Source organism: Castanea sativa, chromosome 8 (genome assembly GCF_040712315.1).
Source record: "Castanea sativa cultivar Marrone di Chiusa Pesio chromosome 8, ASM4071231v1".
Lineage (NCBI taxonomy): Eukaryota > Viridiplantae > Streptophyta > Magnoliopsida > Fagales > Fagaceae > Castanea > Castanea sativa.
The window spans coordinates 20330650-20391597 of record NC_134020.1 but is presented as its reverse complement, the minus strand read 5'-3'; the positions used below and the strand labels follow the sequence as shown (position 1 = coordinate 20391597).

Sequence of the window (60948 nt, the reverse complement as noted above, 5' to 3'; positions counted from 1 at the left end):
CAGTATTTTTCAATTAAAAAAATTAATCAAAAAAAGAAAAACATTTTCAAAGAAAACTTACCATGATACTAGTACTATTATGATTACCGTTTTTCTAATTTTTGGTTACTTTAAAAATGCTCAAAAAATACTTCAAAAAACATTTTAAAAATTCTACTTTATGTTAATTGAATTTTTTTATGTTATGTTTTTTTTTTTTTTTTTAAGAGTGGCTCATCCTATGTCACCCGTCCTCGATAATAACTTATTATCGTATCAAAAGACTAATCAGTTTTTGAGGAGGAGTTTTATTTAACAATCACAGACTTCCTTGTTGCGGGATTTTATATTATTTCTAAAAAAAAATAATAACAATAATCTTTTTTAACTCTTGATTAGCGAGAGAGAGAGAGAGTAGCAGAGATTAGAGAAGGAGATCAGCGAAACCGCGCGAAACGAAGAATCAAAACCCTAAGGGGAAAAAAAATGGCGGAGAAATTGGCACCAGAGAAGCGACACAGCTTCATCCACAACGGTCTCTCTATCTCTCTTTCTCATCAATTTATAACGGTTTGGGCAAGTGAAACCATGTTTCGAATTTTCATTTTTCCGGTTGTGATTTTGTTTTGTTCAGGTGAGAAGGTGTTCGAATGGGACCAGACTTTGGAGGAAGTGAACATGTACATAAATCTTCCACCAAACGTTCATTCCAAGCAATTCTATTGCAAGATTCAGTCCAAGCACCTCGAACTCGGCATCAAAGGAAACCCTCCCTACATCAATGTCTGTTTCCGAATTAGCATTCTTCAATTTTGTTTTTGTTTTTGTTTTGATTGGTGTGTTTGGTTTTGTGAATTATTGGTTTTGGTTTTCTTCTCAGCACGAGCTCGCATCTCCCGTTAAGACCGACTCTTCTTTCTGGACCCTTGGTAATCTTTTTACTTTGTTTTGTTTTCTTTGTTTTTTCTAATGCCACTCAGATTGCTATTTGTTCATAATCGCTTGTTTGGTTCCCCAGAAAAGTTAGGAGAAGTTAAGAGGACATATATGGAATTTCTAGCTCAGTTTTGTTTGTGTTGGAAGTCTTAAATGCAAGCTGTTTGCAGTGGTTTTGTGTGCTTCCTGAAAGGAAAATGAGTGACTGAATCAGAGAAGAATGTTTTAACTATGTGTTCCATGTTAGTGCTGTCAAAAATTGTTTTTGAGAATGATGCAAAACAAGCCTTTTGTGTTGTGCTGTTCTTCATTTGAGCCAAATGGTGTTTGTTGGGTGGATTGGATTTTTTTTTTTTTTTTTTTTTGAGGTCTTAACTTAAATGATTAAAAAAATTATGTATTTAATTGTATTGCCCTTTAAATTTTCAGCAATTAGTTGGAAATAGTGTTTTCCTTGTTTTACTGTTAGGTTTCTACATAGTTTGTGCTTAATTAGGTTGGTTTTGCATGGCAGAGGATGATATAATGCACATAACACTGCAGAAGAGAGATAAAGGTCAGACCTGGGCTTCACCCATATTGGGTCAGGGTCAGCTAGATCCTTATGCTTCCGATCTTGAGCAGAAGCGCCTCATGCTCCAGAGATTTCAAGAAGAGGTGAATTATTCTTATTCATTTAGTCTTATAATAGACATAACAATATGGATTCATAATGCTTGTTAAGTTCGCTATATTATGTTTAAAGAATTTATTATTGGCATTGACCACCATGTAGTTTGTAGCAGAGTGTTAATTTATCTCATGTATTGAAACTCAATGCCCCTGTTTGTAATTTGTAATTATGGTGCTTCTATTGATTACGATTGATTGTTGTTACTTGTTCCAACTGTTAAATTCCATATCCCCCATTTGCTATCAACATGAACAAGAGCGTTTCTAGTTGGATCTGTAGCTCACAAACTAAACTTGAGCCTTTTCTTGAGATTTCCTTGTGACTTGAGATTTGCAACTCTACAGTCTTTCATCTCATATTAAGGATATTAATTTTATATAAAGAACAGAATTTCTGAGGATCTAGTCTTTTGCTTCAGGCTCAAGGTGAAGTTGTCGCTGGCACCAATGTCTAGTAGTACTAGTTCTTGAATCTGCACCTGAAGTTGTTGAGTTTAATTTCAATTTATTAAGTCTATTAAGATATAAAATTTACATCTTTATCAATAATTTCTAATGTATTTGGTCTGGGAGATGAGCGTGGTTATCATACCTTCCTTTGATTGAGCTCATTATATTGATGCATTTGGATGGATTGCTTTTCTGTGCCTTCTTTGAGTTCACTATTATTGTGACATTATTTAAAGCATATTGGGAAACATGTCTTCTATACTAGACTGTTCTTCTTTTCTTCCCCCACCCCCCTCCCAATCCTCCTTTCTTAATCTTTGGATCTTCTCTAATTTGTGCTATTGTCCCCTAAGAAATATTTCTTTAACTAAGTCAGATCACTTACCTTGTGTTTGGATGAAGTAATTGATATTTACAAGGAAAATCTAAAATGAATGGATTTTTAATCTCATCATTTAAAATCCCATCAATTATTAATTCCACTGTTTTGTCTTATTAAAAAACATAATAATTTCCATTGTTTGGATTTAAGTTGGAAATTCCATTTATCTAAATCCACACAAAAACTGAGAAACAACATCCATAGTTGATATTAGAAACTCATCCCATCTAGCAAGGATATTAGGTGCTATATCTAGTCCTGAATAACCTTGTTTTCTGGCTTATGTTTCTATTTCATTCCTTAGTCTCTTGTGTAACTAACAACTGATAATGTAATATAACATAAATGAACACGGTATTCCTCCTTGCCTCTAGATTTGTTTAGGCGTTCGTGATGGGAGGCCCGGCTACCTCGAATTAGCCAGAAATCCTGTTTTAGTTTCTATGTTTTAAGATTAGTATGGGGGGTTTCCGAAGTTTCTTTATTGAATCTAAGTTGTTTCAGTTGGTGGTTGAGGAAGGAGGGAATGTTTTCTCCCTTCAGATCTTTGAACGGGGAAAATACTTTATGCAATCGGTGTTTATGGGCAAGAGTGCAGCTCTGTGGATGATGCGGAATTTGGAACACATTGTGATTGGGGTTAGTCCTAAGCAATTTTTCACGCTTAGGGAGGGCGCGACTGCGTACACCTTGCAACGGGGGTCCAATTCATTTGGGCAGTATGTTTCAGTGACAGAGCTTAAGGTTGGTGGGCGGCGGCGAACAATCATTATTCCTGCCGGTAAATTACAATAAGGATGGCGAGCTTTTGGGATTGAATTACGAAGGATGTTGGAACCTGCTCAATATGCGTTGGGTGGATTGCAGTTTGTACCGTACAGGTCTAAGCAGATTCCAAAGCATCATCCTAACAGGTCCTTTGTGGAAGCTGTCAAAGCTCCTGTGCAGCCAATGTTGAAGCATGTTCAGCAGCCCCTCTATAAAGATAAGGTTAAGGCTGATAAGGTGAAGAGTACTGTGGAGATTTCAAGTGACAAGTCTTCTACACAGGTTGTAGCTTTTGAAACTCAGACTGATAGTTTTCATCAGGCAGCCGTGGGTGGTGGTGAGGGTGGAATAGGTGATATTAATGGTAAGAATAAAATTGAGGAGAAAATCCCGGAAGGAATTAATTGCAATATCCCGTTGAAGCCCAATTTGATTTCAAAAATGGTTGAGTTTGGAAAGTTGCGTGGTAATAGGAAGGGACGTTGGCTGGGGAGAGGGTTGACTGTGAGTGTAAATGAAGATGGAAAGAGGCGGGTATCTTGGGATGCTGTTAAGGGAAATCAGCAAGCTGGCAAATGGGTACCAAGCACTAGTGTTTCTAATAATGTAGTGGGTTTGGGCCCATCCAAGATAATAACATGTACCTCGTTGGGTAATAAAGAACCCATTTTGGGGCACAGGTCTGCTAAGCCCGTCTAATTTTGAGGCCGGAGAAAGCTCATTCAAGTGGGCCAAAGGTGCGGAGTCCTCTTACCGAATGGGTTCACGGTGCCCCGGTCGAAGTGAGCTCATTGCTACGAAGGAGCTTAGGTGCTCCAGAGCTAAACCCACGCATCGGAGCTACCGGTGATGGCATCGACGGTATCGGTGAGCCCATCCAGGGACATCCGAGCCTCGTGGTGTCGCCGACGGAATCGATGGTCACTTCCACCATCTCAGAACAACCTTCGTCATCGCCGACGGTATCGTTGGATGTAGTAGTGACGGAAGTTGAGCTAAAGGGTGTTCAGCCAAGCTCGATGCGACTAGAGCAGCCAACCACTGAGCCGACAGGACCGGCGGTGGTGGCCCAAGTCTCCCACGATCGGTGTCGGCCCGACCGGTGCTGTGTGGGTCGAAATTGGTACCGGTGGTGTCATCGGACTCTAAAACGGAGCAGGGAATGAAGCTGGTAGACCCGATAGTGTCAGAGTTGGTGTCTCTATCTTCTTCAGGAGCATCGGAGGTTGGGGATGAGGAGTATATGGGTTTGGAAGGTTCGGGTATTACTGACTTTGAGGGAGTTCAATTACCTGGCCCAGCTATAAGGGACTTGGTTGAAGACTTGGATAAGTCTTGGGGTAACTCCAAAGACTGGATTTTACAAATGCGTGATGGCCGGCAAGTAATGCTCCCATTGTCACTGTATCGTTCTCCAGATTGTATGTCAGTCTGCTCAAGTTTAGAGGGAGAAGGTGCACCAGCTACTGTTTCTTGTAATAATGAAGGGAAGAGGGTTACTTGGGTAGATGAGAGTGAGGGGTTAGTAGATTCCTTGACTGTGGTTCCGGGTTAGTAAGTGAGTTGTGGGAGTCTGATGGACGGTTGAGGTCTTGCGAGGGAGGTGATGAGCCTTTAGTTGTGGTACCTTTGGCTTCTGAAGGTCCGTTGGAGTTGGAGACTAGTCCTATGAAGGAGATTGGGTGTAAGGAGAGTGTGGATAGTTGTCAACTATCACAATGGGTAACCAATAGGATAAAGGCTTTCAAAAAATCTGTGGGCACTTCACTGGAAGGTTTTGAGGAGCAGATTACAGGATTGTTATTATCCATTGAGGCTAGTAAGAAAGATAGACAGAAACTTGTGGTGGGTGATCAGAAGAAGTTGGTTAAGTCCGTCGAAAGGGCGTACGGGAGTTGAAGAATTTTATGTCATCTTTACAAGTCGAGTATGATACAAATAAAGAAAGGAGTTCAAGTAACGATCGGGAGCTAGTGACTTATCAATTAATGTGAAGATTATTTCTTTGAATGTTAGAGGTTGAATGAAAGCGGGATAAAAGGCTCGGGGTTAGAAATTTGATTAGAAATTGGGGGCCAGATGTGGTTTGTATCCAAGAAACCAAAATGGGGCTGATTAATAGAGCAGTGATTCGTAGCTTGTGGGGTGGTCAACATGTTGATTGGTCTTACTTAGGTTCTTGTGGTGCTTCTGGTGGGGTGTTAGTGATGTGGGACACTCGGGTAGTGAATAAAATGGAGGAAGCAGTGGGGAGATTTTCAGTTTCTTGTAAGTTTACAAGTGTGTCAGATCAGTTTGTATGGGCGTTTACGGGTGTTTATGGTCCTAATTTACACCGAGATAGGAGGCTATTATGGGAGGAACTCTGTGGCTTGAATAGCTGGTGGAATGTCCCATGGTGTGTGGGTGGTGACTTTAATGTGGTTAGGTTCCCTTCTGAACGATTGGGGTCTACTTCTTTCACTACTGCAATGAGGGAGTTTTCTAATTTTATCTCAGAACAGGGTCTTATTGATCTGCCTTTGCAAGGAGGTACTTTCACTTGGTCAAATTCTAGAGAAGTTGTTTCGAAGGCTAGGCTAGACAGATTTTTGTTTTCTGCAAATTGGGAGGACAAGTTCCCAACAGTTTCTCAAAGACGGCTGTCTAAATTGTGCTCAGATCATTTTCCAATTGTCCTTGAGGGTGGTTCTTTTCAGAGAGGGAGTATGCCATTTAGATTTGAGAATATGTGGCTAAAGGATGAAGGTTTTATGGATAGGGTTCGGTCATGGTGGGATTCCTACCAGGTTCATGGTGCACCGAGCTTTATTCTGGCTAATAAATTAAAGCTCCTTAAAAATGATTTGAAAAGATGGAATGTGGAGGTGTTTGGTCATGTTGATGTTCGAATAAAAAAATTGTGGAAGGACCTTAGTGTTCTAGAGAATAGGGAGGAGAGTCCGGGATTATCAGTGGAGGAAAGGATGGAAATGGGAAGAATTCGTGATGAGTTAGAGAAAGTTACTCTGTTGGAAGAAATTAGTTGGAGACAGAAATCTAGAGTTCTTTGTGTTAGGGAAGGAGACAGGAATACTAAGTTTTTCCATCGTATAGCTAATTCTCATAGGAGGGTTAATTCTATTGATAGGCTTATGGTGGATGGGGTGTTGTCTTCGGACCCTGCTACTATAGCAAACCGTATTTCTCAATTTCATAGGCAGCTTTACCTTAAGGAGGTGGCTCACAGACCTGTCTTAGATGATGTGGAATTTTCTAGCATCTCGGTGGAAGATGCAAGTTGGCTAGATAGGCCTTTTGAGGAAGGAGAAGTGTTTGAGGTGATCCATGATTTTAATGGTGATAAGGCACCTGGCCCGGATGGCTTTTCCATGGCCTTCTTCCAGTCTTGTTGGGGTGTTTTGAAACCTGATATTATGGTTGTATTCCATAATTTCCATTCTCAGGCAGTGTTTGAGAAGAGTCTTAATGCTTCATTCCTAGCCCTTATTCCTAAGAAAGTGGATGCTGTGGAGGTAAAGGATTATCGGCCTATCAGCTTAGTTGGTGGGATGTATAAGATTATTTCTAAGGTGTTGGCTAATCGGCTTCGTAGGGTGGCACATGGTCTTATTTCGGATTCACAAAATGCTTTTGTGAAGGGCAGACAGATTTTGGATTCCGTCTTGATTGCTGCTGAATGTATTGATAGTAGATTGAAGTCAGGAGTCCCGGGTGTGCTTTGTAAGTTGGATGTGGAGAAGGCGTATGATCATGTGAGTTGGGATTTTTTATTGTATATGCTGCAACGTTGTGGTTTCTCAGACAAATGGAGAAACTGGATAAGATATTGCATTTCAACTGTAAAGTTCTCTATTTTGATCAATGGCAGCCCAACTGATTTTTTTGGAAGTTCTAGGGGGCTTCGACAAGGGGATCCTTTATCTCCATTGTTGTTTGATATTGTGATGGAGGCATTAAGTCGTATGTTGGATGTGGCTGCCTCCGCTGGGCAATTTTCAGGTTTTTCTGTGGGTGGTGTGGTTGGTCCATCAGTGATGGTGTCTCATCTCCTATTTGCAGATGACACTTTGATTTTTTGTGATGCTGAACCGTCTCAGATTGCTAATTTGAGAGCGGTTCTTACTAGATTTGAGGAGGTGTCCGGGCTTCATATTAATTTAGGGAAATCTGAGTTGGTACCTGTTGGTGGCGTACCCAATTTGGAGGCTTTGGTGGGTCTGTTGGGGTGTGGGCAGTCTTCTCTACCCTTGAAATATTTGGGCCTTCCTTTAGGTGCTAAATTTAAGGCCTTATCTGTTTGGAACCCTATTCTTGAGAGAATGGAGAGGAGATTAGCAGGTTGGAAGAGAATGTATTTTTCTAAAGGGGGTAAGGTGACTCTCATTAAAAGCTCACTATCGTCCTTACCTACATATTTTCTTTCCCTTCTTCCTTTACCAGGTAAGGTGGCTAAGCGTATGGAGAAATTACAGAGAGATTTTTTGTGGGATGGGATTGGTGGTGAACCTAAAATTCATTTAGTTAATTGGGCCAAGGTTTGTAGGCCACTGAAGGATGGGGGGTTGGGTATAAGACAGTTGGGTAATTTTAATTCTGCCTTACTGGGTAAATGGTTGTGGAGGTATGGCACCGAGATTGATGCTTTATGGAGAAGGGTTATAGAGGCAAAATATGGGAATATTTGGGGTGGTTGGTGTACGAAGAAGGTGACAAGTCCTTACGGGGTCAGCTTGTGGAGATATATTAGAAGTGGTTGGTTGAACTTCTCTAAATTACTTGTTTATGATGTGGGGGATGGTACTAGAGTGAAATTTTGGAAACATGTGTGGTGTGGGGATTGTACTCTCCAAGAGGCCTTTCCGGAGCTTTATTGTCTTAGTAGGTCCAAGGACTCCTCAGTGGCTGAAGTTATGGGTTGGTCGCGGGAGGTATCATTGGAATGTGCAATTTCGTCGTCCTCCACAAGACGGAAGAAGAAGCCTTTGATCGGTTTATGGGGCTACTTTACTCCTCGTCGGCAAGAGGGTTTGGACCGGATATAGGGTATGTTGGAAGCACAGGGAATACAGGTTTTGAGGTTAGAGGTTATTACAGTTCTTTCTACCCTCATCATCTTGTTTCCTTTCCATGGAAAATGATATGGCAATCGAAGGCTCCTCCAAGGGTAGCCTTCTTTTCTTGGTCTGCTTCCTTAGGTAAGATTTTAACAACAGACAACCTTCGTAAAAGACGAGTGATTGTGATTGATTGGTGCTTTATGTGTAAGAGGTGTGGGGAGTCGGTGGATCATCTTCTACTTCATTGTACCATAGCTTGGGAATTGTGGTCGTTGGTTTTTTGTTTGTTTGGCATTCAGTGGGTTATGCCTCGTACTGTTCTTGAGGTGTTTGAGGCTTGGCAAGGAAAGTTTGCGCGACATCGTCACATTGATGTTTGGAAATTAGTTCCTCACTGCTTGATTTGGTGCATTTGGCAAGAAAGGAATGCTAGAAGCTTTGAGGGCTACGAACGCTCTTTGATGGAGATTAAGTCTTTTTTCTTACACACTCTCTTTGAATGGAGTGTGGTTTTTTCTCATTTTTCTTGTTCTTCCTTTTCTATTTTTCTTGACCGTTGTTCTTTTGTTTCTTGATTTTTGTACCCATAGTACATCCCCAATGTACTCGGCTTGGCGACCTCTTTTTTATTATTAATAATATTCTTACGTTATTTATCAAAAAAAAAGAAACTCATCCCATCTACCATCAAGCTAATTAGACTTTAAAAATCATTTTTAAAATTTTCAAATTCAAGCTTAATGTTTTGAATAATTAAATCTTAAAGCATTCCACACAAATATATACTAAAGCAATATATTCACACCGATAGGACCATTGTCTATAAAAGGAAGATACAGTACCATTAAGTATATAAAAGAAGTAATGTGACAATACAATTCAAGGTCTCCAAATTGCCTGGTTAAACTTGATGGAGTAGGACCTATGGAGGTTGTGTCCTGCCTTTAGTTCTTGAATCTAGAAACTACTTTGCTGGTGGGGTATTCAGTCTTATTTAGAATGACTCACTCTCTCCCTCCCTCCCTCTCTCTAGAACTCTTATCTATCAACCTCCTTTTTACCCATGTAATCAATTTCTAAATTGAAGAGATGGGTCAACAAGCTCACTGCATTTGTTCTATCTGTGGTGGAACGTTGAAATAGATGCAATTGGACAAATGAGTGAACAACAACTTGAGAAAGAACTTGAGATGTCCTCAAGCTGACCCATGATAGGGTCAAAGTTGATCTTATTGTTTAGATGTATTGGGGTGAAATCTGATCTATGAGGATTTTTTTGCTGATGCATTGGACATTTTAGCATTGGTAGAGAGGGGAGAGGTTAGGGGGATAGGGCCAGAGACTATTGGTGGCAAAAGAGATTGTAGAGGAGGTGGAGGCGGGCAAGGGCAGATGAGAACATGCCAGATAGGTTGTGGTCAGACTTTTCAACGGTAGTCTTCTTTGATATTTGCTAAGCCTTAGAGAACTTTGTAAATAATAGTGATATTTTGAACCTCATGTTAGGTCCTTTAAATAATAGTGAAGAATGATTTTATTCGTCATTCTAACTACCTTGTGGGAAGCTATTAGAGAGGGATTAACTGCACAAGGTAAGCTTCAGGGAAGGGGTAGTGGGGTACTGTCAATAACATAATATGAACTGCGTGTGAAAAGGACCGCAACCACTCTTAAGTTAACTGGCTATATAGTTGGGCTATAGCTGCCTGTAATGTGTTAGTACGAAATTCAAAGGATGATAAGTCTTTGGCACATAGAGCTCAAAAATGGGTTATGGTTACATGAGAGCAAAAGTTTTATTATCAATAAGACTTTTGCTCTTGCCATTTACGGTATTTGAAGATAAAGGAAGCAATGAGCTATAGATCAACTGGCACTTCCTTCTCCCATAATAATTGGTTGAAGGGCAAGGTTGTGGATCCAAGATTCACTGGGTGCCTATGTAACTTACCAATAAAAAAATAAGGCATATGAAGATCAAGGAAGGGGATCTTTCAGGCATGAGTAGGAATTTCTCCTTTGTGATTCATGTGATCGCATGCTACACTAGGTTTGGGCAGAAAATTTTTGTGCGGTAGAATTATTTTTGTCAAGTGAGAAATCCGTTGTATTTTAAATACATGTTTATGGCACTAAATGCATTATCTTCTGTTGTCTATGATGCGTTCACCTAATTGTTTTCTTGTGACTCCCCAACTTAGATCTCTAATTTTCATTTGTTTGGTGGGCTATAGGTTCGATGTGTTTGCTTTGGTTAACGCACATTATGTTATAAGCCATGCCATGTAGGGCTGTCCAGAGGCCCGGCCAACCCGACTCATCCGCTGCCGCCGACCGAACCCGACCCGCCGCCGACCGAACCGACTTCTCCGGCGGTCGGAAATGGGTTTGTTCCTTCAAAACCCGAGTTTGGCGGGTCGGACGTCGGTTTTCCTTCTCCAGAATCCGATCAAAACCGATCCGACCGATCTGTGAGATTACCGGCGATATTTGGTAGATCCGGTGAGATTTAAACCATTTTCGTCAAGATCTCGGCAAGATTTCACCGGATTTGGCCAAGATCTTGCCGAAAATGGCCTAAATTAGGCCGGATCTGGAGAAACTTCAAAAAATTTCACCGGATTTTCGCCATTTTCTCGCCGGATTTTCGCCGTTTTCACACCTTTTTTCGCCGTTTTCATGCCGTTCTCGCCGTTTTCTGGATTTTCGACCCCGACCGACCCGTCCGCCGTCATCTGATGGTTTGATCCGCCCGATCCGTTCATTCCGGCGGTCGGCGACGGGTGCATTTTTTTGCCACCCGATTCCGGCGGGTCGGTTTCGGGTTGGGCACAAACCCGACCCGGACCGACCCGTGGACAGCCCTAATGCCATGTGTGTCAAACGACTTCCTCACATGCACATCATGTTATTGGCTATATGCATTGCTTTCTCCATTTGTATGAGATGTGTTATAGTTTCTTGATATGCTTGGCAGCATGAGAATCTTTTGCCCCTGTTCTGATAACAATTTCTTCTTTTCTGCAGAACCCGGGTTTTGACTTCTCACAAGCTCAGTTTACTGGGAATTGTCCTGATCCAAGGACCTTTATGGGTGGGATACGCACTGATTAACAATCTTGGTATGATGCATTGGTGACTTACATTAGTGTGTTATAACCTAACTGAGATTTGGTAAATAAAATGGTCATATATGCTTGTCCTCACTTCGTTATACGACTTTGATAAGTGATTAGTCTATCTACCAGTCTTCACAACTGTAAGAACAGAATTAACATCTTATAGCATTTGTGGTTGCTTGTTTATATCATTCTCTAGTTCCTAATTGCAAAGGTAACAAAACGGACAATGTGCGATTCAACATCTAGTGTTTGCACCCCTACATTCTGGGAGTCATAAATACAATACTGTGGCAGAGTTCAAGCTAGACATATTAAGAGCTTGTTTTCATTGCCATAATTTGTTTAAAAAATGAGATGTACTTTTACAGCTCTAAATAGAGAAAGTGAGGTTTTAAAAAGGCTTCACATAAACTAGAAGTGAAAATAAGTTGATATTGTAAACTAAAACAAATAGATCCTAAAAAAATGGCAGCTTTACATGAGATTGAATTAATGAATGGATGAAGATAAATAGATATTGATGAACTGGAACTAACAAGAATACTAACAGTTATATCGGTGGATATTGGATTGGCTAGTGATGTTCTTGGTTAACATGATTAGGGGGTCAAAATTAGCAAATCCTATGTATTTGCCATATGCATTGTCTCTCTCTCAAATATGTGGATCTCACAATTGTGTGGTCCAAATATTGTGAGATAGATGATATATGTGCCATTAGAGATTTCCACTATATTTCGGTACCCAAATGGGAAGTTTCAAATTTCATTTTTTTTTCTTTTTCTGACAAAGTTCTCTTCCAATCTGAGAAATCTATACTAATTGGTGGTGATTTATAAAATCATTCACTTGTATAAGTCATGACTTACTAACTTATTTAAACAAGTTACCAGACTTTTTAAATAGGTCATGTAACTAAAAGCAGTACGTATAAATTGTCATTTAAATCATTACGTAAAAGGTTGGAAGAATTTTTAGTTTTGAGTAGTCATATAATAGGTCGGAAGAATATTATTGAAGAGGTACTCTCTCTCTCTGTCTCTCTCTCTCTCTCATGACGCGGTACTCGCGGTGGAAGTATGTTTCGGTGAGAACTCATTTATTGGTTGCATAAATATGAACGGTACAAGTGCTGCATTGGCAAGTGGATTGTATGGCGAGAATCTGATAATGGGCATCGTTTGGCCGAAACAAAAAGTGGGGAAAATATACAACCAAAAAGGAACGTCACCTTTGGTTACGGGCGAACCAGAAGCACAATTGTTGGCCATCAACCAGAATCACGTTCTAAAGCATTAATAAAAGGTTGTGAACGGACTAGAATCACATACCTCAGTTCACAACTGAAAATGTATAACGATAACGAATACTCTTTTTGTAGTAATTTTACACAAGTTATACCTCAGTTCAGGAATCTGCTTCTACTGTAGCAATAATTTAGGGTCACCAAAAATCAATGAAGTCCAGAAGCAAAACAATAATCTAGGTGATTGCTTTGGGCATTATTCTTCACCAAACAAAACTCAAAATATGTGGAAAGTACGTGGGATCGAATATGAATTTTGTAAGCACCAGTAATTAGCAGATTGGATCCCTGTGTAACAATATTTCTGAGAAGTTTATGTGTATAATAAAGAAAATAAAAAGGTTAACATTAGGGAGAATAATTTGACATTATGATTAGACACTTATATTTCGGCGGAATTGGCATATAATTATTTTTTTTTTCTTTTTGCTAAAAAAATTGGCATACTATTGTTGATACTGAAAAAAAAACATATAAAATTTTGGGGTGGGATGGAAACAAATTTTACATGTGAGAGAAACAGGTGTTGAAAGTGTCGGATTACATGATATTCCTAGTGCATATGGCAACCAAATTTTGCCACATCTATAAGGATTATGCAATGTTGAATGCAGTTTTTGAGGAATAACTGGATTCCATTTAAATTTTTTTTTTTTTAATTCTCTCTCTCTATATATACATAATGGAATTGAATAATTTCAATTGGATAAGACAACGAGTTTCCACCAGCATGACATTTAGTCATTTACACAACAGTTTGTACGTGAAAACTATCTTCTTTTTTTGAGAGAGAAACGTAAGAACGTGAAAACTATCTATGCTTTGGAGAAATAGAAAACTATGGTCTAAAGTCAAGCAAATGATCGAGTCGATCGAGTGTATGTATTTAGGGTCCGTTTGGATAGAACTTATTGCTGAAAACTAAAAACTAAAAACTGAAAACACTGTAGCAAAATAATTTTTAAATGTATGAATAGTGCTGCAGGACCTATTTTTAATAAAAAATTTCTAAAAAAGTACGTGCACAGTACGTGCACAGTACACGCACAGTACGCGCACTGCGCGCTTGTCCCCCGCAGCAGAGAAAAAAAAAAAAAAAAAAACTCAAAACGTGGACACAGCAAAAAAAAACTGGATCCAAACCCTCTCTTAGTATTTACGAGAAAGAGAGAGGGGGAAGCAAAGCAATGCTTTTTTTCTTCTTTATTTTTTTTTTTTTAATGATAAAGCAAAGCAATGCTTTTTTTTAGAGATGAGGAATCCAACATCCCTTCCCAAATTGTTCTTCTTTATTATCTTTGGCGGTGGTAAGGAGTATAGGTACGTGTTGCTTTCCCTTTGGACATTATAATACTCCTGCCTTATTTGACTAGAATATTACCCCATGCCACACGCGTTTCCTTAACACGTTGGTCCTTTACTCAAACATGGCCAAAATTATGATGGAATTGGATGATTTCAATTGGATAAGACAACGAGTTTCCACCCCATGACATTTAGTCATTTGTTTATACTCACCATGACATTTAGTCATTTACACGTGAAAACTTTCTTATTCTTTTTTTGAGAGAGAAACTTAAGAACGTGAAAACTATCTATGCCTTAGAGAAATAGAAAACCATAATCTTAAATCAAGCAAATGATCGAGTCGATTGAGGGTATGTATTTAGTATTTACGAGAAAGAGAGAGGGGGAAGCAAAGCAATGCTTTTTTTTTTTTCTTCTTTTTTTCTTTTTATGATAAAGCAAAGCAATGCTTTTTTTTTTTAGAGATGAGGAATCCAACATCCCCTCCCAAATTGTTCTTCTTTATTATCTTTGGCGGTGGTAAGGAGTATAGGTACGTGTTGCTTTCCCTTTGGACATTATAATACTCCTGCCTTTTTTGACTAGAATATTACCCCATGCCACCACGTTTCCTTAACACGTTGGTCCTTCACTCAAACATGGCCAAAATTATGGTTATTAACTCTTGTTAGATGCGGGTTCTAGTCAGCTCAACTGGTAAAGTCTCTGATGGTTGTATAAGTGATCTGGGGTTCAATCCCCGTCTACACCAAAAACTAATTAGTGTCTTGGTCTGATGATAAAAGAGCTAGCATCAGGAGCGGACATCATAGGTTGAAACTCTCTCAAAAAAAAAAAAAAAAAACTTAAGTTAGATGAAGTCCCTTGCCTACGGTTGGAAAAATATTTTGTATTAAATGAGAGATATGTCTGTGAAAATACACACTAACACATGTTTTTTATTTGTTAGCAAAGTTGTTATTTTTTACTAACATGTTTCATATTTATTGAATTTTTATACTGCTGACATGATATCATTTTTTTTAGAGAGTTTCAACCTATGGCATTCACTCCTGATGATTTATACTACTGACATGATATCATTTTTTTAAAAGAGTTTCAACATATGACGTCTTCTCTTCAAACCAAGACACCAATCAATTTTTGGTGTAGGCGGAGATTAAACCCCAGATCTCTTATACAACTATCAGAAACTTTACTAGTTGAGCTAGTTGGAACCCACGACATGATATCATTTAATACCAAATACCTTCTCTACTGTTTCCATTATTCACAAGCCTTACTTGGTTACACAGCTTTTACGGATTGGGCCATTATTTTGCTAACATATACCATTTTGTACACTCAGCCAATTTTTGAATAATAATTAGATCTTATTCTTTCCTAATAACTCATTTAGAAAAGAATAATGTTAGAGATACAAACTATTTTACAAACAGCTATTGTGATAAGTGATTATTGATAAACGAAAAGGTGATATTAATTGTGGGCCTAAATGAAAATCAATAAGAAGTTGCTCACATCAACATTTTATGAAAATGTTGTAAAATAATTTTTGCTTGTAGCATTACTCTTTAGAAAACTTTGAAGAATTAAGACAAGATCCAATTGTAATCCCAATAAATGTACATTCTGATTCTTCAACAACTAGATCTCGGCTTTTTCCTAAAAAAAATTAAAAAAAAAAAAGATCTCATGCATTCCACATCAAAAACAACTATAAAAAAATAAATAAATAAAAAGTCTTACTATCGAGTACTCTTGGCATGATGGTCACTCTACAAATATAAGTGTTTATAGGGTGTGAGGAACAAGGGATGGGTTCAAGTTTCCAAAGAAAACTTCACACACATATGCACTTAGATTAAGTATCATAGTAACTATTAAGTTTTAAAAGAGAATGAGACAAGTTATAATACACACAATACATTCTCTCAAGCAATGTGGGAAAATTATATTCTTCTTTTTTTAAACAAACACAATCACACACGAGGAAGGGAGAATGAAGTTCTAACACAAAAAGTATGTTATAAAACTTGTTATTTATGATACTCAATCATTGTAGCATTTTGACACTTGTAGCATCACTTTCTCCATCTCTAACATCTTATTGCAAAAACTCTATACACGCAACCTGCATTTTTTTTAAACCATACTAAAGCTTCTCCACCACAATTGTAAGTTCTTAATGTCCAACATTTTTTTATCAATAAAAATGCATGTTTATATATTTATAGTTGTGTTTATATGTTCATATCAGTATTTCACTACTTGTAAATGTGTGCTAATGATTTGCTAACTTTAAGTTTTCACTTTTTAAACAATTTTATGAAAAAATTGTATCAAAATTATATATTTGTTTTAATGAACTTTATAATATTGTTATGCTTTATAACATCATTACTTGTAGATTTGGGAAAACAATTTTACTTGCGTTCATTTGCATGGATAATTTGTGTCGAACTTTATATCTCCGTTAATAAATTTTATATCTTTACCAGTAATTTGTGTTAATAACTTGCTATAATAATTTAAACTGTACTTGCGAATCATTTGGTCAAAAATGTAGATTTGTGTTAATAAACTTAATAATTGCTTGTAGAGTTGTGTTAATAACTGTGGGAGGACAAGAATTTGAGACTAGGGGCAAGTGAGAGAGGTCCAATGTTAGAAGAACAGGCCTCAGAAGGCACTGACAGCAAGCTCTCGGGAAAAATATAAACAACTCATCACAGGCACTAGGAGACTACAATGCCCAAGGACCCCAAGGATACTAGCGTGTCCTCAAAAGGGCCGAGAACCAGTTTTGAAGACTATAGGGCATAAACCGAGAAAGAGGGAGAAGATTTGTCGTCAAGCAAGGAAGGGAAGAATGCAGATAAAGCATCTATCACTTCCATATTCAATACTTTGAACCCACTTAGTTGGCCGCATTAATGAGAAAATAACCCTTGAACAGTTTCATCACAACTCATAGCTTGGTGTAGAAACCCTCTAGTGAAGTCCTAATGGGACAAGTATCAAGAGAAATGAACCCTAACCCTCCAAGTGGAAGGCTAAGATGCAACTTGGAAAACTATATAAGGCAAGAGGCCTTTGTGAAAAGGGATGAAAAACATCTAAGAGCTAAGAGACATAGAAAATTGTGATTGTAATTCAAGAACAAGTGTAATTGGGATCTCGGATCAAACCCAAGGAACATAATATAAGCCATCCGAGGCTATTTTTAACCAACTCTCATGTCACATAATTAGACTTAACGTTAATCCTTTCAATTCTAGTTAGTTTAATCCATCTATATAGGGGTATTAAAGGTTGATTAGCATCCCACATCTACAAATTAATTGTGTGAGAGAAAAAGCAAGTTTGACTTATTTTTGCCCGCCACAATAACTTTAAATTTTTATTTGTATATACTTTTATGGAAAACTTGTGTCAAAAATCTAGATTTGTGCTAATGAACTTTATATTATTACTTGTAGTTAATAACTTTCTAATTAGTTTTTGAATATACTTGTATATATTTGTATGTAAAAGTTTGTGTAAATGATTTTATATTATTACTTGTAGATTTGCGTCAATGATTTGCTATAGAACTTTACATTATTAATCGTAGAATCTACTATTACATATTATAATAATAACAACAACAACAACAACAAATTAACGATAATGTCATTTTACCATCGTGCATCACTCTATAAGTGCAAAGTTCTTGTGAGGTGAGAAGGGCAAGGCTTAGAGTTCAAGTTTTTATGAAGGAGCTATATATACACTTAGCTATTATTAATTATGTCATTTTATAAAAAAAAAAATTGGTTGTTATTGTTATCACCTATTGTTAATTATTAATTTTGTACTTTCATTTAGTAAGAATGGTAAAAATGCCAAATAGGTTACTGGTCTACTTTATTGTGGTCGTGTTCAATAAGGTCAAAATGGGGTTTACAATGAGAGTTTGCCACTATAAGTACAAAGTTCTTGACAAAGTTCTTGAGAGGGAATTACATCGGATGATTTACACCATTAATACAAAATCTAAGTTTCTAATTTTAAATATTACCTCTATTATTTACACTCTTCTTTTCTCTTTTTCTTTTTTGAAAAGGAATTTGTTACTAACTTAAGTACCTAGCTACCCTACCCTCTTTATATTATAATTTAGGGGATAAGTATTAAATACAAATGTAAGAGCACAAAATCTGGCGACCCAAGCCCACTTAGAATAGTGAAATTGGTATAACCTGACTAGGCCCAAACCAATAAGTATTTGTAAAGAGAGTGAGATGAAACAAGTTGGGCTTCGCCCAAGGATACAGATAAAGAAGGAATAAGCGAAAGTCAAAGACTAAGCATATTGATAGTTCTTTACAAGCTTACCCAAGGACAGTACTCTTCTGCAAATGTATACACTATTCTCTCTCTTTTCTCTCAGTCACTGTTCTAGCTCTAATCTTTTTCCCATGATTTTTCCGGATCCTTCTTCCTTGGAAGTTATTTTCCTTTATATACTCTTAAGATCCTTGCATCCTAGCCCTCCACCTATAATCCTCTAAACTCTCATTAGGACACTTGTCCCCTCAGAATTCTGGGGAAGGTAGTAGAAGAAGTTGCTTAGCTGTGGATCTGTTGTTCAAGTCACTTCCTCATCAATGCAGCTGATAAAGCTGTTGCCAGTCATTTAATGCAGAGGTGGTAGGTGAAACTTTATAAGGGACTTCCCAAAAATATCTTGTTTCTCCCCTGAGACGCCTCTCTCACCTCTTATACTTCTAGAAGACGTTCTGTCTCTTCCCATCTTCTCCTTGGGCAACCTCATTCCTCGGGTTATAAATGCTTCTATATGAGGAACAACTAAAGGCTACAGTTGTGCTATCCTTCCTCGGTCCTCAGGTACCCATAATAGCCCCCTAAAACCCTACTATTGCCTCTGAGGTAAATTGTAAAGTTTTAGTAGTACATGCTAAATGCTTTCCCACGTGATAATGTCTCTTCACCTATTTTCCTGACGCTTTGGTATCCATGATGCGTCATTTATTGTGTCAAGCAACTACTTGTCTACCCACGTTCTACGGTGAGATGGTGATCCCACGGTCCTTATTTACCCTAAATTATAAGCGGGAAATTTACTGCTCCTTTTTCACCTCTATATAAGGAAGGGTTGGAGATAACTTTGCCCCATTTATTCACTTTGCAATCTTTTTGTTGAAGCAGCAGTCCGAGGAGAGATTCTTCTATTTCTTGTAGGTGCGTTCGTATTCATTTATTTTTATATGTAGATTTTTTATTACCTACACCATAAACCTCCATGGGTAGATTTGCTAAGTTAGTAGATACTCCCGAAGGTATGGCTACCTTTAGGGCTCAATACAGGATCCCTAATGGTGTTAAACTCCAACATTTTGAGTTAAGCAAATGGCTGGTCTTGAACAGACCTCCCGGCTCAATAGTGATTCCGATGATTGCCTTCATAGAAGGCGGGATGAAAATTCTCATAGGTAGGGTTACTAGAGACTTCCTTATGAACTATAGGTTGACTCTCACACAATGCACCTCCAACATCTTTAGGGTCCTCAGTAGCGTAAATATGATAAACCGTAAGATGGAGACCAATCTCACATGGCATGATGTGAGCTAGGTATACAACTGCCAAAAAGGGAAGGAGACCAACTACTATATCAAATGTAGGAACCCAACCGTTAGGTTAATTTCATGTATACCTGAATCAAATAAAGGTATGGACGAGGATTTCCTCATCGTCTCGGGAGACTGGCATAATGGATTGCACTGTCCCACCCAAGAGGGGGAACCAAGTAGGGTTCCCAAAGACATTAGACATGCGTAGGATTTTCTTATTTATATAAAGAAAATTTTTATAAGGATTTTTCCCTAATATATGATTTATGTTGTATCTTTATTGGCAGATGAACATCATACCGACCCGAACAAGAACTTTGTGAATTTGCTTGAGTTGAACTGAATCCTCAAGTCAGAGATTTTTCTTCACAAGGACAGTCAACTTCGGGCGGTGCACGTGATCTTTGGGTTCAACCCCATCTCCAAGCGTTTCCAAAGCCCCAAATACGTAATCAAAGCCAAGGACCCTAGGCTAGCTTTAATTGATATAGTAGTTCTTGGCTTTCAAATAATAGAGTCTCCTTCATCCAAAACTAAAGACGCCCAACTTCCAACCCCACTTGTAACCAAACCACTTTATTCCCAAGAGCAGTCTATACCTTTGAACGACAAAGTCCGGGAGCGCACTCCGGAACCCACTCAAGAAGTAGCAGATAAAGACTTCAAGGTCTTTTACTAACAAGAGGATCCCGAAGATCTTCCCAGCCCCTCCTATGGCCGTCTACTACCTGCCTAGATTAGCACCAACCAAGAAGTAGCCAACATCCCTGAAGGAATGGTGCTAAAAGAGAAGACCCCAGACCTGCTGGCTTTGCTCACAGCCCATGCTGGGGGCACTTCCCCAGCAGTCCCAATGGTGCCCTGACCACCTACTCTTGCTCCCACCTGGTGACGCTGCTAATAAGAAACAAAAAAGAGGCCAAGGGGGCAAGGGGTCTGAGGGTGCTGAGGAGGGGGAGATCACATGCCTATCACAGCAGCCCCCAACAAAAGAGCCCCAAATGACAAGGGCTCAACAGAAAAAGAGCGCCTCTTCGGGGGCCCTTAAAAGTTCTAAGGGGGGACAACCTCCAAAGGCCTCCCCCTAGAAGCCCACATTCATGCTGAGCTCGGGGAACCCAGTCATGAGCGACGCTACCTTAAGGGACACCCAGCAAGGCAGGTCGGGAATTTTCTTTGAATGCCTTGAGAAGACCCTTCTCCATCCTGAAGACATGTATAAACTTCAATCCTTATGGAAGAGGGAGGTCTTCTTGTCCCTTAAGAGGGACCTTACCAAGGTACACACTTAATTTCTTGCTTTGGTAAACTTATGTCCCACTTGTCCATGTACTCACACTTGACAATTTTTCAGTCGGTGCAAGCAGCCTTCGTGGCTAAAGAGTGGGTGGACTATGCCCTGGGCCAAGCTTGTGAAGCCAAGGGCAAAAAGGAAGGGCTGAGAAGGCCCAAGCTGAGTCTAAGCAGAAGCTTAAAGACACCTTGTTCCATTTAGCCGAGGTGGAGAAGTCTAAGAAAAATGCTGAGTCTGCCTTGGCCAGTTTTGAGAAGCAAGCTGCAGATTCTTCAACAGCTCTGAAAAAGGCCGAGACTCAATTGGCCTTGGCCATGGTAAAGGTCAAGTAGCAGCAAAAACAACTGGAGGCCAAAGACGCTGAAAAAGCCGTGGCTGAGCAAGTTGCCTATGATGCAAGCATGACCAAAACCGCCCAGAGTTTAACAGCACAGCTTAGGGACATTCCTCGGGCCTTCTGCCTTGAGGTTTGGGGTGAGGCCCTTAATGTAGCTGGAGTTAGTACTGAATCAGAGTTTCGCACTCCTGACAAGGTATACTATCTTCCAGTCTTGCGCTGGGCTCCTAGCTCGGCTCCCCCCTCAACAGATCCAGCCTCTGCCTCCACGACCCAGCCCACCTCTGCTTAAACTGCTCAGCCTGCTGTTGAAAATGAGCAAGATCTTCCACCCTTAGTTTATGTTATGGACGTGGAATCTGAAGAGATTGCTGAGGTCGAGCAACTGAAGAGGAAGAAGAAGAAGAAGAAGAAGAAGAAAGAGAAAGAGAAATAGAAAGAAGAAAAGGCTTTGGCGTAATTTAGTCTTAGATTAGGAATTAACTACCCATTTATGCTTGGGCCAAGTTTTAGCCAATGCCTTTATCTTTCTCTGATTGTAATTGAACTATTGAACTTCAATGAATATATCCAATTTTTACTTTGCATTTTTTATTTATCTAAGTACAATTTGTCTTAGTATAATTGTTGTTCTTTTCATTCTAAATGTTATCTAAAACATGCCGACCTGAGTTTAACTTAATTTATTCTAAACATTATTCCATTCAATCACAAATGAATCTTGAAAAAGTTGTTGGATTGATATTTGAAGTTAATTCATAATAGTGTTCTAACACTTAGTCAAATTTTCAAATAAAATTTACCTTATCTTGGACTTAGGATGCTCAAGGACCATTATGCCCAAAACTTGTGATCCAAGGAGGTAAGCAAAACTATAACTTCATTTAACACTCAGAAACTTTTGCACAAAGGTTAATTTACCTAAGGTTTATGACCCAAAGAGCCGAACAAGACTAAGGTTTTGTTTAACACTTAGAAACTTTCACATAAATGTTAATTTACCCAAGGTTTATGACCCGAAGAGTCGAACAAGACCGAGGTTCTGTATAACACTTAAAAACTTTCACATGGAGGTTAATTTACCCAAGGTTTGTGACCCAATGAGTCGAACAAGACTGAGGTTCTGTTTAGCACTTAGAAACTTTCATATAGAGATTAATATGAATTAAGCCACAACTACAATAATACAGAAACAAACCAATAATGAATGAAAAGAACTTCATATTGTTAATAATAATAACGACACAAATTATTTACATTCCAAGGACGTGGAATAACATTCTCATCCAAATCCTCTAAGTAATAATTTGCAATCCCTGCCACTGATGTTATTCGGTACGGGGCCTTCCTAATTGGGGCCTAGCTTCCCCCAGGAGGGGTTCCTCATCATTCCCACAACTTTTATTTGAACTAAGTCTCCTGGGGCCAGTGGCTTCAATTTTACTCTCTTATCATACCCTTGCTTAAGTATTTGCTGTTAATGTGCCATCTTCACCATAGCTACTTCACTTCTTTCCTCAACCAACTCCAAGTTGGTTAACAGCAAACGATTATTCTCCTCAACACTGAACTGATCAGTTCTTAAGGTTGGGAACCCTGATTCAATAGGGATTACTGCCTTAGCTCCATAAGTCATTGAGAAAGGAGTTTCTCCGGTTGATCGTCGGGGTGTAGTATGATAAGTCTATAACACGTGGGGCAATTCTTCTACCCACCTTCCTTTGGCATTGTCTAACCTTTTTTTCAGCCCAGACACTATGGCCTTATTTGTAGCCTCGGCTTGCCATTCCCTTGTGGATAGGCAGGAGTACAATACCTATTCTTGATTCAAAACTCTCCGCAATACCTTCGAAAGGCCTTACTGTCAAATTGAAGCTTGTTGTCTGAGATCAATGTGTGTGGACCCCAACCTGGTGATAATGTTTCTCCAAATAAATCTCTTAGCATCCATGTCCCTGATGTTAAAAAGAGGTTCAGCTTCCACCCACTTAGTAAAATAATCTGTCCCGATGAAAAGCCATCTTCGGTTTCCTTTGGCTCGAGGGAATGGCCCCACAATGTCCAAACCCTATTCAGCAAACGGCCAATGACTGAAAAGTGGGTCTAAGGCCCATCCTAGTTGGTGAATGTTTGGAGCGTACCTCTGGCACTGATCACATTTCTTTACATAGTCTTGGGAAGTTTTCTGCATGCTCGGCCACCAGTATCCTCGAGTGAGGGCTTTGTGGGCCAAAGACCTTCCACCAGTATGACTCTCACAAATTTCCTCATGTAGTTCCTTTAACAAGGGCTCCACTGCCTCGGGATGCACGCACAGTAGATACGGTCCCAAATGGGAACGTTTATACAATTTCTACTCCTCGGATAACCAATAACGTGGGGCTTTCCTACGTATCTTTTTTGCTTTAACCCTGTCCTCAGGTAGCTGTCCTTGCTTCAAGAAAGTAACCAAGGGATCCATCCAACTAGGCCCAACTTGGACACTACGCACCCCAACTAATGGCTTCTCTACAAGGCTAGGACTGGCCATGTCTTCGACAAGGACAACTCGAGGTAGATTTGCTCTTAAAGAGGTTGCCAGCATGGCCAAGGAGTCTACATGGGAGTTCTATCCCCTCGGGATTTGCTTTAAAGTGAAGCTCTTGAAACGGGTTTAAACTTATCTAACTTTAACGAGGTATCCCTGCATACGTTCATCTTTGGCTTTAAACTCACCATTGACTTGTCCTACAACCAGTCATGAATTTGAATATACCTCTATAACTTCTCCCCCTAACTTGTTAACTATTGCCATTCTAGCTAGCAGAGCTTCATACTTGGCTTTATTATTTGTAGCCAGAAAACCCAAACGTAGTGACGTCTCTATCACTAGCTTCTCAGGTGTTATCAAAGGTTGAGATCATTATAACCTCTACTTTCCCATTCCCATCCTCGGCCATATTCTCTATAAATTTTGCCACAAAATTTGCCAAGACTTGTCCTTTTATGGCAGTACGAGGCATATACCTAATCTCATAGACTCCCAGCATGGTTCCCCATTTAGCTATCATGCCCGTGTAATTTGATTTTCGTAAGAGTGCTTGCAAGGGGAGTTGGGTGAGTACCATCACAATATGTGCTTGAAAATAGTGTGGGAGCCTCCTCATGGCATGTACAATGGCTAACACCGCCTTTCCAAGGGTAGATAGTGTGTCTCAACTTCTTGTAGAGATTTACTAACATAGTAGACGGGCCTTTGTACTCCATTCCCATTCCTAACCAGAACTAGACTAACTACATAATCCGTAACTGCTAGTTATGCATATAACACCTCTTCCTTCTCAGGCCTAGAGAGGATAGAGGGTGTGACAAATACCGTTTAAGCTCCTCAAAGGCCAACACACACTCCTCGGTCCATTGAAAGTCCTTCCACTTATAAAGAAGCTGGAAAAATGGACAACACCTGTCTGCTGACCGAGAAATAAACCTATTCAGGGCTATTGTCATTCTTGTCAATTTCTGTACCTCCTTAAGGCTTCAAGGAGGGTGCAAATTACTAATGGCCTTAATCTGATCAAGATTGACTTCAATTCCTCAATGCATGATCATATAGCCTAGGAACTTTCCCAAGCCAACCCCGAAAGAACACTTTGATGCATTTAAGCGCAATCTATGTTCTCGTAACATTGGAAACACCTCCCCTAGGTCTGCCTAATGTTCCTTAACCTGCTTGCTTTTCACCACCATGTCATCAATATATGCCTCCACATTTCTCCCAATCTGTGACTCAAACATGTGTGTCACCATTCTTTGATATGTGAATCCTGCATTCTTAAGGCCAAAGGGTATTACCTAGTAGTGATAATTACCAGTGGGAGTTCGGAAAGTTGTCTTCTCCCGGTCACGTAGTGCTAAATGGATCTGATGGTACCCTTAGAAAGCATCCAAGAAGCTCATCCGAGGATGTCCAACTGTTGTATCCACCAGCTGATCAATCCTAAGAATAGGAAAAGGATCCTTTGGACAAACTTTATTCAGATCTGTGAAGTCCACACACACCCGCCATTTTCCGTTCTTCTTCTTTACTACCATAGTATTGGCCAGCCACTCAGGGTAGCAGATTTCCTTAATTGCTCCAACTTGTTTGAGCTTGTTTACCTCCACCCTTACTGCCTCTGCATGCTCTTTAGACAAATGTCGTGGTGGTTGTTTTTGTGGTAACGCACTTGAACTTACATTCAATTGGTGACAAATAAACTCGGGATCAATCTCGGGAACGTCATAAGTACTCCAAGCAAAAACGTCAATATTATCTTCCAAAAACTTCACCAACGTTGCTTTCTCCAAGGGTGGCAACTGTGAGCCCACTTGAAAATATTTCTCCTCATCTTGACCAATCAAAATCATTTCCAACTCTTCAGACAATATTTCCTACGACTCGGTCTCTAATCTAACTTCAGGACCCTTTAATTGCTATGGGATTCGTTCCTCTTCCACCACAGCTTGATCCACGGGAGGTCGGGTGATGACCGCCACTAGACATTGCCTAGCCATGGCCTGACTTCCCACTAATTCTCCTACTCTTCCCTGGGTGGGATATTTGACCTTGAGATGCAAGGTTGAGGACACTGCCCCTATAACATGCAACCATGGTCTGGCAATGATAGCCATGTAAAGAGAGTAGGCTTTAACCACGATAAAATTAACTTGCACCTCCTCATCCCCAACCTGCATAGGTAACCTTATCATTCTGTGACGAATTACCAATCTCCCATCAAATCCCACCAGCGGTGAATCATACTTCTCCAAGTCCTCGGGCATGAGTTTCAACCCCTTATACAGATCCGAGTACATACTTTCTACCCCACTTCCTTGGTCTACCAGGACCCTTTTTACATCATATCCCCCGATCCGAACAGTTACCACCAAGGCATTATCATGCGGCTGGAGTGTCCCCTCTTTATCCTCTTCTGAAAAACCTAAAGTGGGCACAGCCACCATTTTAGCCTTTTTGCGAGCCTGACTCCTGTCCTCCAAGTTGGGACCCGAAACCACAAACATAACCCCAGAACGGGTTTAAGCGTCATCCCTAGGTTTGACAAAAATGTCGTTAATGGTGCCTAAGGCTGGCCGAGGAGCTTCGTCCCTCTAATACCCAGTTTCCGGCTGCTCAAACTATCCAGTGGGTTGGTGCAAGAATTGTCTCAACTTTCCTGCCTTCACCAGTTGACCCAGGTGATCGCGTAGAGTTCTACAATCTTCAGTGGTGTGTCCTTTTTCCTTATGACAATGGCAATAAAGGCTCTAGTTTCTTTTGGATGGGTCCCCACCCATTTTATTGGGCCATTTGAAATACGGCTCATTTTTTTATCTTTTCCAATATCTGATAGATAGGCTCCTTAAATAACGAATTAATCACCTGAGCACCCGCAGACGATGTCTGGTTGGGGACATCTCTTCTAGGTTGGTTATTATAATATCCTCCTCCCCGAGAATCCCTCTTTTCAAGAAGAGCCTTCGCATTGCCCTTTCCCTGGGTCTGATTTTCCTCTACTCGTTTATACTTATCAATACGATCCATAAGCTGACGCATACTATGGCTAGGCTTCATTGTTAGTGACTTTCTCAATTCATGCTCCGTCAAAAGCCATACCTTAAAAATTCTCACTGCCACATCCTCGAAATCCCCATCTATTTCATTGTACATTTCCCAATACCTGTCTAAATAGGTGTTGAGAGTCTCCCTTTCCCTCATCACCATAGACAGCAAAGAGCCTAAAGGCTTGGGGACCCTACTGCACATCACAAATCTAGCACCAAATACCCTTGTCAATTCCCTAAAGGACCATATTGATCCTTCTTGCAAAGCATCAAACCATCGCATAGCCATAAGCCCAAGGCTAGAGGGGAATACCTCGCACATAAGGGCTTCATTGCCAATGTGAACTGCCATCTTTTGGCTGAAGTGACTTACATGCTCTACGGGATTAGTGCTTCCATTGTAGAGACTGAACGTTGGTTGTGAAAACCAGTAGGGAAGCCTGGCCTTGTTAATTCTCCTAACAAAGGGCGACTTTGAGATTTGGGCAAGTGTCATTTCCCATGCCATGATGAGATGACCCTTGCCCATGCTTGAACTAGCCTTTTTCTAGTTTATCCTGGTGTGAAGATGCTGAAAAGGACTTACTGGGTGGGATTGTAGACCTATGGCGATATGAACGATCCTTACTCTCCTCTGGTCCGTCACTTGGTGAGGATGATGGACTCTTTCTATCACGTTCCTTTCGCTGTAGTTTCTTGCCTAAGTGATCTATCTCAAGTTTCAGTTTTCGCATTTCCTGTTCATGCAAAACATGGCTCCCTGTCCTTGAATAACTACTTTCAATATGCTCGGTATGGTATGACTCTACCATAACACTTGGTGTATGATGTCTGTCCCTCCTTTGCTCCAGGTTAACAAATTGATTTTCCCTCTGTGAACCAATAGATTCTTCTCTATTCTGTTCCAGGTTGGCCATGGCTAATTAGAAAAAACCCTAAAACAAGACCTTATTTCCCACAAACGGTGCCAATTGTAAGAAAACAATATCTGGCGACCCAAGCCCACTTAGAATAGTGAAATTGGTATTACCTGACTAGGCCCAAACTAATAGATATTTGTAAAGAGAATAGGATGAAACAAGTTGGGCTTCACCAAAGGATACAAAAAAAGAAGGAATAAGCGAAAGTCAAAGACTAAGCATATTGATAGTTCTTTACAAGCTTGCTCGAGGACAATACTCTTGTACAAATGTATACACCGTTCTCTCTCTTTCTCTCAGTCATTGTTCTAGCTCTAATTTTTTTTCCCATGATTTTTTCGGATCCCTCTTCCTTGGTAGTTATTTTCCTTTATATACTCTTAAGCTCCTTGCACCCTAGCCCTCCACCTACAATCCTCTAAACTCTCATTAGGACACTTGTCCCATTAGACTTCTGGTGAAGGTGGTAGAAGGAGCGGCTTAGCTGTGGATCTACTATTCAGGTCACTTCCTCATCAATGCAGCTGATAAAGCTGTTGCAGGTCATTTAATGCGGAGGTGGTAAGTGAAACTTTATAGGGGACTTCCCAAAAATATCTTGTTTCCCCCCTAAGGCACCTCTCTCACCTCTTATACTTCCAGAAGACATTCTGTCTCTTCCCATCTTCTCCTCGGGCAACCTCATTTCTCGGGTTATAAATGCTTCTATATGAGGAACGACTGAATGCTACAGTTGTGTTATCCTTCCTTGGTCCTCGGGTATCCACAACAAATAATTTATTTAAGATATTCATCTTTTTACTAGGACATCAAATACTCAGGAGAGTGAAGAGAGAAAGAAAAAATGGAGAGAGAGAAATGAATCAGGATCTTCTCGAGTTCTTAGGTCAATTCCATCATAAAATTCTTAAAATTTTATCCATTCATTTTGAAATCAATAGATTGGATTTCACCACATCATTAATTAGTTAAATAAATACCAAAATGGTGATTGTTAGCATTTTTCTAAAAGTTGATGATGTAGTAAAAGTTTAATTCACTTAATTTAAAATGAATTGATATGATTTCAAGAACTATATAATGAAGTTAATCTAAGAACTCAAGATCTTATTCCAAGAGACCAAGAGCCTGAACAATCTTTGCATTTTTTTTAAAGAGAGAATAGGTGTCTTCCTCCTTATGCATTTAAATCCATACTTCTCTTTTATTTTTCCCTTTTTTCACACCTATCATTTATCAAGAGGAGTTAATCAAAATGAAGTGATTAAACATTGTAGAATGGTTGACTAAGAAGAGGAAAAAAAATATAGAATGATATACGGATGTTAAACAACCAGATTCTAACCTACATTCTTCAACACTTTGTCTATTCAATACTTGTATTCCCTACATATAATTTATTTTCATTTTGTATTAAAATTCAAAAAAAAAATCATTTTGAGTGATAACTAATAATTTCCCTTCTTATATTTTATATGTTACATTTACTGATTTTTAAGTAATAAAACCTTTTTAATTTTAATCATTCCTATATATATATACCCAGTCATATTTGTCCTTTTCTTTCAATATATTTTTTTAATTATATTCCATACACATACTTGGGGTTGTTCAACGACTCCAACCCACCCAAGAAATACTACCAGATTTCAGTCGACTGCCGCCCATCCTGACTACTCTAGTGGTCAGCGGTGAGTCTCTTCCTCTAGAAACTGATGCTTATGGGTCTCCTGCAAAACTTGAAAAACCTGAACCAATTGACTAGTATAAGGATTTTCTAGTGAAATTTTCTAGATCCAACAAGATCTCACCGGATCTAATGAGATTTCCATTGGTTCTAGCAAAATCTCACCGATTTTCCACAGTTATCTCTCCCAAAATTTTCTTTGTTTTTAAAATCTACAACTTTGACCAAACCAATCCTTACCCATTGAAGGCCTTATCCAATCAACCCCTTTAATCGATGATGGGTTAAGATATGCTTCGTCTGATCAACTCGAATCAGGTGTGGGTTGAGTCCAAATTCGATTTTATTTGACCCATGGATAGCCATACACATACTACATTCATGCATATAAAATTTTTTATATTTATTTTTAGAATCCTTTTTTTTTTTAGGAACTGGTGAGAGCATTAGCATTGGTGGTACCAAATTGCCAAATTGCAACAACCAAATAACAAAAATGGAGTTGTGTTATTGGAGCTAAATGAAAATTTTTTTGCTCTTGATTTCTTTTTTCAGTTTCCCATTGCACTCCACTCTTTAGTCTTCACTTCAATCTCACCCTCTCCCCTTTAGATTTTATTCTCTCTTCCTCTACTCTCACCAACCCAAGCCCTATACTTCCATCTCCCTTGCCCAATTGCCGACCCGTCTTTCTTCCTCCACTCACTGCCGCCCCAAGACCCAAGCCGACACATCTCTGCCTCCATCGCCGACCCATCTCTCTCCATCGGTTTCTCTCCAATTTGATTTGCCACTTTTGTCACCAACTGAGGGTCGACTCGGTGGGTATAGATCAAGTAACTTGGTGAGTGAACTTGTTGCTTCTATGCGGAAGATGAAATTGGGTGGTTGTGGCGGTTTGGGGAATCAAGTGGGGTCACTATCACCATCTGGGTTCAAGTCGCCCCGTGTGTCAATTGTCCGACTCAGGTTTTGTAACATGCCAACGATGGAAAGGGTGGAGTTTGGGAGGGGCTTACAAGCCCAGATGTATTTTAAACTCAGTAAGGAGAACTCACTCCAATGAGTTGACTCGACTGTGTCTGGTCGTGATTTTAGTTGGGTGTCCGAGTTGGTTTAGTGAATTGACTCACTGAGTCATTTCCGTCTTAAGTATATATATCTTTTTAAGGTTTAAGAAATCAGAGGCCTTTGATTCTTCTGACTATATAAATATTATGTTGATAGGAAGAGAGATTCAATGGTTAGGTGTTGTAATTATGGGTGGTGGTGGTGCAGTAGTTTCCATGGCTAAGGTGGTGGTTGTGCTTATGGCTGTTTTTATTGTAGTGGATATATTATTTTATTGTGTGTTATTTATGTTGTTTTAATATGATGAATAATATAATAAAACTATTAGCGTTAAATATTTTGTAAAATAAAGAGATAAAAAAAAAAAAAAAAAGTTAATTCTTAGATAGTCAAAAATAAAATTTGTGGTTCCATGTAGAGTTAATTATTGAGTATTTTTAAAATATCATAAATGCGTACTATTACCGAGACTCGAATCATTTTCCTCCATGTAGATGCCCGAGCTCCGACAAAGAATCCATTCATTTATTTGTTAGCATTTCCCATCAATTGACACTTGACGATCAGTTCCAAGGTTCGCAAGCCAACGCAAAAAAATAAAATTTTGATTCTTCTTCCTCACTACATAACAATAAAAAGACTGATTCTTTGAAAAAAAAAAAAAAATGTCGCCGTCGCTGACCATATAAAATGCCACCCAAACAAAACCCCTCCATGGCGCGCGTCCTCTCTTCCGTGTATACGCGACACATAACTCATTCCCCCAAACACTCCGTTACATTTTCTCTCTCCACAGTCTTTTTCTGTATTTTCATGGTCGCTCTCTAAAACCCATGATCCTAGAACTCACTTTTCACAAATCGCACAAACAAACTTAGCTCAATTTCTAGCTCCCGAATTTTATAAATGGTGAGAGACCAAAAGACTTCACCGCAACGCCTTGGTGGGCTAGTCGTGGGAAATTACTGCCACGACGTTCTTATCCGAGACGGCGTCGTTGTGGGCGAGACTCTCGGTGGCGCCGTCGCCTTCATCTCTGCCGTGCTCGATGGGATTTCGATTCCGTATAATTTGGTCTCTAAAGTTGGACCAGACTTCGCCTATACGACATGTCGTAGCCCAATCGTGATACCCACGTCGAGAACGACTCTCTTCCACGCGCATTTCGATTCCGACATCGACGGGAACGGGAACGGGAACGGGAACGGGAACGGTGACCGGGTACTAAAACGGGTCACCGTCTGCGACCCGATCCGGGCATCGGATCTTGATACGGAATCCAAATTCGGTTTCGGAATGGCGGTCGGTGTCGGCGGCGAGATAAAACCCGAAACGCTGGAGCGAATGGTGGACATTTGTGATTTAGTTTTGGTGGATATCCAGGCTTTGATCCGAGAATTCGATGAAGATGGGACTGTGAAGCTCGTGGGGTTGAAGGAGAGTGGGTTTTTCCACTTGTTGCCGAGACTTGGGTTCTTGAAGGCTTCGGAAGAAGAGGCTGTGTATATGGATGTGGAGGAGGTGAGGAAAATGTGTTGTGTGGTGGTGACGCATGGGAAAGAAGGGTGCAACGTGTATTGGAAAGATGGGGAATTGGAAATCAAGCCTTTTGAAGCTAATCAGGTTGATCCCACAGGTGCTGGGGATAGTTTCTTAGGAGGGTTTGTGGCTGGCTTGGTTCAAGGCTTGCCTGTGCCTGATGCTGCTTTGGTTGGCAACTTGTTTGGGTCTCTCACTGTTGCTCAAATTGGATTGCCCAAGTTTGATTCCAGATTGTTGCAGGTTTGTTTCTCAATAATCCTTCTTTTTGTTACTGGGTGTATTTTTTTTTAATTCGAGTTGAGCTACAAGTCTGTTCACTTTTTGGGTGTATTTGTGTATTGGAGGTTTTTGATAAAAGAGAGAATAGGAAGTTACAGAATTTGAGAACATAATAAGTTAAAAGGGTGTATTTGGTAGTTGTTGCTTGTTAAACCTTTTGGGCCTGTGGAAAATGGAAATGCATGGAACTTAAACTTAGGAATGCAATTGAATTCTCTGTAACCACCTGTATTGTGACTCAATTTTTAGTCTATTAGGTTCTGGACATGAGAGGGGTCTTTGAAGTGAAGTGGGCCACTTTATTGAGAAATGGTGGCTTGGGAGTGACTAGAAGAAGCTAAATGTTGGTTTTGGTTGTTGAGAGAGAATTAAAAAATTTATTTTCCTTTTGCAAGAGCTAGACCATGACAAACGTTGATAGATGGGAGTTGGTTTCAGATGTTTGTGATGTGGTAACATGATAGAATGGATGCACTTTTCTTTTGTTTCTTTTCTATTTTGGTTGATTACTATGACTGAGATTGGTGCTTTAGTAGGGAAATAACAATAATTGCTTGTTAACATAGATTGACTGTTGGAACAAACTTACCATATCTGACTTTGAACTTTTATAGAGGGTAGATATGATAAACTTATGTCTCATTGGGCATAAAATTTTTCACTATTGAGTAGATATTCATTTCACTATATATTTTTGTCATGCAGTTGCATGTTTTGAGTTTGCACCTTTCATAGAACTGAATTGATCAGGTAGCAATGTTCTGATCACATTATTTCTATCAGATTTTTGCGGTAGTTACATTTTTAAGCACCTCAGAAAACTTTTTTTAAAGAATCAATGACAGAAATAAAATGATTTGGTTTCGATTGGATCCTGCAAGTTCCCAATATCTTTGGTAATTTTACACATTGGAATTTGATTTATTGCATAATAGTAAACTGTGAAAGTAACTCTTTACCTAAATGAAATATACAAATAAATATATTAAAACAGTGATGAAGTTTCGAGAAGTCTCCAAGTAAAGGAACTGATTATTTAGTTTTAGTTACCCAAATTTTTTCTCATAGGTTCTTGTGTTTGTCATAACAGCAATACTTTCATTAACTTTTTCCTGGTGGCTTGAGAAAATGAGTGTGATTTCCTCCATAAACATGTCATGACACAAAATTGTTATTTCATTGTCCTTCCAGAGAGTTAAGGATGAGGTGCAGAGGAGGAAGATGCAGTTTACCAGCAGCCATGAAAGACAGGATGATGAGCTGAGGTTTGTGAAGCCAGCAGGGCATGAACAGTTCCATGCATCCCTTGATTCAGCCAAACTAATACCCACATGCATTTCTCAGGAATGTCAATGGGATCTTCCAAGCTCTCCTCCCAGAGCAGTGGAAAAGGCTATCCTCCCTCAGTATGCCGGGCAACCTAAACTAGTACTTAATTCTATTTACGAGGAAAAACTTCACGCAGTTGAGGATAAACCTTGACATTGAGCAGGCATCTCTGTACATCTCATTTTTCTATACCAGAGAATTGGGCTACCATAGAGATCTCTCTGCACAGGGTGTTTTTTGGTTGTTCAATCAGAAATTCTGGAATCACTCATTGGCAAATTAAAGCTGTAAATGCCTTTTTAAGCAAGAAAGGTTGTTAGTTTTGTGTTTGTCGGTGGGCTGCATTGGGTTGTGCCTGGACTGAGAATGTATCGGCCCCATAGGTACCCTGCGTCTGATCACTAATGTAGGTTTAACTGCCAAAGCGAATGTAAGAGATTGCTCGAACTTGTCGAGATCACAATCTAGGTATAGCTTTAGGTTCTGATCAGAATTCTGTTTTAATAAAATGGTGATCTTCACCGATCTCAATGTTTTACTCACATTCAAATACGAAGGACACATTGATATTCCAGTGTATTATGCCCATCTTCTTTTAGTTTCTGCCATATCTCTTTCTATGAACTCTTTCAGGTGACCCTAACTGGAATCACTACATGATCACACTATAATTTTCTTAGCAATGACCAAATAGAACCTTTAATTGAGATTCGTTTACTCTGTCATTAACCGATGCATAGAAGATAATGGAGCTATCACGTAGCTCTCTGTTTCCACTTTATTCTCTGGTTTAAAATTTTTAAATGCCTAGAGGCTCTCTGTTCCACTTCTTTGTTGGAAAAAGCTCCATAGAGAAATTATAAGGTTTTCATGGTGGACAAGTGAAGTGGTCTATCATTCTATGTAGCGTTTGGTATGGGAGAATTTACATTACTCCTAGCATCCAGATTCCTAAGAATGTGATTCTTAGGAATCACATTCCTGGGAATGTAGCTATTCTTATATTTGGTTTCATTGGGAGATTATTAAGAACGTGAGATGATAATGTTTAGCGTATTCTAAGGAATCTTAAATGAATTATTTATTTTTTCCATTCTATTCTTAGATTTGAATGTGAACTACCAAGTTCTTTAAAAAAAAAAAATTTCTTTCTCTAAATAAATAATGAAAAAAATACAATATAAACTATTAATTAGTCCTTTAAAAAAAAATATCTTCCTCTAAATAAATAATGAAAAACAAAATATAAACTATTAACAGTCTCCTTCAAACTTTTTTTTTCACATGTAAAATCTAAATAGAACTTTGTTAAAAAAATATATTAACAGAGTTGTTTATTCTATTTATGTTGTTTTGGCGGAAAAAGATAAAGACAAGAGAGAAGATATTGATAATTTGTTTTATATTTTATCTTAATTGCTTAAATGATAAGGAAAAATGGTTAAAATTGTCAATTTATAAAAAATAAAATTTCTTTTAAACTTGGGAATCTAGATTCTCACATATTTTAAAGGGAATCCACATTCCTATTGAGAGGGGTTTAAGGGGGGAATCTAGATTCCCCTGGCATCTGATTCCCTAGCGTAATTTGCAACCAAACATGGGAATCTTTAAACATTCCTAGGAATCCTAAAACATTACCTTGTACCAAACGCCACATAAAAGACTCTCGTCTATTTAAAATTGCTGGTTAAGAAAAAAAAATTAAAATAAGTAGGAGTCTTTTTGTGGAATGGTGGACAAATAATGTGGTCCACCATAAGGATTATATAACTTCTCGCATACAAAGGAGTTGTATTTGGCATAGATCATGATATGTTCATTTGAATATATTTATAAATCCTTACCATATTACTATTTATTAGTACTCTTTTTAAGAGAAGCCCTTATTTTTTTTTCTAAAAAAAAAACTTTGTAATTACTAATTATCACGGTTTAGGAAAAATGCGAGGCAGTTAATGGAAACTTTAGTCGACCAATTCAACACCTTTCTTTCTTTTCTAGCCTGGCTTTTAAGGGCACATGTAGAAACTAGAAACTAGAAAGTATAGAAATGAAAAGTAAAGTGAAGAATGTACATAGTAGAAAAAAAAAAAAAAAAGACCATTGCACACCCTTGATGTATCTCACTTGTTCAACCGTAAAATCAGAACTACTCTTGGAATTTTTAGTAGATAGCCAATAAAAATGCTCATTTTTATTGCAACTTCCTCTAGGAAGGCTAAGAGGCTCTACCTTCCCTCTTCCGTGATCATCCTCTTCACATTTATGTAGGTTAACTTTTGGTTGCAAAATTTAGTGTCCTTTTTTTTTTTTTGATGAACGAAAAATGGATAGGGAGACGACCAACGTGGCAATCCTCTCTAAGCATGACCATAGTAGCACTCTACCCGCTAGATCCGGAGCCCTGCTAGGGTGTAGAGGAACCGCGGTGAGCCATACCTTTTTAGCCCCACGCAAAATTTAGTGTCTTTTTCTTAACATTAGTATTCATTTAATTATGCAAGCTCCACATTGGTGTTCATTTTGTAGTCATCTCATTTTACAAATATTTTTTAATCTAAAATTAACAATAAAAGGTAATTTCACAACATGTGTAAAAATGTATTTTAGTTCCTTACTAACAATCAAAACAATACCTCTAGTGCAAAGAATAAACCACAAATTGCGAGATCAAGCCAGATCAAGTTTTAAAGGACATAATGTATTCTTGAAATTTAGGTTTAAATACATGAGTGATTAATTATGATTGATTCTTAAAGAAAATGTAATTACATGTCAAAATTTTATTGGTATATATTTAAAAACAACAATTCACCAAACTGTACAAGATAATTCTAATGGATAGTTGTTGTTTTAGATAACTGGTTAATTATTGCTTAACAATAGATGATTAATTAAAATCTAAAAGTCTTAATTATCCTTTAGCATAATTTGATCATAAATTGATTGAAAATAAGGTTAAAACTCGTAATTATCCCAAAACTTATAAATAAATAAATAAAGAGCAAAATCGGAATAAAATAAAATGTGGCCCTAGAGTTGGCACTTGTACTAGAAAATAAAGTATCGATTGGGAAACAATTTGCCCCACTTTTCGAGCTTTAATTTTCAACTTTTGTTCCAATTTTTTTGTTATGTACTTTTATTATCACTTTAAGGGATAAATCTTTCTCAAACAAAAAATTCTAAGGGATAAATATGAGTTAAAATAGTCTTCATAACTGATTTCTAATGAAAGACTAATGTTTTTAGCTCGCACTTCTATAAATAAAAGGGTGTTGATGCCTATTTTTGACAAAGGGCCCAATAGTAAAAGAAGCCCAACAGTAAAGAAGATGAGAAGAAAATGAAGGACAAAATGGTAAAGAAATAAGGAAACAAGCCCAGTGGGCTGAAGCGGCAAGATTGATAACCAGCAGACCCATGAAAATAACAAGACGTAAAAAAGAAATAAATGGGCTGAGGATGCCTAAGGAATGAAGTAGTAAGCTCATGAGAATAATAAAAGGTAAATAAGAAGTAAATGGGCTAGGGAAGCCCAAAGAATAAAGTGATAAACTCAATGGGCTAACATGGCAGGTGTTAAGGACATATTTTATGTAATTGGCTAATTCTTTGACAAAATACATTTTACTTGTAATTGGGTAGATCTAGTATGGGTTTAAGACTTCAAGAAACATGTTGTTCAAGTCAAGTGTTAAAGCCATGAAGATCTGATAAGGAAACAAGTGAAGAAGAGCTATTTATTAAAGCTCGACAGTAATCTCGATAGAAAGACTTCTATCGAGATTTAATGTTGAAGCTCGACACAAGTTGGTCCTGTCGAAACTTACGAAATTAGAATTTTCAAATCTGATTTTTGGCTCATGCTGAAATATTTGTATATGGTTTCTTTTCTCACAGCCCTAGACATATATAAGGTTTATTTTAAAGGTCGTCGCGCATGCAGAAAGTGCCCTAGTACATAACGAGGAGCTACTGCGTCTTTACGCCAAGGATTTTATAACCAAGGAGCTTCCTGATCTTTATTATTGATGAACTGAAGAATTTTGCAGCCAACAATCTCTTCAAGTTGCTAGAGTTAGTCACATATTAGGATCCGTGCATCATTGGTTAGACACGTATTAGGATTCGTGCATTGAACGGAAAAAATTGTCGCTACAATACAAGTCCAATTGGGTATTGGGGTAAGGGTTCAACTGTAGATTGGTATTTCGGGATAGGCCAAAGGGTTTGGTAAGATTCCTTATATTTATAACCGCTTGTGATTAATAATAGTGGATTCTTGGGAGTGGTAACCTTAAAATCACCTAATGAGATTTTGCCTCGGTGGTTTCCCCATTCGTAAACAAATCACCTGTATCAAATTTATTTTTCACTGCATTTAATTTAGTTGGTGATTTGTTTGTACTACCACGCCATTACATGTAATTTGATCTAATTAATTCACTTGGGTAATTAATTAATTTGCAGGAGGTCAATTCATTTTAACCCAACAACAGGAATAATGGCCAATAACCCATAAAGTAATAAGATGTAAAAATATAGTAAAAAGGCCAAAGAAGCCCAAGGAATTAAGCAACAAACCCATGAGAGTAAAAAGAGGTAAAGAATGAGCAAGTGGGCCAAAGAAGCCCAAGGAATTAAGTGGTAAACTAAATGGGCTAACATGGCAAGAATGATGGCCAACAAGCCCATAAAATTGATGAGAGGTAAAAATGTGATAAATGGGTCAAAGAAGCCCTAAGCAAAGAATTAATGGATCAATGAGTTGATACAGCAGGAACATTAGCCAGCAAGCCCACAAGATATTAAGAAGTATAGGAAAAACAAAACTGTAGTAAACATAATGAAGCAATATGACAGAATTAATGGCCAAAAGGCCCACGACCATGAAGAAAAGAGGCAAGACAAAGGCCTTCGCTTGGACAATACCCAGCCTAGGAAGGGATAAAAGGAAGAAAACATGAGCCCAAAAACCCATGCATCCTTCACGCCATAAAGGATAAACACAAACTAAAATGTACAATAGAACTAGACAATGCAAGAGCAGCAAAAATGGTGTGAAGGCCAGAAAGGAATAAACAAAGACGGAGTGGAGCGTGCATAATGGACCAGGGCACCACTTACTTGTACCCAACCAATACATGGGAAATGGGCCACAGGCCAAGGTATTTAGAGAGTGTGGTTTGGCGGTGGGGAGAAAACAAGTGTCTATTCTAGGTTTCCCACCTAATATTCTTTGGGGGAATGTTCTACTAGGACGACATTTCACCCAAAAGAGGTAAGTAAGGGCTGAGACTACTCGATACATGCCATAGAGGTAAGTGATGAGGGAGCTTAACTCTTATCCATTGAGGTAAAACAAAAATAGAGAAAAGTGAGAAACAAGACAAGTAATTTTTTTTTGGAAATGGAGAGTGGTGCAACTAACACACTCTTGGCAAAGGTAATGGCTAGACAGCCGGTAGATTAATGGGCAGTCCTGGAGAGATGCCCACAAAAAGCCAAAAACAGTTGAGAGACAAAAGAGGTAAATTCCATGATGGCAGATGGTATAAAAGGGGTAGCCATGAACAGTAAAGTAGGAGGCAAGAACGCAAGAGGTAGAAAAGAAAGAATAGAGGAAAAAGAAAACACGAAGAGGCAAAAGATAAGAAAGAAAGATTAAAAGAAAACTAGAGAGGGAAAATAAACCAGTAGGAAGAAAGGCATGCATCAATAGACCACATTTTCTCTCCCTCTTGACAGACTCGTTCTCTAAAGATTACAAATCGAAGCTCAAACCACTTAGGCCCGTTTTCCAGAGCAAGTAACTAATCTTGCATGAGCCTTTTGTTAAGGCTACCTGTGTTGGAGATTGGTTCCCTTCTTGTGTTCACTTCTGCTGAAATAAAGCTTAGCCCATAATTCAATAGACAAGTTGTTCTGTTGGTTGTGTTTACTGGATAATATTCCCACAGTTTGGCTAGAAGTCACTAAGTTATTTACGTTTTTTTTGTTGTAGTGTTATTTTCTACTTGCTGTATTATTCTGTCATAACTCTGTTAATTTCCTTCACGGTGTTAGTTTTATTTAATATGTTTTATTGTCATAAGTTATCCTGCTGTAGTATATTCCTGTTGTAACACTTTTAACAATTATTCCTAGCTATGACCACACCGAACATTCAGCCCACAACACTCATGTCAAAACGCGTCTACATTGGGAAAGCCTGACTTGTGCACAAGCTGGCCTGAAGTGCAGTCCCAACTCTCTTACATTAGACTAACAGGCCCTAGTAGAGTAGAAGGGGTTGAGGCTTAATAGCTCAAAAAGGCCCCCACAAAGGGTATACACAACGAAGTTTGTAGCATTTTTTATTTTATTTTTATATTTAGCATCTATAATTTGAATGGTTGCCATGAGTGACTATTTTCTCTCATCAATAAATAACAACATTCTCATTAATTAGGATAGTTCACTTTAAGTAAAATCATCCTCATAATTTTGATGATTTGATATTCTAATACAATACAACTTATCAACAATCTATTAGCTTTTTTTTTTTTTTAAGAAGAACCATCCTTAGGCCAATTAATTTAATTTATTTATGTTGATACTAGTCTCATCGCACGTGTCTTGCACGTGCAATGAGGCTTTTTTTTTTTTGAGTCTAGTGTCATAATTTTCCATTTATTTAAATTTTTAGATTATGACACAATCAAAAAAGAAAAAGCAAAAGATGCCTTAAAGCTCTCATTTAGAGAGATTAATTTGTTTAGAGTCTTCATATTGTTTTTAAAAGTGAATTGAGATTTTTTTAATCAAAATTTTGGATAAGTTTGTTTTGAAAATATGGATTAGTAGGAAAGTGTTCTATTTTGTAGGAGTTTTAAGTGGAGTTGGAGATATATTTTTACTAGGCTGTCCTTAAGTTTTGTTATTGCTTAACGTAGGGTTTAAAGATATTTTTGAATCACTTAAAAGTCCAGTTTAAAGAAGATAATCTTGTTATATATAGTATAGATAATTAATTTATATAGTTTTTCTCAACAAAAAAAAAAAATTATGTTATTGCATCGGGCATTAACTACTAGCTATAATTAAATTAGATATGTTCGATACTACAAGTTTGAATTGAATTTGATTTGTTTTTCATAAACATATCCAAGTGTTCAACTAATTTTTTTTAGAAGAAATTATCCAACTAAATTAGATATATTTGATTTTCTACTAATTCTTTAATTGATTGATTTATTTATTTATAAATTTCTAGTATCATCTATATTATTAATAACATGATTTTTTCGTTTGAGTTTCAACATTTTGCGTACGAAAATACCCTCACACAAATTCTTAAACTCTCTAAAATACTTTTATCTTTTAGCTAAATAATTTCAAATTAAAAAACACAAATAGGTTATGTAGGGTCAATGGGCCCAAGAACACGTATTGGGTTGGCCCAAGAGTATTTGTTAGGCTAAAGGCCCAATCCGAGGACACTGAATGGTCCGAGGATATAAGAATGTCAACCCACGAAGCAATACTAATAGGTAAAGAAGTGATATCTGATCAAGGATATCCAAAAAGGTGGTCCGAGGAAGAATATGTCATCGCCTATGTAAAGCCGAGGTAGGAGAAAGGTTGGTTAACGTTCACAGACAATATTTTAGAAGATCTTACATGTAAGGGTAAGCATAGTATATGTGGAAGATAAGAAGAGGGGCGGTGGAGTATTTAAGATAAAGTTGTTACCACCACCCCCGCATTGAATGCTCTGCAACTGCTTCTCTAGCCGCATTAATGGGGAAGTGATATCTGAGCATCAGAGTTCAGCCTTACAGCTGCCTCCAAAGACTTCAAGGGAGATAAATGGGACAAGTATCTAAATCAGTAACCTGATCCATGGGTGAAAGATAATATAAAAGGAAGAGGAAGACGTTTAGAAGAAGGAGGGAGAGAAAAACGAAGAGAAAACACTGTATACATCACCATCCTTAGTTGTAATCTATCTTTGAAAGAGTTAATACAAATCATCCTTAACTTGTGTCCGAGGATAAAATTCTTTCATACAAACAGTTCCTTGTATGTAGTGTGGTGGTTGAGCCTATCATTTTTATTATCTAACATCACTAAAACCTAGATTTCAAGCCCACTCTCTACAAATTTCATTGTATTGGGCTTTTTGGGCCTATCCCTTTCTCACTGTGGGAATAGGTGCAAATTGTGACCTTATAGGTTAAAAAGGAGTAATTTAGCATTCCAAAATTTTAGCATTTTTCTTTTATCTTCTTAATTAGGCCTAAATTTTAGGATACTATCTTTATCTCGCTTTTAAAAATTATAACATTTATATAAAAAAACAAATAAATAAAAGGGTCATGTTAATAGATGCGTTTATGTGGCATTAGGTACGAGAGAATCTACATTACTCCTGACATCCAGATTCTTAAGAATGTGATTTCTTGCAATTTGGATGCCTAAGAACGTGGCTATTCCTATTTTTGGTTTCATTGAAAATCTCTTAAGATTTTTAGGAATGTGAGATGATAATGTTTGGTTTATTTCTAGGAATCTTAAATGAATTATCTAATTTTCCCATTCTATCCTTAGATTTGAATGTGAATTACCAAGTCTTTTAAAAAAAATATTCCTCTAAATAAATAATGAAAAACAAGATATAAACTATTAATAATTTGTTAAGCAACACACACACAACAACAAAAGTGAATACCTGGTAATATTGGAGGGTCCCCTTCAAACTTATTTTTTCCCCACACGTGAATCCTAAATGGAATTTTATTAAAGAATATATCAATAGAGTTAACTATCTTGTTTATATTATTTTGGCGGGAAAAGATAAAGATAAGGAAAAAGATATTGATGATTTGTTTTATATTTTATCTTCATTACTTAAATGATAAGGAAAAAAGGGTTAAATTTGTCAATTTATAAAAAATACAATTTCCTTTAAGCTTGAGAATCTGAATATCCACTTATTTTAAAAGGAATCCACATTCCTATTGAGAGGGGTTTAAAGGGGGAATCCAAATTCCCTTAGCATCTGATCCCTTAGCATGATTTGCAACCAAATATGAGAATCTTTAAACATTCCAAGGAATTCTAACATTACCCTATACCAAACGCCACATTAGGGTAATTATTAATAAATTATAATATAAAAATTTTAACACAACTTTTATGGGAAATATAAAAGACTGTCACAACATTTATTGTTTTAACATTTTCCATAAAAAAGAGTATTATTGCACATGTAAAATGTGTCTGATGAGTTTAGTATTACATGATAAGATTTTAAAGAATTTATTTTGAGAGAGTTTTACTTATGAGTCTAGGGGTGACAAAATTGAACACGACTTGTGAACCTGACACGATATGATATGAACTTAACAGGTTATGGGTTGAGGCTAAATGGATTCATGTCATATTCGAGTTGACACTACAAACCCGTTTGATAAACGGGTTGGGTTAGTGTTCAACCTATAGAACCCGTTTGACCCATCTGACTTGTTTAATTAAATGAAATTTTACCAATATATCTTTCAAATCTTAGTTACATAAACTTATTAGTTGTTGTAGTTTATTTTCTTTGACATATTGTAATTGATTATTTATGATATTGAGATATGTTTTAGGTTTGAATGATTATTTGTGATGAGTTATTCATTAGTTCTGAATTTTATATTTAAAATATTTATTTGTTTGTATTTTTATAAATGTTTTTTTTTCATTTTGATAAAATTAGATAAACAAGTCGACACAATTAACCCGTTTCATAAATCGGTCATGTTAAGATTGAAAAATTTTGACCCATTTAATAAACATGTAAGATTAATTTTGGCTCATATAGTCTGATAGTCATAAGCCACCCAATACAAACTTGACACACGAACTGCTACCTAATTATTATTTTTATTATATGGGGTGGGCGGCTAATAAATGATTGAGATGTAAGCATGGCCTACAGATTCCTTTAAAAAGCGTGGCTCAAACAAAACAAATCACCTTCCGAATTCTGATGAAATAAAAAAAAAAAAAAAAACTTTTCTCATCCATCATAAAAAAAAAAAAAACCTTTTTTCAAAGGAAAAAAAATTGCTTAGGTGTGGGTGAAAAAATAAAGTACGTAAGTCATTGAAAAGTAAGATTCTCACTATCATTCATTTCATGCCGTCAAAACATGAATCCTTTTCCTTTTCCTTTTCCCTCTCTCTCTTCATCTCTATCTCTCAACATCTACCCCGCCACCACCGTCCACCACTTTTTCCTGCAAATTCCATATTTCTCCCAAAATCCCTCTTTGTATTTCAGTTTCATCCTTCTCTCTCTCTCCTCTCCAATTTAGGATTTTCAAATTCCAACCGTTCCAATCTCAAATCTCTCAGAATCAGAAACCCTAATTTCTAATTAACAAAAGGAAAAATCAGAATCCTCATCGCGATCGTTGATCTTCCATTCTGATACGCAGATGAAGAACACGAGGAAGAAGAAGAGGAGGCCTCGAGTCTCTAATCCCGTCGCCGGCGACAAAGGCGGCGTTGTTCCGACTGCCCAAGAAGACGAACAGAGTAAGATCGTCAAAGCCTTAGAGGAGACTTTCTCTTTGGCTTCTCTAGACGATGCCGTTTCGGCCCTCCGCCAAGCCAACGGCGATCCCGACAAAGCTGCCGAGATATTATCCATGAGCTCGGGTTACAATGCGGATTACCCGTCCACGACGTCGGGTTCGGGTTCAAGTTCGGGCGCGAGTTCGGGTGCGAGCTCGTCGGGCTCGTCAGAGGGGTTTGTGGAGACCGGGTGCATTCAGAATGTGATGAACGGGAGTGGTGGGTTTAGGGGGACGAAGCAGAAGAGAGTTGTTGCGTCGACGGGGTCGATCTCGACGTTGTTGGGGAAAGATTACGTGATGTCGAGCCTACGGAGAGACTCGAAGAACAAGTCCAAAGGGTTTGGTAACGGTAATGGCGCTGTTGACAAAGAAGAGGCTGAGCAGTTTTTGTGTTCGATGCTTGGAGATGAATGCGAGCTCAGCTTGGCTGTTGTTAGAGATGTTCTCTGTGAGTATCCAGCTATATTCTTTCTTGTTTTGCTTTTGTTCCTCTTTTGTTTATTTGGAAATATTTTTTAAGACTATGTAATTGATTAGTAGGTGCTAAGCATAATATAAATTTGAAGGTCGGTGTGATTGCTTGGATTAAGATGGTTTTTTTGTAAAGTGTTTCTGTGAGCTTTACTAGGTCTAGCTTTTTTTTTTTTGATAATCGCTTTACTAGGTCTAGTTAATTGGGTTTTATTGGTACTTTTTTTTTTTTTCCTAATAGTAGTTTGTTTTGTGGAAGGACCATGGAAGATTGTATTTGGGTGTCGGTTTATTCGGTTATTGTGTAACTGTAAATGTCAATGACAAGAAAACTAAGTTTGGATAATGAAGGTGTTGATGGTGCAGATGGGAATGATATGAAGGATAGGGCTAGAGATGTTTTGATGTATGAGGGCCAATGGGGGAACTTGTAAATTTTAGAAGAGGAAAGACACGAATTGTGGACATGTATGAACAGGACCAATGATGATAAGAATGGAGTTGATGTGATGAAGGCAGGTGTAAGGGGTGCCAGGATGGTCTGAAAGGCACAACTTTTATTGGTTATATGTAAATAGTTTATGTTGCCAATACCATCTATGATGCTACAATGAAAGCTGGTTTTCTTTACTATTTTTTCCTTGATGCTGATATGGAAAAAGGAGTATCTTGAGATTTACAAAAATGCATATGTATGCATGTATCTGTGTACACTTAATAATTTATTTATGATATACTAATTTGGAGGTCGGGCCTTAGTGCGATGCTAAGTGCCTTCCCCTTAAAGCGATAGGTTGCGGGTTGGAGTTCAAAAATCAACCTCTCCAAAAATATTGGGTGTAAGGATGCATACCATGACTTCCAGATTTCACAAACGTGTGACGTGGGAGCTTTGTGCACTGGGTATGATACAACATGACATACTAATGTGGATTTATTGTTAAAATTTATCACCTAGTACTCTCAGTTGCTTATGCCACCATATGCCTATCTTCTTCTTGTGTCCTTTTCTTTTTGAGTGTTTCTCCTTCATGTACCATTTCTTTTCCAGTTTTTCTAGATTTTTATTTGAATTCACTTTTTAGTTATTTATTTATTTTTATTGTTGTCATTATTCCTTTCAATCATGTTTGTGACATTTTGCTTACACCGATCAGTCATGCTTGTGCAAAGAGAGGGATTCTAATCAATGTTGGCTGGTGTAAGTGCTTTCATTTATTTATTGCATGACCTGGAAATTTCCTTTTTGCAGGTCAATGTGGATATGATGTGGAAAAGGTATTTTGAGTATTGTGACTTTGTTTTTGTTTCATTCTTTTCAGATTGATCATTGATGATGAATTTTTTTCCCCAAGATATATTACATTTGATGCTAAAGAAGGTGTAAGTGAAATGCTTTCTGCTTATTTTCTTTCCAGGCCCTAGATGCGTTGATTGAATTATCATCTTCCACCTTTGAGCAGTCTAGGAATGATAGTTACCTCAATAATAGTGTTAACTATAAAGAAGATATCAGATTTCTTATTGAACGCAAAGACAGTGTAAGTTATGTTATTTTATTTTAATCTACCTTTTTTTTCCAAGAGCCTTGTAGCTTAGTGGCATAGCTTGCTCTACTTTATTTGGAGAACCATGGTTGGAATCCCCCCTCCTCCATTGTTGTACCTATCGAATTATAATCTACCTTATTTTAGCTTTCTTGTTGGGTTATTTGTACAAATAATGCATGTGGTCTTGTTATGTTTAATTTTATGAATTTTGTGGTCTAGTCATGGTGTGAGTTTTGGGGTTTATGCTTTTGGGCCTTGTATTTTAACCATTGGTGTGTTTGCAGTTTATAACTGTAAGTCACTATGGAGTGAGCTTGGTATTTGTCTTTGTCATTCCTTGATCAAGCCTTATTAATGTTATGTTCCTAATGGGTGGCCAAGGAATCCATTAGCTTTTCTGTTCTATTGCCTTGCTTCTTCCGGCATCCCATATGTATAGTAATTGCTATCTTTGCCATACTGTGTCTTGGTTTTTCAATGATTTCTGTGTCCGTTCCGTATATTGTCCTAGTTTTTCAAGAATAACTGGGTCGTATTGTATTGTGTCCATGTCCATGCTGCTTAGGTCTTTGTCTGGCACGTGTTCTTGAATTTGGGATATATGGTCAAGCAAAAATGTAGATGGTCAATGGTCACATGTGATTACTAGTGTATTGGGTGGAACTTTCTTCTTGCAACTGAAATCTCATTGTCTCCACCACTGATGTAGCATGTTTCATTCATTGTTTCTTGTATAATTTAATTTATGTAAATATTTAGGTTAACCATTTCCTCTTTAAAAAAAAATAATTTTACTTATAAATTTTTTTTTTAAAATTTTGTAAATATTGGTTCCAAATGATGACAGGAATCTTCAGTGTTGTGAACTTTTTATCATTTGGCTATGTGCTTTATGTCTAGTGATCAAGTTCATTTTGAAACAGATTACTGATAGGGCTTCTGATTGCACTTCTTATTCTTCTGAAAGTGAAGTCCAGGATAGTATATGGTCTGTGGGGTATGGTTGCAGGTAATTCATTCAGATGTTATTTTTGTTGCTTTAGTTGTTGTCATTTTAATTTTATTATTTTCTCAAATTGAAGGCTGCAGTGCGTATCCTGCAGTGAACATGGTATTACGGATTGGGGTGTTGATTTTAAAGTAAAATTATAGAGAAAGTTGTGGGGAGATTTAGCACATACAATATGGCTTGGTCAAGTTATTACAGTGGAAATTTAAACTGAACTAGCCTACATTGTCATACATGTATGCATAGGTTGAAAGGCCAGAAGGTGCAAGCGTTGCTACTGCTTTTGTTTTAAAATGCATATTAATAGGGAAAATAGAAGAAATGATCTAATCAGATGTCATTATTTGCAACATGTGAGCCAATGAGCTCTAGCTCTACCAAGGTAGTCAAAGGTGAAAGATGACCCTAAGGCACCAAGGCCTTGTATCGCCCGAGGCATGAGGTGACAAAATGGAACTAGCCTGAATAAAGCAAGGCACCAAATTCTAAATATATTTTTTATACGTATAGAACTTCAATCATATGTACCTAGTGTATTGAAATATTATAGTGAAGCGTTTTAAATGTGTTGCATGAAGAAATTAGGTCTATCAAATGATTTAAAAATAGGGTTAACATGGTTTAGGCTCTATTAGTTATTTTAACAATAGGTTTTACCACAAGCTTCTACCATATGTAAGACCCTCTATTGCATGTGTAAATTTTTACCAATACAAGGGATGTAATGTATGTGAGATTAAATAAAATGTCATTAACTGCATTTTGATGATGAGCTTTTTGGCCTTCCGAATGGCCTCTGCTCAGCTAGAACTGTGATGCTTGCCCTGGGGCCACTTCCAGCTTAAAAGTCTGAACATGTGTCTCACTGCAATTAGCCATAATTGTACAATTTGTGAAAAAAGGATAAGTAAAACTAGCAAGTTGTTTCAGATTTCTTGAACATCGAAGGGGCAATTCTTTGTGTTTTATAAAGGCTTAGGAGCTGTTGACCAGTTAAATTTATATATACTAAGCAGATTAAGAAATTGTCTTAAACAATGTAAGAATTTTATTTTTATATCTAACCACAACGTGATCTTTGATATTTGAAATTTATGTCACCAGAGTTTCAGCTTTGGGTGTGTTTCACCTGAGCAGCAGCATGATTTGAGGTTCAATTCGAAAACTCTTAGTGCCCTGCAAAATTGTGCATGTATAATATAATCATATTTACTTGTTAATCTATGTGTTCAAATTTTATTTCATGTAACATCTACTAGTTTATGATACTTCTTGAGATACCAAATTGTTTATTCATTTATGAAATGATTTGAATACATATTTTTTTTTAATAAGAAATCATTTGAATACATATTTATGTCTCTGCAGAAAAACATTGTTATCTGCTTTTGTGGTCCCTTTAATATGGATCAAATTGTCAATTACCAATTCCTCTGCTTTGAGAATATTGGTATTTGGAATCTGATTCTCCGAGCTTATTTTTTTTCTTCATTTTAGGAATTATGCAAAGGTTCTTGCTAATCCTGAAGCTAAAACTCCAACTAGCCCAACAATTACTGAGTCAGAGCTCCCTCAGAAGGTTTTGGAATCTTTGTTTAATGTCTCCAAGAGTCCTGAATATGAGCCAAGCACAATGAATTGGAGGAATGTAGTAAAGAAACTGCAGTCGTTGGGGCCTGGGCTTGATGTTTATCCTTCTGGTGTGGCAGAACCACAGCAGAATAATTGTGGTATTCATAATTATTTTCATAATGCTTTATTGCACTTGCTAGTGTCTCTATATTAATAATTTTCAGAAACTGTATTTCTGCTGTGGTTCTATAGCTATTTTACAATTTAACATTCTATCAGTAGAAGTGATTTTGTAGGAAATATCTTAATAGGCTCTGATCTTCATAATGTTGTACGTTTGGGATTTTGTGTTATATCTTTATAATTTATTCTTTTGGGAACTGTCAGTTATTAGCCTGCTGCTTTTATGGAGAATCCCCCCTCCCAAAAAGAAGGAAACAAAAAAGGAAAAAAAATAAAAGAAAAGAAATATTTCAGTTTCTACAATCAACTGTTCTGAATAAAGGACTTCTAAGTGGTGATAATTTTCCAAATCCGTGTACAGTTGGTTGCTTTCATATTTTGTCTTTTGCTATACATATTGGATTATGATTGCTGCAGACTTTAGCATGTAACTTGTTCAACGCACATTTTCTAGGTTGTGTGTGCATCTTACTAACTGAACAAGGGAAGTGAGAGCATTAGATAGTGTTGATTTTAATGGCTTTAAAAACTTGTCTAAGCCAATGTGCTTGGTGTGCTTGACCACCCTCCTTCCCAATTTTTTTTTTGGTTTAGTGTGATTAGCTACTTCATGTTTTCTGCATGATGCCCACTCAAATGCAACATGTACAGACATCCACACAAAAAGGGAGGGGTGTGGGGGTAGGGAAATTAATATTAGTATTTTAGACCCTCTTATGAAATACTTGATAGTTGTTTGGGAGGTTAAATTACTTCTCTCTGGTCAGAATCTGCAATCATTACTTTTTATAGAGTTTTTCAAAAGGTTTTTCTTCAATACATCCATAGTAATAATACATTTGTGTAATAAATTGGTAATTGTTATCAATGATATCAATTTCTTTACATTTGAGTTTTCCTTGGATTGTAGTCAAAGGAGAGGAATATCACATGTTCAGAACATCTGCTAAGCAACATTGGGATTCGATGAGGTCTTGCTATCAGAAAGTAAGTTTGTTTTAACTTTCTATGTGGGTTAGGGTATTTTTATGACACAAGCTCTAGTTTATTATAGACTTGAAAAGAATCTGATTAGGAAGCTCCTCTGCAGGCTGCAGTGGCATTTTCAAAGGGAGAGCGGGAGTATGCAGCCTATCTTTCTGACCAGGTTTGCTATGCTTCAGCAAATAACATTGTAAATTTAGTGTATTTATTTTTGTGTTTGCCCACTCTTTTACATCTTGTATCTGTTTAGTTTTCTTTGATGTACTTCCAACCCTGCATATTTCATAAGTCTTTGGTAAGAAAGAATGCACAGCTCAAAAGTGTGTTTGGCAAGCCCAAAAAAGATTGGCCCTCCGTTTCTAGAGATTACTTTCAGGAAAGCTCATCCAAACACAGTAGTTCCTTTTTGAATGCTCTCTCTTGATTCCAGTTGAGCTCAAGTTTGTTACATCTGGGGTCATTTGGAAGCCTAATAGTTTTAAGAAGCAGTCCATTTGTTGCTATATCACATATTATTGTGGGACTTGGGCAAAAGGTTTCGGTTTGTCATGGCCATAATTTTTTTCCTCTTTTGATTTATGGATCAACCTGACTTTTTATGTTGCATTTTTTCTTGAGGATGTTCTGGTATAAAGTGTTGACCACCTCAAACTTGAATGATTTTTATGATAACATGAATTTCAGAATTTTATTTATTTATTTTTTTTATAAATTTTTTGGTATGGTTTTTCCTTTGTATACATCCTGTGTTCTGTGGTTGCGCACCTTATGCTTTTAAAAAAAAAAAAAAAAATTTAATAATGAAATCATTACTTATATATATAAAAAATGTAATAAGATATGCTGCATTTTACTAGGGCAAGGTTCAAACAAAATTGGCTCGAGAGGCAGATGAAAGGGCAAGCCATGATATATTTAAAGCTAGGTTGGTACATTGCCTAAAAGATTGATGCAAAAACTGTCTGTCCACTATACTTCTACCTCTGGTGTTCTATATTCCACTAAGCTATTGCCTCCAATCTGCAGAAACAGGGGCATTGAAAATGTGATAACAATTGATTTACACGGGCAACATGTCAAACAAGCAATGCAGCTAGTAAAAGTTCACCTCCTACTTGGAACATATGTGCCCTGTAAGTGCCTGCTGGGCCCCCCATATTTCTTCTGTTTCTCTTCTTTATTTCAGGGAAAAAAAAAATTGCCCTCTCTGGTGTTTTATTTTTATTATTATTTTTTGGTTTATTCCAGCGGTTCAAACTCTCAGGGTTATCACAGGATGTGGGTCACATGGATTAGGGAAGTCAAAGGTTAAACAATCGGTATGGTTTTCCAAAGCATCTGACTTCAATCTATTTCTGTTTTACCCTCGAAACTAGTAACAACAAAAAAGTATGGGGTAAGATTTTCTGTATGGTGGCTGTATACTGGACCTTTGATGTTTAGTTGGATGGCAGCAAAACGACCAAATTGGATTTTTTGGATAATTATATGCAAAGATGATATCAGTCTTTCAATCTTGGTACAGTGGCACAAATACTATTGTTAGCATAACTTTTGGAGCTAAAATGATGCTACCTAATATTTTGACATAAATGTATGTAGTTTTCAGCCAATCCCAGCAGGCATAAGCACTTGCTCAAAACTTTGAGTAAACCTCGAGAGAGCTTAAAATAATGTCATGTGGCTATCTACAAGTGTGCCAAACTCCTATTTTCATTCATTTAGATTAGATTGATTAAGAATTAATAGAGTTTTTCCCTTTTTATATATTAGATCAAGTAAGAATTCATTGAATTCACCCTTTCCCTTTTTGCTTGACGCGCGGCAAGGGAAGAGTAATGTCAATTTCACCTGACCTCTTCTTTTTTTTCCCCATTATTTTGTTTATGGACATTTGTTTATCAAGTGTACAGTATATTAAAGGTAAAAAACAGAGTGATCCTTCTGCAGGCGGTTTAGTTTTAATGTCTTAATTAATCTTTTTCACAACTAGCCATTAGAATCTTTAGAGAGAAACAAACTTGAGGGTTTGTAGTTATAATTTTTATCTTATGTGGATGCAGGTTAGCAAACTTCTGCAACGGGAAGGTATAGAATGGAGCGAGGAGAACCAGGGAGTGTTGCTAATCAAGCTCAATGGATGTAGAGAGCTTAGCTTTCTAAATTCTGAAAGTGATACCGAGTAGATTTACCCAACTTAGTTCTTTACTACTCACCACAGTTTTTTTCGATTTGTTGTCAAAAGCTTGTTGTCTGACTAGAGACCTTGTATGTAGTGTTCATGCATAGGCTCCAGTTGTTTATATTGATGTAGAAGCTTTTTCTTTTATAGGTAGGTGGAAAGAGAAAGTTAGACCACTTAATTGTAAATTAAGTTATGGCTTAAGCTGCTGTCTTTGCGTTGAATCTGTATTAACCAGCAGAATAGTGTATCTGACTCGATTGTCTATAATGACATGAAACATGACCATGATTACTTTAAATGCTGACTGTTGATCGATTAGTTTCTTGTGGCACTTCAATTGCGTTGTTACTTTGTTTTTATTTATTTTTTAATTTTAAATTCATGCTGGCATTTGCCCCCTGCGTTTAATTTGATATGAATCATAAAAACATTAAAATGGTCTGGGCCTATAATTCGCCATGAGAATTAGTTGTAGCCTAGTCAAACTCCTGGCTGTCCTACATTTAATTATCCTTGGAAATATGGCAATGTTTGTGCTTAAATGGTCAATGCAACTAGGTGTTTTGAATTCAATCGGAAAATTGTATTCCGCTGAAGGTATTGTACATTGTATGTAAATTTTATCATTTTATATTCCACTTAAGGTATTGTACATTGTACTTAAGTTTTATCATTTTTTGGGCAGTTGGTCAATATTTGTTTAACCGCTCTACCCATTATCAGCCTAACAAGTATTAGGTTTCATGACATGAAACATGTTGTCAACTAATGGAACTAGCAAACTCAATTGTAAGGTTGCGGGTTAGTTGTACTGGATTTTTTAAATGTGTGATGTCTGAGCGTATGATGAGTTTTACATCCGGGTTTGGCTAGATAGATCTTCAATTTGTAACTGATTTTGGAGGAACACCAATTGCATCTTAAATAGTCCTAGGGTGTAAGTGCAAATGTGACAGCCCGAGGGATCAAGTTTTACGAGCCAATATACACTTTAGTCACAATATTCAATTTGAGAATTTTCCAAGCATTGTAAATTTGAAAACATTACTGTGACATGTGAATCTATTACCATCAACTTTTGCTGTTGTGTTAACTAGTCGCTAACCCGTGCTATGCATGAGAATCTACCTATTTGTGAAGTAAACTAAAATAATCTTATAAAATCTTAAATTGATTAAGAAACTACACTATTACATGATTTGCTCTTGTATAACTTCAATTTGTGTTACAATTTGATGAAGAAGCCTCGATTCGACATGGTTGATCGCCTGTGTCTCCATCTGTGTGTGTATTGGGAGAATAAGTTGATTATATGTCAGATAGTTTCAAATATTGTAAAAAAAAACTCAAAAATTCAGATATTAAAACTTTTGAAAGACCAAAAAATAGAAGAAAATAACATAAGAAGAATACCTCTACTCGGCTATAAAAAAAAAAAAAAAAAATTGGGGTTTGCATTGCTTTTATAGTGTTCATGATTAACCTTGCAAATTTGGAGATAAATTATCAACGTTTGAGTTTGAGTTTAAATTGGACTTGTTAAAGAGATAGAGTTTCACTCATTGTTAAGTTTGGATTAAACAAAAATAATTTTGTTTAAAAAAATGATAATGATGAGTTTGAGTTTAAATTGGACATGTTAAGGAGATAGAGTTTCACTCATTGTTAAGTTTGGACTGAATAAAAATAATTTTATTTAAATAAAATGATAATTTTATTTAAATATTGTGTTGACATGGAAAATTGTGAAAACTTCAAGGCTTTAGTTATATATATATATATATATATATATATATATATATATATATATATATATATCACATAATTCATAATTAATACCCATCATATGGTTGTTTTGCTCTATTATTCTCTTCTTCTACCTACAACCTTACAAGTACGTATTTGTTTACTCTACTTTTTTTTTTTCCATCAAATTGAATATATTTTGTGTATTTGTTTAAGTTGATTTCCTTAAGTTTAATCTAATTTAGAGAATTGTTATGGATTGTCAATTTATTTTTTTTATAATGTTAGTTTGATTGTTAAGAAAATATATAAGAAATTGAGCTTTCATGTCTAATTAACTAAAAAATTAATTTTTGAGTCCAGACACAATAAAACAACAAAATATATAGTCAATATTTTTTTTTTTTTCAAGGGTTTTCTTTTCTTCTTGGAAAATGGAGCAAATATTTAGGATTTTCTATGCTTTTATTTTCCTTTTCGTGTTTTGTGTATATAGATGTTGAATGTTTTTTAATTGATTATATTTATATTTTTGTTTTTTTAGTCTACTTTTTTTTTTTTTTTTAATCTCAAGAAGCAACCATTATTAGGAGCATTTGAGTTTTCATATATAGAAATCATATTTCTTTTGCTTTTAGCTAAATGCTATTTTTTATTTTATTATTTTACCAGAATGGATAGACAAAATTAAAGATATAATCTCTTTAGATGAAATCGACATTGAAAAAGACGATTAGAATATTAGAGTAAGAGTCACAAGAATGTGGAAAGTACTCAATATTAAAACAAATAATGAACTTATGAGTGTTGATTTGGTGCTGCTTGATGAGAAGGTAAGTTTTGGAATAAAATAATGAAATTAATTTTAGGTCTTCAAATACAATTGAATTTTATTTTCAAAAAAAAAAAAAAAAAGTCTAATGCATCTAGAACTCTATTATTGCTAGAATTAATTTGAAACTAGAAAAGCAAGTTATCTATTTCTATTTAGAAAAAGAACGGAGGCTTTTGCACTAGAAATAGAAATCTATTTGGCGTAAGAGCAAGGAGCACATTGCTTTTTCAAGCAGTCAAATCAACGAATCAATTGGGCCTCTTGGACACATGATACAGAACATCTTTCATGGCTTGCCATGGTTTCAATCTTAGAAAACAATCAGGTGGCACATGAACTTGCATAACTTCAGTCATCTATTATATGTATTTTGTTGCAATTTTTTCATTGCCTTTTGTACTCTGCCTAATCTTTTGATTTTTGTGCATATATTGTTGATTTTTTTTTTCCCTTGGTCACTTCTTTTATACTCCTTATATGGATCCCATGCAAGCATGCATAAAATTAAAGTTTAATTTTGTGGTTAGAAGTTTTAGATTTATTTTCTTTATGTGGTGCTCATTACAGGAATTTTTATTTTTATTTTTATTTTTTAAAATTCCAGCCATTACATCAGTTCTAAAACTTTACCCTAATGCTTTGGCAATGTTTTAGATAGACACAAATTTTAATTGTTATTAAATTTTTTATATATGCATTGCAAGGTCCTAGAAAGCATATCACAGATGGGGCACATCAGTGAAGATGTAAAGATGGTTGTAACAAGTTTGATAAATTGGAGTTTTCAGCATGTAAAATGGAAAAGCAAACACAACAGCACACATTCTTGCACATTATTCACAACACTTGGATTGTTTTAGAGCTTAATTAAAAGATATAGTAGATTATATTGCCCGTACTATTAACTAGGAAGCTACTGCATTTGTTTTAACGGTCTACCATTCTCTTTGTAGTTTAACTTTAATCTCTATGGCTTGGCATATTGTATCTCTTCATATTACTAAGCAGTTTTTTTTTGCTACTTATTTTGTTTTGTTAATAATTATAGAGAGAGGTTGAGATCAAATAATAGAGATTATTGTTCACAAGTAAATGCCAAAAATGACCTACTATTGAAAGGTATAACTTCTCAATTCTCATCATATCTCAATGCTATATTTTCAATTATGGATGCAAACTTATTGGCAATGTCTTAACTCTTAGTTTTTCTCAAAAAAAAAAAAAAACTTGGAAGTTTAGACACACACACACACACACACACACACATCCTCTTTGCTTATTGTATTTTTTTGGTAGGGTGAAAATCACTCAAGTTTTGGTGTTTTCTCCCATGCTTTCAAGGACAAAAATTAAATTTTCATGTAAGTCTCTCTACTTCAAATTTTTAAATGTTTATTAATTTAGATTGTTCTTAATTATTGAATTAATGTTTCCACTTAAATATGCTTTAATTTCAATAATTTTTTTTGGTAGCTTTTATTTATTAAATTCAAGGTTTTTCCATTTAAATATTACTTGAGCCTTAAATCTCAATATATTATGCAAAATCCTTTTATATTTTTTTTAGGTATCTCATTTTATATTAGTTATATAGCTATCTACCATCTTCCATTCAATTATTTTATATATCCTTTAATAATACATTAGTCTCACACAATATGCATTCATTAATCTAACTCAAAATTAAAATATTCATTTATTTTTATTATCTATTTTATTATTTAATTTTAATTAAATTAATATAAAAAATAGTTTACATGAAAAAAAAAAATGTAGGGACCAAAAGTGGGAATCGCATGAAAATGTAGGGACAAAAATGAGTTTTTCGCTTTATTTCTTTAAATAATTTTTCTTTTCATTCATTTACATTTGAAGTGAGATTCTCGTACATTACAATGTACATACACACACATAGACGGTGCTTTTACCTGTATGATTTGCCTTCCAATAAACCATCTAATAGCTAGTCATGCATCTGATCCATAACATTTCAAAATTACAAACAAAATTAAATTTTCCTAAAAAAGCCAAAAGCCTTGTAGGAGAACTGGCTAACATCTTGCAGTATTTTCGACAAAGACATTCAGGTAGAGATGTTCATCGGCCAATGCGGGCTTGTTTTTGGGGCATTTATGAGCCGCATTGATAGTGTTGGTGGCCTGAAAACACCAACCATCATCACCACCATAGGAATGGTTTTTTGGAAGCGTTAGTGGCAATTTCATTGAAATAGAAACTCGATTTTTATTAGAATATGAGAAAGAGATTTGAAACAACCACCATAAAGACATAAACTCACAAGATCAAAGATTCAAATCACATACCAAAACCTAAGATCTAAAGAAGCAGTAGATCTAAAAAAAAATAGAAGAGCAGATTTGAAAATAAATTCGAAGAAACAAATATGAAAAAGCAAATCTGATTCAAACCTAAGATCTAAAGAATAAAAAAAAGAAGCAAATCTAAAAGGAAACGACCAACAGTCGGAATTTAGCAACACTATTGTCCATCATTTCGGTCGTCACTCGTTGTTGTTACTCATTAGTGGACCTCTATAGCAGTGTGATAAACTTGGACTTGATAGTTAGTCTAGATTAGTGAATATTCTCTCATATGTCTACAATTCAAATTCTTCTTCCGTTGTAACTATCAATTAAAAAAAAAAAAAACCTAATAGAAATGTAGGAGGGTAATGGCTCGTCACCAAACTCAAAAACAACCTGGTCAACCCCAATGAGAAGCTTAATCCACAAGATCAATCCACAGTAAAAATGTAGGGTGGTAATGTCCAATGCACCGTAGAGAAGTTTAATTCATCCCCATAGTCATCACTTATCAAAGTCACACACGTACCATTAAAAAAAAAAAAAAAAGCACCATTGTATCCTTTTGGCGCGATAATCACTTCATAAATATAAGTATCTGTAGAACGTGAAGTTAAGTTTTTAGAAGGAAGTATCACACACCTATATTGTTAAATTAGATTAGAATTGAATTTCGTTCTTGTAAAAAAAAAAGAAAAAAGAAAGAAAGGCCACTTCGAGTCGGTTAGTCAATGACTCAACAACTAATCCCCCCAATTTCTCTTTTTGACAATCTCTCCCACCAGTTGCCACAACAAGATATAAACCCCACTTCTTCAAATCTTTTTCCGCAAAGGCCGTGTGATACTAGTATTTTTATGTAACTATTTATGTATGACAACGCCTGAATCTGAGTCTTTGGTGGAGTCATATCATGTTCATGGACCGCCACACCACCATTACCAAACCTCAGACCCTTTCCACCAAGAACCGCCTAAACGACAGTGATGACGATGAAGAAGAGGAGGAGTGTGACGTGGAGGTCTGGGAGATGCTGAGCAAGAGCTTTATTCAAGTGCAGTCCGTACTGGATCAGAACTGTGTGTTGATCAATCAGGTGAACGAGAACCACCAGTCCAAGATCGCTGACAATCTCGCCAAAAACGTTGCCCTAATCCGCGAGATCAATACCAACATCTCCAAAGTTCTCTCCATTTACTCCGACTTGTCCCTCAATTTCTCCACCATCGTGCACCAGCGTCGCGCCGCCATGATCAATTGCAAGAGGAGCGTCGACTACAAAGCCTCAACATGATTGCTCGTGAATTTCAGTTAATTCAATAACCTTTAGCTTTGGTTTTTGGATCAAAGTTGTGTTTGGTTCTTGTTTGGTCTTAAGTGTTTGCTTTAATGTGTCAGTGAGTGTGTAATTGTGGGAAATAATTTGATATGTTTTCAAAGTTTGGGATTGTTGTGGTGGGGAAAAAAAAACTGTGGTTAATAATGGTCGTTTGTTATGTGTGTTTTTTCTTGTGTTGTAAGGAACAAGGCTGCGGGAATGCTTATCTACATTCATCCTTACCCGCAGACGAATTGAGGTATATATGTTCTGTTTGAAATTCTTTGTTTTAATTCTTCTTTCTTTCTTTATGGTTTTTGATTTGTTGGTTGTAGTTTTAGATGGTGATAAAAAATTGATTTTTGGGGACATTTTGTTGCTCAGGAAGGTCATCATTTACATATTAATTGGCAATGCCCATCTAGGAAGATAATGCATTTTATTTTAACATGTATTTTGTGGAGGGATTAGTGATGTTTGCTGTAATTATTTTCTAAGTGAAAATGTTTCAATTTTTGCATGTTAATGAACAAGTTACAATTTATCATGAATATTGACTAATTTATATCAATTTGCATCTGGAATATACGAAAATGACACGGAAAATTGCAAATAACTTACTATGTGTTGTACAAACAAGTTGTTGTCAACTTTGTATGTTGTGCCTTTTGTTATGGTAATGTGGAGATTTCAAGTTCTTTATTTCTTTTTCGTCGATAAGTATCACATACAGCAAGTATGTCTCATGATTTCACCCTCCACCTTGTTATTGTAAGGAAGAGGGTGCCATTTGAGCTAAAGCTCATAGGCAATATTAAGTTCTTCCTCTTGCACCACTGCATTTATTATGGCATAGGGAAAATTTGAGCTCTTGGTACCAGTTGTACACACTCCTTTTAACTATATTTATTTTATCTTGGATTAGTCACAAAATTTGAGGCCTGGCTAATTGGATTAGTCACAAAATTCTCTGGTTTTTTATTTTTTCGGTTATCATGGGAGGTTCCATTTTCTTTTTTGTTGAGCCCAAAACGTTTGAATTTTCAGTTGAGGAGAGAGGTACTTACTACATGTTACGTATATATGAAAGGAATAAGGATTCTTTCTGGTCGGTTTTCATGGGTAAAGAGAGTGCTAAACGTTTGCTAACTTATGTGGAGGATCTCATGTCAAATACACCTCCTAAAAAATTTGCAAGAACCTTCAGGGATGGTAATAAGGTTTTTATTTTGCAACTGGGATTCAATGCACATGGAAGTTTTCTTATGATCTCTGAACTTGTTCGTGGTCGTCGGAAGGGTTTCATCATTGTGCCGGAAGGAAAGCAGGGTAGTGGGTGGAGAGGATTTGGATTTCATCTACGTAAGGCTATTGCTCCTGACACACTTGTCGTCAAACTGCCATCTCAATCTGTCTTGAACCTGATAGTGCAAAAGTTCAGACAACAAAAATCCTTTTTGTTGGTAGCGTTGGACAGTGATCGGAAAAAAACAATGGTGGAAGCGGAAAAGGAAAGCAATTAATGCCCAATATTCAAAATTTAAACAAATCAAGCTTGAGCAATCAGAACCATGATTCGCGCGATAGGGTTGCTGGGAAGGAAAGAGCGGTACCTAGGGTTGAAATCATGCTTGAAATTAAGGACGATGCTCTTAATGGCGCTAATTCTCCTTTGTCACTAGAAGTATCTTTAAGTTTGGAGTGTGGTATGAATGGTAAGTGGGAAATTAAGTGCTCCAACATTAAGGAAGTGGGTTGTGTAAGTCCTTCTGGTGTTGGGCCCACGCAAGCTGTCTTTAGGCCCAATGCACTTGCTGAAGCTATTCCAATTAACCCACCTCATGTCCACAAATTTAAGCCTAAGCCCACTCTGTTCTGGTGGCCCAAAAGAAAAGAAGTGACCACCAGGTCTTGTCCGATGCGAGAGACCCAACCTCTAGGGAAGTCTTTGTTGTGTCCATCGGTCTCGGCGTGCTCAGCTTTAGATACTCTGAGCATTGATGTGATGGTTGAGCCGATAAGACCGCTGATGTCGTCGATGGTTTCCAATGTCACCGATGCTCAGCTTCTCAACTCCGATAAGATCGATAAAGCCAGGTATGAGTTCTCAACGCCAATTGACTCGAATCAAGTCTCCGATGTAGTCGAGTCTGAGCTTCTCGGCTCTAACAAGGCCGAGGAGGCCAGGAATGGGTCGGCATGTACCACAGATAGCGACGAGAGCTTAGAGTGTGACGTTCGACTGATTCTCCAGGAGCATTCCGGAAATATAGTCAAGAAATGGGGGAATTCGGAGCAGCGTGTACTGGAATAACGTGATGGGAGGAGGGTTGCGGTTTCGATTCATATCTCTTTGCCTCGATGTGAAGCTACAGGGGTATTGGAAAGCAAAAACAACTGACCTTAGTTCCGTTGGAGTCTTCTGACGTTACTAATGTGTCATTGGCTCTTATTGAAGAGGATGAAGTATTGGTGGAGGACTGGGTTTCAAATACCT

At 37.1% G+C, this 60948-nt stretch overlaps 5 protein-coding genes across 5 annotated transcripts; 3 read left to right on the top strand and 2 right to left on the bottom strand.

Moving 5' to 3' along the window:
* The first annotated feature begins 272 nt into the window (after positions 1 to 272).
* Positions 273 to 11557, top strand: LOC142606724 (uncharacterized). The gene is made up of 5 exons (XM_075778061.1): positions 273 to 514; positions 614 to 762; positions 860 to 908; positions 1430 to 1572; positions 11275 to 11557. The coding sequence occupies exons 1-5, from the start codon at positions 466 to 468 to the stop codon at positions 11359 to 11361; spliced, it is 477 nt and encodes a 158-aa protein (XP_075634176.1). The 5' UTR covers positions 273 to 465; the 3' UTR covers positions 11362 to 11557.
* Positions 11558 to 25703: 14146 nt separating this feature from the next.
* On the bottom strand, positions 25704 to 26291 carry LOC142605982 (uncharacterized). The gene has a single exon (XM_075777408.1). It carries the CDS (start codon positions 26289 to 26291, stop codon positions 25704 to 25706), a length of 588 nt encoding a protein of 195 aa, XP_075633523.1.
* Positions 26292 to 26589: 298 nt separating this feature from the next.
* Positions 26590 to 27360, bottom strand: LOC142605981 (uncharacterized). Its single transcript, XM_075777407.1, has one exon. The coding sequence runs from the start codon at positions 27358 to 27360 to the stop codon at positions 26590 to 26592; it is 771 nt and encodes a 256-aa protein (XP_075633522.1).
* Positions 27361 to 31047: 3687 nt separating this feature from the next.
* LOC142608467 (inositol 3-kinase) lies at positions 31048 to 34238 on the top strand. Its single transcript, XM_075780246.1, has 2 exons — positions 31048 to 32291; positions 33522 to 34238. The coding sequence occupies exons 1-2, from the start codon at positions 31416 to 31418 to the stop codon at positions 33810 to 33812; spliced, it is 1167 nt and encodes a 388-aa protein (XP_075636361.1). The 5' UTR covers positions 31048 to 31415; the 3' UTR covers positions 33813 to 34238.
* A 9579-nt stretch (positions 34239 to 43817) lies between these two features.
* LOC142607046 (SMR domain-containing protein At5g58720) lies at positions 43818 to 52526 on the top strand. The gene is made up of 11 exons (XM_075778456.1): positions 43818 to 44722; positions 45998 to 46023; positions 46164 to 46286; positions 47219 to 47304; positions 48802 to 49034; positions 49970 to 50046; positions 50150 to 50206; positions 50901 to 50968; positions 51070 to 51176; positions 51292 to 51362; positions 52107 to 52526. The coding sequence occupies exons 1-11, from the start codon at positions 44134 to 44136 to the stop codon at positions 52227 to 52229; spliced, it is 1560 nt and encodes a 519-aa protein (XP_075634571.1). The 5' UTR covers positions 43818 to 44133; the 3' UTR covers positions 52230 to 52526.
* The last annotated feature ends 8422 nt before the right edge of the window (positions 52527 to 60948 follow it).

Coding starts and splice junctions, on each gene's coding strand:
- LOC142606724 (XM_075778061.1), top strand. CDS start 466: ATGGCGGAGAAATTGGCACCAGAGAAGCGACACAGCTTCATCCACAAC. Junction 763..859: donor GAAACCCTCCCTACATCAAT/GTCTGTTTCCGA, acceptor TTTTCTTCTCAG/CACGAGCTCGCATCTCCCGT. Junction 1,573..11,274: donor TCCAGAGATTTCAAGAAGAG/GTGAATTATTCT, acceptor TCTTTTCTGCAG/AACCCGGGTTTTGACTTCTC.
- LOC142605982 (XM_075777408.1), bottom strand. CDS start 26,291: ATGTTTGTGGTTTCGGGTCCCAACTTGGAGGACAGGAGTCAGGCTCGC.
- LOC142605981 (XM_075777407.1), bottom strand. CDS start 27,360: ATGGGCAAGGGTCATCTCATCATGGCATGGGAAATGACACTTGCCCAA.
- LOC142608467 (XM_075780246.1), top strand. CDS start 31,416: ATGGTGAGAGACCAAAAGACTTCACCGCAACGCCTTGGTGGGCTAGTC. Junction 32,292..33,521: donor TTGATTCCAGATTGTTGCAG/GTTTGTTTCTCA, acceptor TTGTCCTTCCAG/AGAGTTAAGGATGAGGTGCA.
- LOC142607046 (XM_075778456.1), top strand. CDS start 44,134: ATGAAGAACACGAGGAAGAAGAAGAGGAGGCCTCGAGTCTCTAATCCC. Junction 46,024..46,163: donor GTGGATATGATGTGGAAAAG/GTATTTTGAGTA, acceptor TTTTCTTTCCAG/GCCCTAGATGCGTTGATTGA. Junction 51,177..51,291: donor ACTTGGAACATATGTGCCCT/GTAAGTGCCTGC, acceptor GGTTTATTCCAG/CGGTTCAAACTCTCAGGGTT.